This window comes from Dermacentor variabilis, chromosome 3, assembly GCF_050947875.1.
Source record: "Dermacentor variabilis isolate Ectoservices chromosome 3, ASM5094787v1, whole genome shotgun sequence".
NCBI classification, from domain to species: Eukaryota; Metazoa; Arthropoda; class Arachnida; order Ixodida; family Ixodidae; genus Dermacentor; species Dermacentor variabilis.
Window position 1 is genome coordinate 195,163,298 of NC_134570.1, and position 72,089 is coordinate 195,235,386.

General features: G+C 46.5%; 2 protein-coding genes across 2 annotated transcripts; one reads left to right on the forward strand and one right to left on the reverse strand.

The window, feature by feature from the left end:
- Window positions 1–1,326: 1,326 nt before the first annotated feature.
- LOC142574971 (uncharacterized) lies at window positions 1,327–9,992 on the reverse strand. The gene is made up of 2 exons (XM_075683948.1): window positions 9,915–9,992; window positions 1,327–1,855 (listed from the first exon to the last, which is right to left on the reverse strand). The coding sequence occupies exons 1-2, from the start codon at window positions 9,990–9,992 to the stop codon at window positions 1,358–1,360; spliced, it is 576 nt and encodes a 191-aa protein (XP_075540063.1). The 3' UTR covers window positions 1,327–1,357.
- A 7,066-nt stretch (window positions 9,993–17,058) lies between these two features.
- Window positions 17,059–28,994, forward strand: LOC142574972 (uncharacterized). Its single transcript, XM_075683949.1, has 3 exons — window positions 17,059–17,116; window positions 28,456–28,665; window positions 28,789–28,994. The coding sequence occupies exons 1-3, from the start codon at window positions 17,059–17,061 to the stop codon at window positions 28,914–28,916; spliced, it is 396 nt and encodes a 131-aa protein (XP_075540064.1). The 3' UTR covers window positions 28,917–28,994.
- Window positions 28,995–72,089: the final 43,095 nt, after the last annotated feature.

Sequence of the window (72,089 nt, forward strand, 5' to 3'; positions counted from 1 at the left end):
TGCACAGTTCTGCTTCGGTCTTCACTTCGATCGCACAGTATCATGGAATGCCTGCACCGGTTATATAGTCAATCTGCTTTATTAGTGTTTGTGGACATGTGCAATTTAAGGTCAAGTTATGATTTTTTCCCTCAGCCAGACTGTATATACAGCATTGTGTAAGTTCTTTTTTAGGTATGGCTGGTAGTTCACGATTGAGAGCTCCCTTGCAATGTTTAACTAATTCATTTGTACCCTACTTATAATCGCAGTTCTCGCCTTCTGAACATTGCAAAGAGAAGGCCCTTTAAACATTATGTACTTCTTGAGTGCGTAGACAATTTGCATTCGATGTTAGGAGTGAAAAACAACTATTCTACTATGTTCAAATTGAAAACATTACGGTGATGCTACTTGGAGACCACCGCAGGTCTGCACGAAATACAGAAGGGAAATCCGCGCTTCCTATATCCACTTTCATTCGTACAGGTTATAACGTAATCCTACTTCCAATTCATTTAAAAGATTGTTAGGTTTAATTGTGTCAACGGTTAATAGTTTATAGATTTACAGAAAAATTGGTAGAAAAAAAGTGAAATACAGACTATTCATTCGCATAAATGCTGTTTTCAACTAATGTGCATCTGCGCTGTATTACAAGCTTGTTTCTACGTTCCACAGTATTTCAAAATTCTAAATATTCTGAAGTTCAATTTGTATCTGCCTTATTGCGAAGTTTTTTTATTTGTAAAAGTTTGGTTTTATCGGTGACCTCCCTTCTGGATCGGAAATTCTTCTAAAAATTTTGCATTTGTCGCGAAGCTGTTGTAATTAGCACGGGGCTCATACTTTGGTTTTACTCATAGGCAACCGCGTTTCACCGATTGGCTGCTTTCGGACCGGGAAACTGCGCAGTCCCGTAGACAAGCCGCAAGGCTCGTGCGGACTGGAACTTACTAGCTTCTAAATACTTCTCAAGCCAAATAGCTCGACTCCACAGCTCCACCCATGAAACTCACTCTGAAACGAGTAGGCTGACGCTTCGTGACCTGCAGTGTGTGCAAGTAGCAGCTTAAGTGATGACAGATGTTTTGCGTTTAGTTCTGGAAGAGGTATTTATTCTTGTCTCAAAGAATAACTGGCAATGAAGAATGTTGCGACAGATGTCATATCAATCGTCCGTGTGCATTGTGAGAAGATTCATGTGCTCGGAAACGCCGGGACTCCTCTCAACTGAGAGCCTAGCACCTTGCACTGCTGGAGGCCACTTGACGCTCACCTGGCGCAGCAGTAGGTGCTTCCGTAGCGGACACCGCTACCAACCGCTTTTCCGTCTTCAGTGATGAAAATTGCAGTACTAAGCAGGCAATGATGAAAGTTAGCCTTTGTAGCCGTAGAGGCCATATCCATACCCGCCGCCGTAGCCACCACCATATCCGTAGCCACCACCATATCCGTAGCCGCCACCATATCCGTAGCCGCCTCCGTATCCACCGCCGAGGCCCGAGTGAGCGAGGAGGGCCCCTCCGCCGCTGACTTTGTTGACATGGTGAATGGTCCTGACCACAAAGGCTGGTCCAGCCACGGCCTTGGCAAATGGAGGTCCTCCGCTAAGAAGAGCAACGCTGCTGCCGACACCTACACCACCAAGGCGAGCACCACCAATGCCTCCGCCGTAGCCATAGCCTCCACCGTAGCCTCCACCATATCCCAAGCCTCCACCGTATCCGAGGCCGTAGCCGCCGTAACCGAGTCCATATCCACCACCGAACCCGTAGCCGCCTCCAAGGCCGTAGCCGCCTCCAAGGCCGTAGCCACCTAGGAGTCCTCCAGCGACGGCACAGGCCACGACGGCAGAAAGGATGACGGCAGTGCTCTGCGTAAGTAATAGCGTGTGTGTTACGGATAGTTCGAGATGTTATAAATTAATATGCCGCATCAAGAAACGAAGACGCGAAACAAGCGCTTGCGTTGTTTACTTTTCGGTTCGCACTGATATCAGGCATGCATATATTAGACGAGAGCATTTTTACTTAGAAGAGCAGGTCTTTTTCATGCCAATGATTTTCGGCGAATCGGTTTGTCATACGAAATGACATATACAGTAAAAAGAGACATGGACTGTCCTATTATCAGGCCTTTCCATGTCTTTTTTCATGTTTTATATTCATTCCATCGCAACTACTTATGTTATTAGGAGATTAAGCCACAAGCGCTGACGAGAACATAGTCATTTACGACTGAAAGAATGCAAAACTAGATTTGTTTGCAAGCTGAATTTGCTGGACTTCTCAGGTTAAAGTGCATGTTAATTAACTACTACTTCGTTCGTTTGGGTAAGAAGGAGAAAAACAATTTTTCCTCTCAAGGCGACCTCTAGCCTCTAATTTCGCCTGCAATCTCTGCACTTGGTTGAGTTGTTAATGACAACAACCAATGAAAAATATATTTGGGTACCAAAGCATGGATGCATCTCTTCCTCGCAATGGTGGTGCTGCAGCTAAAACGAGGAAAGCGCAAGGCGACTGAGACACAACACGATCATATGTCGAGGTCCATCTCTATCCATTTTTGTGCCTGCGCTTTTAGTTACGGCTATAGTTCAGCTTTACGTAATCGTATCAACTTGCACTTTTTTTTGCCATAGCTAAAGATTGAGGTAATTTATGCGAAGTGGTAAAGAAAATTTCAGCGACTGGCTCTATTTCAAAGAAAGAAATTTATTCAGTTGCCTTCAAGCACTGCCACCTTTGAAATAGTAGCCGTGCGCACGAATACAGCCCCCCCCCCCCCCGCTTTCCTAGCACTCTCCGAACATTCCCTGAACATATGCTGTACAGAAGAAATGGAGCAACCTTCTACGATTCGCGGTTGATTTATGCAATCGTGCGAAAACGGCGACAATCGAGCTGGGCTTTTAAATTGGTAAGAAAGTGAAATAAGATGGAGTCAAATCTTACAACAGGGGTAGAAACTCCGGCTCGCCTTGCGCAGCCTTCACCTCCGCGTGAATTCCAGACCAGACCGTTTTCTTCAAACGAACCAACTCATCCATGGGTCAAAAACTCGCCGCTGATAGACAGATCATTTCGGATGAATTACTGATGCATAATTCCGTGAATGCCAAAAAAGACGATGAGCATGCACTTTGACGAGCTACGGACATGCCTAGCTTTCTCTAGGCCGTAGAGGCGTTGGGGTTTTCCGCTGCGGCGATTGTTGCTTTGTCTCAGGATCGTATCTGTACACCTATGTTTTGCGCCGCCTGCTTGTGATGCTTGAGGTGAATAGCGGGCCACTTGTGGTGTTTCTGCCCCTCCCCCCAATGTTTCGCTCTTTCCCTCACCCAGTCCAGAGGTTGCCATTTTGACACGACTGCCTACATGAAGCTTGAATCACAGAAGGCTGCTCGACTCCTTCTGTAAAGAGTCTTCGAGGACATTCTGCACAAGGGAACTATTTTGAAGAGACGGTATTCGATGACACATGAATATGAATGCTGTTTCTTGGGTGTGTTGTGAGTGCATACTCGTGAGTATTGCGCTCACTAAACATAGACAACATGAAGGCACACGGATAAACAAATGGGAGCGCTGTAGCAACCGATATTTAGTGAAAATTTCCATCTTTATATGTATACGTCGCCTAACAGCCACTTGATGCTTCCTATCGCACTGATGAATTGAAGAAGAAAATTTCTTTATGTGATGGAACGTTCGATGGGGTACTGAGACATTTCGCTAATGGTCGCTTGTTGATCTATGAGGCCTTCCTTTTGTCCATGTTTAGAAAGTGCGATCCTTACCAGCATGCACGGAAATATATTACTTTCTTTAAAACACGGTCAGTATGAAACTACTTGATGTCACTTCTACCTCAGCATAGCCAGAGTGAACAGTCTCTTATATCATAGGCGCTTTTCTGCCGCAATTTCGGTGCACTGATCATTACGCAAGGCACTGGCTGCGCAGCTGATGGTGGCGCGGTTTATAGTGGGAAATGATTCCTAGTACTTCTGCAAAACTAAGTCAGCCGACGCTCTTACTAACGAGCATGTTAACCGCACCTTAAAGAACACATTAAAGCTCCTTCAGTTTGCAAAGCTATCGACCATTACATTTGTGTTCTATTCCACTGTTGTGGCAGCTTCACTGTTCAGTTGTATGAGCCAACTTACCAACGCGTTCATGATCTTGGCTGCTGCGGCTGCTTGTCGAGAGGGAATGTCTGAAGCTGCAGCTACGGGCCTCTTATATACTGCAAACTACACCGCGAACACTTTTCCTTCTTGCGCGAGGGTCACGTACTTGACAACGGTATCGCACGGGCTGGGCTTCGCAGGGCGAAACAAAATATATCTAAAGGAAGAGCTGGGCGCCCGTCAGTCTAGCCTTTTTTGGTTAGCGCTTCGTCGCTCTCACGATGCTCTGCATAGAAAGAAAAGGCGCAAACGAAAGCGCTCGCTTACTTTGGGCTTCGGAGCCCTAGTACTCGGTATCTCTCGTTTCCGTCAATGGAAGGTTTACTCAGGAACATACACCGCGGCTGTATGCAAATACAACGTTTGGCTCCATGCGGAAGATCGGGCGCTCGTTTGACCTAACTGCAAAAGTAGCGTTGACTAAAATAATACACTATTTTGAGTGCTGCGTTTTAAGCATACATGCAACCGCGTTCCTCCAGTAGTTTCCTTAAGCGGTGCATGGAAACGAGTTAGGATGCTACTTTTTATTTCTAGAAATGAAATGTGGCGAGAAAAGAAGCTTCTAGCCGTGATCTAAGCGGCCGTGTTTCTTAAATAGAAAATTTTGAGACACTGGTGACTGACTGCATAGCCTCGTAGAACACCTACGATTATTAAACTAACCAGTTCCTGCGCATAGACGTTAGCCAGGCTTTTGTGCACAATCACAATCTCCTCAATCAATAGAGAAAGAAAATAATCTCTGTCGAACGATGGGCATATTTCTGGATTCGTTTATATTGCTGCTTAATGGTAATTTTGCTGGTTTTTGCTGTCCGGAAGCGCCGGTGCTTCTGCCTTCATTCGTTATGTTATGTTTCCGATAGTAATTCCATCATTCAATTTCCCTAAAATATTAAATATTACCTTCACGGACTTGATACGGTTGTTCTGTCCATGAGGCAAAACTGTCACTAACGCTAGCATAAACAATTGCTAATGTACAAGCAGCTGTAGAGTCTAGACTAAGTCTAAAATGGGGGCCCCTGGATTGTTTTGTAATTCAAGATTTCTTCATTGAATAACAGCTGATTGCGCGAGTAGAATGATGCGGTTATATAATTAATTTATACATTTAGTTGTTTATTTATTTAATCGTTCATTCATTAACTACTGCGGGCCTGTATTTCAGGTCTTACACAAGAATGGGTATCGATAAAAAATTCTGCAGCAACGGAACATGTTTTTTGCCACGAAAGAAAGAAGGATTTACATAACAAAGCAGATATATGTGCGGAACCGCCTCACCCACCAAGAAAAAAAGGTATAAAATACCACACAGTAAGAGCACACAATGAAGGATGCGCATGGTGAATATGAATATAAACAACACAAATGCTATAATACATAGGAAGGATCAACGACAGTAATACAAATACAACTGAAATTACGCTAACGAGCGTAAAAAAGGTTATTAGGTAACTAAATTATAGTATACAAATGAGCAACACAAGTTTCTTAATAGACAGAAATGTTTAAAGAAAATAACGCAGGGCAATTTCTCAGAACGCTGCCCCGTGTAATACTAAATTTTACTTGTTTGAACAATTGAAGAAACAGTAGAAAGCGCATTGAGTATTTGCTAGAAATGTACTCCTGTTAGAATCGTTTACGACCCACATCGGCACAGTGATTTTATTATGACCGCGACAGCGCCCATGGAGCACCGTTTATCCTTTTCTCCCCTGCTTGTAGATAAAATCTATAATTGTGGTTCATTGTGCGTGAGTAGCCCAATGCCAGTTGATCCTTTCATAGGGTCTGACTAAGCCACACATCATTTCTTCTGCCATGACGCCGCAAGACACGTCAATTCCGCGCTAGAATTTCGCCCTTCCAGTTTCCCGGAAATCTTAGGGAGGTACACGACACGAGCTGGCGAAGTTTTGGAGTAGCCCTGACATTTTAGTAAAACCTTACAGCCAATGCTGTTATTTTGCCTCACTTGTGCTAATAATGATGTAATACATGCGAGTTGAGTTTTTTTTTTACACAATACATCATGTTTTCGATGGCTTTCCTAAAAAAAATAGTCAAGTGTAAGTACGCATGATTGTTGTATTCATATAGGAGGTTGTGGTCAAGTACTGCACCGTGGCCAATCCTGCTCTGGTGAGGGACTGCGTTACCGGTCAGGCCACACTCCAGGCCTGTTTATGCAAGTTTATGTACACGCGGATTTCTTTTTATCCGGTGGAAAATTGCGCTGCACCGGTATTCGAACCACGGTCGTCTTGCACGCGAGGTGGATGTTCTGCCTCGACGCCATTGCTGCACCCATGTAGCACACATGCAGTACATGACCGGTGTAGTTGGAGAAGTATGGGAGAGGCCTTTGTCCTGCGGTGGGCGTAACCAGGCTGCTGCTGCTGATGATGATGATTATGATGAAGCACGCATGACGTTGGCTAAAAGGCCATTCATTAAAAAAAATATATAAAGCAGAATAAAGAAAATACAGGTGCTCCATGGCACAGTCGCCGTCAAAAGCTTAGGCGGCGAGGTTCGGCGAATAAGTTCTATTTGAACGCAGCTAGGCCCACAGCCAGTAACATTATGCAAAGCCATTGGTTAACTCTAGACCAGTGCATGCTGAAAACCCAAATACCGCGCTGATTGCCTACAGAGAACAAATACTGATCTTTATTTCAGATTGCGCTCTCCGTAAACTTTTGACGCTGACTATACGTTCGGAAGGCGAGCTGCTGTTTGGCTGAGACGTGATGAGAAGCGCCGAGCGCTTGGTGATGGAATATTGGAGGATATAATGGTAGAACCTATGCGAAATCAGGTGAATTTACGGCGCAAATCTAGCGATTGAAGCTCAGCATGCTTTTTGTTTAGTGACACTGACGATCAATAAATGGTCAGAGTAAATTAATCTTACCGTGTGATACTGTACGGACTCGCTTGTACTGCATAGGTTCTATATTGCTGAAGATTCCATACTAATTCGCTACTAGGCATTGCTATTCGAATATTGGCCTGTCTTGCGCCTACCGAAGTACGCGGTCGCTTCTTGGGATGTAGGCGAGGATATGCTACTTGGGATTAGTAATGCTGTATGTGTGAGTAGGCTGACTGGGTTTATAGCATGAAGTACGTCAAGGTACCTGCGTTAACTCGCGGTCGAAATTAGAGAGCCCCTTATTGTATATAATAAAGTCATCTGAGAGCGTCTGCGATAAGATGTTATAACTTTAGTAATATTGCGAGTTATCAGCCTTCTGTTAGGCTATAAGAAAAAGCACTGTGTTCGAAGTTCTCTTGTGTGTTAAATTGCAACGCTTTCATCGCTTCCAAAGGAACGTGACAGTATAAGTCTACTTTTCTCGCACCTACTTGACTTCGCCTGGCTACCACCGCCTGGCTCGTGACCTTTATATATTTAAATATGCCCCGATGGCATAAGGGATGCCATGGAACGAAAATAAATAGCGTTTCTAAAGAATGAACCATCGCAGCTTCACGACAAAGTCGGGTACGTTCATGTACAAAAATGACTGTTGATTAACCATTGATTTATTGTTGGGGAATTGTTGAAACAACGGACTTCAACAAATTTTCAAGAGCAATTGCGTTCACTCAACCCCTGCACAACAATACTACTGTTGAGGGTTCCCAATAAACAATTGATTGGGTAATTTGTGTTGATTTTTCTAGTTGTTTTTTGTTGTGTAGCAGTTGAGTCCAGAAGACAATAATTAGGACTCACATATGAAAACATTCCCAAAATTTATTGCCAAGCGTTCCAACCTCATTCCTGTCACTTTGCGGCAGGTAGATTCTTCTTTCGCCTCGCTTTCATTAAAAGAAAGTAATGTGTGACCGATGGGGTGGAATCGAACGTCGGCCGTCGATCGAGCCCGGTACTCTAACCAACAGGCCACGAGCGCGCGCATACTCCTCTCATTCGTAAGCCAGTACGCTCCGAAATGCTTGGTGCGTGAGCCGCGTGCCATTTCCTAGTGCTGTCGCTACAGCTGGCGCTTTGAAGCGCCTATCTCCGGGACCGTTCCACTTTGGTAGCCGTTTGGCTACGTAGAAACTGCAACATTAGACTAGATTCATGACCGCCCAAGTTCATAACCATTTATTTCTTCGCCGGTGAACAAATGCCAGCGTCGTTTTAGCATACACTAGATGACATAGCCATTGGTACGATCCGAAATGAGCACGTTTCGCGGAGCAGAAGAATGCGAAATTCACTCGCAAACATGGTGACGTCATCTGAGAATTATCGTCCTATCTCTATTACAAGCAGTTGTTGTAAACTTCTCGAGCATGTTATTGCAAACTTCATTCATGAATTCCTTAGTGATAACAATGCACTATCAAAATTTCAACATGGATTTAGAAAAGGGTTATCCACTGTTACACAACTAGTTACAACTGTGCATGAATTTTCACGAGTGCTTGATGCATCAGGACAAATAGATGTTCTCTTTCTAGATTTCTGTAAAGCCTTTGATAATGTGCCACATGGGAAATTGCTGTACAAATTACCGTGCTTGGGGTTACCAGGAAAAATAGTTCAATGGATTGGGGCTTATCTTCCCCACAGACAACAGTATGTGGTAACTAATGATTCATCATCTGCTATTCTTCATGTCACGTCTGGAGTCCCACAGGGAAGTGTATTGGGACCACTTTTGTTTTTAATTTATGTTAATGACCTGGTTGATGTTATTCCCGAAAATGTGTCTGTACGTTTGTTCGCGGATGATTGCATCATTTTTAAACAAATTGTATCACCCAAAGATCACATTGAATTGCAACATGCACTGAATGTTATTGACGACTGGTGTCAAAAATAGAGCATGCAACTAAATACTCAGAAAACAGTACTACTGCGTATCACCAGGAAACTAAATCCTAGCCAGTTCTGTTATACCCTTAGAAACAATAGTATCTCGATTGTAGGCAAATATAAGTACTTAGGTGTCACCCTCACAAGCAACTTAACTTGGTCAACCCACATTTCTGATATCTGCAGATCTGCACTACGTAAGTTATGGTTCCTTAAAAGAAAGCTGAAATTCGCACCCTCGCAAACAAAGCTTTTAGCTTATAATGCGTGTGTTCGTTCTAAGCTTGAGTATGCTTCTATCATTAGGGATCCCTATTTAAAGAAAGATATCATGCAACTTGAACGTATTAACAGAAAGGCTGTTAGGTTTATATTTGGCAAATATCGTAGACTTGATTCCCCATCCAACCTAATGCAATTAAACTGTATTTCTAATCTAGAAGCCCGCAGAAAGTTTAGTCGCCTTTCATTTCTTTATAATTGTATGTTTGCTAACATAGAAATAGATCTGCCTGACAGTTTAAAACCCCTAACAACACGACGCACACGCCATGGCCATGAATTTGCACTTACCCCAATGTTTGCCCGATCAAAATCTTTCAAATTCAGTTATTTTCCAAGAACTGTGGAAGAATGGAATTCTCTGCCGTCTGATATTTTTGGTTCCAATAATAATCTCGCTGAGTTGGAGTGTCACCTTCTCTCTTAAGCTTTATTTTTCTTTTTTTTCTTTTTTCTTTTTTTCTTTCTTGCTTTTTGTTGTCTGTTGTTTTGTACATTCATGTTGGATGTAACCCACACCTGCTTGGGCCACCACATTGGCCTGCAGTATTTTGAAATAAATAAAAAGAACATGCGTGTAGGTCGGCAATAGGGCAGTACTGTGGTAAGCCGGTCCAGGCGCATCGCCTTGCGGTTGATGCGCTCAAGCTGAAGGCATTTGGTCGCGTTAAGTCGCATGTAAGTATATGCGTATAGTACTTTTGATGCGACGAGAGCTAGGGCTATTTGACGGAGCCCAATTTCTGTAATTCCCCATCCATGCGCAGAGACGCGGCGCATAAGGTGTAAGGCCTGATGGCAACTAAGAACTGTGCCACGAAGCCAGCTTTTGTCTCCTCCATCCTCGTCAATTAGCATGCCGAGTATTCTGATTGTTTGTTTCCGGCAAATCACAGAGTCCCCTAAACGAAGGGAGATAAGGTTGCGTTCGGCCTCGGCTCGCCACCGCGGTCCATTACTGACAGCCACGTACTCGGTTTTCTGCGGTGAGGTTTGCATGCCACACTCCTTAATGTAGTCGTGAACGGCGTTGAGGCCTACCTGCAGGGCTAGTTCTTGCTCCCCAGGGGCCCCGAGTTGGTCCACAGGGTTATATCGTCCGCATACACGGCATAATTAAGACCGGGTATCGATGTCAGCAATGGTGGTAGGCCTGACATGGCAATGTTAAAAGGAGCGGGAGATATGACAGTACCTTGAGGGACTCCGATTTCATTATGTTGCCATTCACGGAGCGTATCCCCAGCCATCACCGCGAATGTTCTGTCCGCAAGAAAAGCTTTCACGAAACGGTACAGGCTCCCACCAATCCCCACTGCCTGAAGTCGGTGAAGTATGGTAGTGTGGGCCACAGAATCGAACGCCTTTTTGACATCGACTCCAACCACTACCCGGACCTGTGCGCTGCTTGGGTAGGCGAGAGCGTCCCCATGACGCCTTCTTAGAATATCTTGCTTGCTGAGCCCACGGCGAAATCATGCTTGAATAGGGGACAGAATGTTGTGCTTGTCCAAGTACCATTTAAGTCTACGTAAAGCCATGCGTTCCATCACCTTACAAACGTTAGACGTTAAGGAAATTGGCCTGAGGTCTTGTAATGACCGACTTGGCCTGCCAGATTTTAGAATCGGTATCACCACAGATTTCTTCCAGGAGGGGGGGAAGATCACCGTTGACCCAATGTTCATTGATCACTTTCGACAGGGCCAGTTTATACGATTTCGGAAGCTTCACAAGCGTTGAATAACGTACTCCATCCGGTCCCGGGGCGCTATTCTGGTTGGAGTCATACAGTGCTGCCTCTAGTTCATCTAACGTGAAGGGGACGTCGTATGCGTGGGATTTGTCTGATGAGGGGTCCGCAGGCAGGGCACCCACATTTTCTGGTTGGGGAAAAAAGACCTTCCCTGCTTGAATAGCTAGCTCAGCCGGGGAGACGTTCAGTTTCAGAGCTATGCTTTGGGACGGTGAATTTGGTCGCTTGCGTCCGAGGATAACGCGAAATACGCGCCAGGCCTTCGATAAGTTACCTGTGCCATTAAGCGAGTGGCAGAGCAGCTGCCAATGTCTGAGAGCGAGTTGCATAGTATACCGCTCAATCTCATGAGTCATGCGAGAAAGCGCGCGCCTACGACGAGCTGTGCGACCAGATCGACGTAGGCCTTGAGAGCACGGAGCCTACGATTCCATAGGCTCTAAAGATGGGAGTCCGGCTTCGGCGCATCAAACTGAACTGAAAGCTTTGTTGTAGCTTTTTTCTTAGCATCGTCAATTTGACTGATGATCTTATCTAAGTGGGCGGGAACCTGGTCTGCACCGAGAGCTTGCCGGAATTCATGCCATGAGACGAGCTCCTCTATGCGATGGCGTTGTTGAAATTCCCGAGATCGCCACCCTCGAGGTGTCCATGACACCACCACTGGGTAATGGTTGCTGCCCATGACATCTTCAGCCCGCGCCCATACAATTTCTTGGGGATTAGAAACTAGTGTCAGGTGTGGAGATGTATCTTGCTGGCCTCCGTGTTGGCCAAGGCGAGTGGGTAACGTTAGTTCGTTGACGATGGTTAATATGGCTCTGGCAACGTGCTGCCATAGGTATCTTCCACGAGCACCTGACCGGTGGTATCCCCATTATGTGTTCATGGCGTTGAAACCGCCCCCAACTACAACGCGATCCTGCGGGTATATTCTTAAGTAATGTGCCACAAAAGATATATCCACTCGATATGTCGTAGTGCCGAACGACCTGGCATAAACCAAAAACACCAAGGCTTGTTGATCACCGTCTAGAGTGAGGCGCACACCCTCTACCTCCTGCGTCTGCGTGCACCACGCGGAACTATCAAGCTCTGTGTGGGTCGCTTGTGAGAGGACAAGAACGCATGCTTGTCCGTTGGCTACTGCAGACGCTCTTCGCGATCCTGGCCCAGGAAGTCGGTGTTGAATGGAAGGAGTGCAATAAGGTTTGTACCCTATTAGATTAGGGCTATTAGTACTAGTCTCCTGAAGTAAGATAGCTGTCGAAAGCGTGCGCATGATGTACAATCTCGGAGATTGTACATCATGCGCACGCTTCCGACAGGCTTTGCACCCCCGAATGTGTCTGAGTGCGACTAGAAGGCATTCTGCGAGCGTGCAACATGGTCTGGCTGAGCCTGTGTTGTAGCCACCTCTGTGTACTTGGCGTACCATCGCGTCGACTGAGGCCAAGTTCTTTTGGAAACACGCAGTCACCCGTGTATTTGAGCTTTTAAAGTGCAAAAATAATGCCCGGCAAGGGAGGGATGCTTGAAAATCGGATGTTTTCTTCACATTTTATGGCATTGTTTGGGAGTAGTCCTTGCTGTGAAATGTACGTAAAAGTGAATTTATCTGTGATGCCGCTCATTCACCACTTACGCGCGATTCGCCTCTACACGCAATATTACTGTTGGGTCAATATATCAAAATGATACATGCTTGTAATTTACTTTTTTCAGCTGATGGCATGCGGTGGAGCTTCCTACGGCAGCGAATGCTGCTTACCTGGTGCCACAACATTGGATGAATGCAGAAGAAGCCGGAACAAGCATTTATATAGAGCAAAATAAACATTTCATCATTTCAGAAGACGTCTTGCGTTTTCGTTATAATATTGCACCTGACAGATTCGGCTGAGTCTTGTAGAGGTCGTTCGCAATCATTTTTACTAATCAATGAAACGATTCCACGCCAAGGCCAGGCGTGGTTCAGCAGAAGCGAAAAAAAATAAATAAATGCCGTGCCCATCCGCGGAACCGGCGCGGCGTGTACCAACTGGTGTTCAAAATGCGCGCACCCAAAACCGAAACCGGAAGGTGTTAATACCATCCGCTTGGTGTTCTACAGTCAATTCGGCTGCTGGGCTCTATGGGAGTGTGCGCGCTTGTTGAAATTTCTTTCTCTATGCTCTAACGGCGACGAGTGGTCCGGCCACACACAAAAGTCGTCTTTGCTACCTGACAGACAGGGATACGGGGCAAGAATTCTTAGTCGACATAGGAGCTGACGTAAGCATTATTTCCGCCCAAACCTCCCACCGAAAAGCGACACCTTTGTCGTTTTTGCGAAGCGCCAATGGCACCACGATTCCAGTTTTTTCGTCACACTCCGTCATGCTAAACCTTGGCTTTCGAAAAGCGTTGTGCTGGATTTTTCTGGATGCAGACATCTGTCGTGGACTTATTAGAGCAGACATCTCGCACAACTATGGACTCCTTGTCGACGTTTAAAAGCGCTGTCACATGAAGTCCGTTACCCAGCTGTCCGTTCGCGGCGTCCCAACAAGAAGCACATCGCCGATCGCGCCTATTTCTGCCATGTTGGACGAAACGTTCGCCGAGCTCCTGTGCCAGTTTCCCACTTTGACGCGCCTGTCGGATTGAACGAAACTGGTCCAACATGACGTGTGCGATCACATCGTCCCCTCCGGCCCGCCAGTCTATTTCTGACTCCGGCGTTCATCCCTAGAGAAACTCAGAATCGCTCGCGCGAAGTTCGAACACTCGCTGTAATTTGGCATCATCCGCCCTTCTTCCAGTAATTGGGCATCTCGACTTTACATGGGTGCCTAAGAAGACTATAGACTGGCGCCCACGCGGCGGTTACCGGACGCTAAACATTACAGTTCCCGATCGCTACCATCTCCCGAACATTCCTGACTTCACGGTAGCGTTGCACAAGGCGACGATCTTTTCTAAGATGGATCTCATTCGTGCCTATCACCAACTATACCGGCCGCCGCAGAAGACATTCCGAAGACCACCATCGCCACACCATTGGGGCTTTTTGAATTTCTCCGCCTGTCCTTTGGCCTACGGAACGCTGGCCAATCCTTTCAGCGCTTCATCGATTTCGTCACTCCAGGCCTTCCTTTCGTTTACGCGTACTGTGACGACCTTCTCGTCGCAAGCTCTTCAGCAGAAGAACATCTTCAACAATTGCGGTTGTTGTTTTTCCGCCTTTCCCGTAAAGAAATTATCATCAACGCCACCAAGAACTAACTCGGTCGACCGGAACTCGAGTTCCTCGGGCATATCTTTGACGCTAACAGCGCTCGACCACTGCAGTCCAAGATTTGCGTCACCAAAATACTTTCCACGACCGACCACTATCACCAAGCTTCACCAATTACTCCTATTCAACAATTTCAATCGCCGAATTATTCCCGATTCCGTATGACTTGCGGTTTTGCCCGACGCTCTGCTGGGAAGCAAGCATAAGCATGTGCTTCAGTGGACTGAAGAGGCCACCAACGCATTCACAGGAGTCAAGCCTCCCCTCGCCGACGCCACGCTGCTCACACACCCAAAGCAAGACGCGCTCACTGCCATCATGACAGAAGCTTCAAACACCGCTGTTGGCGCCATTCCTCAGAAATTCATCAACACTGCTTGTCAACCACTCGTCATTTCCCGCTATAGCGTGTTCGCGCGCGAATTACTTGCTGTTTACCTGGCTGTCGGATATTTTCCTGATTTCCTCGAAGGGTATGAACTTACTGCCTTGACAGATCACAAGCCGCTTGTGCATGCAATGAACCATCCGGCGTCTTGTTACTCGCCCCGCGAAAGTCGACACCCTTCCTACATCTGAGAGTTTACAACAAGGTTGCGTCATGTCAAGGGCACCGACAACGTTCAAGCCGACTTTCTGAGTCACGTCAATGCTGTTTCCATGTCGATTTGAGAAGCTTTCAACATCGATGTCGATTTCCTTGCCAGTCAACAGCGTGAGGCCACCGAACTTCGTGCCCTCCACAATTATTCGACTTCCCTGAAATTGGTGGACGTCGCTATGACTCTAGACGTTGCATCTGTCGTCTGCGACCTATCTTCCGGTACGCCTCTACCATACATTCCGGCATCCCTTCGCAGACGTCTATTGGAAACCGTGGACAACTTGTCGCATCCTGGAATACGCGCGACACAGACGCTTCCTTCCTGTCGTTTCGTTTGGCCTCAGGTAAGCGCTCAATTTGACTACTAGGTTTTGTGCTCTTTGTCCTGTCAACACTCCAAAATGCAGCGTCTCACTATCCCAACTGCGAAATATTTCCTTCCACCGGATGCTGGTTTCCAGACCGTGCACCTGGACCTCGCATCGTCGAAAAGTTACTGCTACCTACTGACATATTTCGACCACTACCCACGGTGGCCAGAAGCTATACCCATATCCCACAACTCAACGCCCCCTGTTGCAGCAGCTTTCGTGTCTACGTGGATTGCAAGGTTTTGCTGCCCATTCACAAAAGTTACAAATCAAAAGTCACAAGCCAAAAGTTAAAGGTACTAAAATTTTTTGGCACACCACGTTTTCACGGGCATGTCAAGTCCACGCTTATGGGGCATCAATCGCCGGGGAAGTGGGTTCTAGGTTTACCTCTCATCCTACTTGGCATTAGAGCCGCACTCAAGAGCAATCTACGTTGATCTTGTGCTGAGCTGGTCTATGGCGCTCACCTACGCCTGTCATGCGATTTCTTTGCCGCCACCACCAAAACACCTGTGCCATCACCTGCCGACTGCGTTGCCGAACTGCAAGCTTTCTTCAGGCAGTTAGACCACAGTAAAACCACAAATGAGGCAGTGCAGTTTGACACGGGTTGGGCCTTTCTTCAAGTCAGAGGCGCGCAAAGCAAATTAGTTTTGAAGAAAGACACACGAACATGGATGAAAATAAGTTGGCAGCTAAAGTTCACAATTAACTGTACTAGAAAAGCGTGGGCACAAGTGGAAGAGGTGAACAAAGTTGGCCACCAAGTACAGGGTAAACGAAACTGTAAATGGACAAGCAGTAGTCATCAGAAAAAGGGACAGAAACGGAGACGGAGAATTCGAAGCAAAGAATGGAAACAAAAAGGACGATGGTTATTTATAACAATGAAACGAAAGAAATTACCAGGAAAAATCTGTGCCATAGCACAAAGGGCAGTACCTTACTACTTGATTCTCCAGCCGGTTGCCTAAGGACAAGAACGTACCGGAGAAAATAATCAGAACTAGATGAGGCATGTATATGGTGCAGTGAAAATCCGGAGAACACTCAGCACATCCTAATGGAATGCGAAGGAATTCACCCAGTAAGAACCGCCGGTAACCTACACCTTCCAGAAGCGCTTGGGTTTAATGTAGACTGAAGGGTCAACTGGTCAGCAGTAGAGATTAGCACGATATGTTACAGTGTTTGTGGTGGCAAAAAAAGCAGGAAAGAGATTGAGGCGACCAGATTTCTTAAAGTCACCGCTAGCGGTACAAGGTAGGCATTGAAGGAGAAAAAAGATTAAGTAGATGTATACAAAAATGCCAGATAAAAACATGTATTGCATACCTGATTAAATCAAGCACGCTAGGTGACTATTTGTCACCGCCACGCTTCAAAGGGGATGCCACTATGTTGTCGTCGTCGTCATCATCATAATCATCATCATCATCATCATCATCATCATCATCCTCGGCAGTGGCGGCACCGGCCGCGCGGAGGAAAGAAGTTCCCGTAAGCTTGCCTTCGCGCATAGCGTTAGCCGCAAGCGTTTCCGTAAAGATTACGGTTGCATAAACTGCAGTTGCTGGAAAGCAGCAACTGTAGAGTGCAAAGCATGGAGTGACGTAAATACTTTCATATGAAAAAGAAAAGCCTACCTGCCAACTGATCTTATTTTTGTTCTCAAAGTGCTATGAAAAGGCCAGGCATAGCTAGGACTCCCGAAGAGCAGCGTTAACACGATGAGCGACGACCGGATCCGCAACGTCAATATGTACAACGGCGTCACGCTCAGGCTAGGTACGACGCAGCGTTTCCTGCCCAAAGCGAGCCACGCACAGCTAGGACGCCTGAGGGCAACCGACGATTCACCTTTCGGGAGCAACTGCGACTTCTTTATTCAGCTTTCTTTTTCGTGCGTACGAAACCCCAACAGATCACCCGATGAGCGGCGGCCGTTGTACCATGACGTCACATGGGACTCTCTAAGTTGTCTGGTCTAGGTTTCATCGCGCGGTTTACTCAGTGCTTTTTGTTTCTCGAGCCTACGTCTCGTTATTTAAACAACTCCGTGTAAACGCCCCCTCCTTTCAACAGCTGCGAATGGCGTGTATGATGTCGCAGTCGTTTATCGCACTTAGAGATCGACGCGTTTTACCTCAGTTACGGTGTGTTGTCAGCGCCTATTTCAAAAAAGTCTGCGTTTCGCCAGCCATAGGTTCTTACTACCTTACTGCATGTTTGTATTGACTCTCGGGGAAACGTGTACTAACGAAACAGTGAGCTGTGCTAGCTCTTCGGAGCCGTGAAGTAGTGACAGCGCTGGTTTCTACGATAAAGAGAATGACTCTGCTTGCATTCGACCTGCGAGTTCGCCAGCCAGTCGGCCCAGTGGAATGTCTTCAACGGGACACCCGAGGGTAAGCGGTCTGTGCATTACGATTATAAGAGTGTACAAATGACCGCGACGTGGTCGTTTCAGATGAGCGTGTGCTGGACTCCGCCCTACCCATAGAGAAGAGCGGTTGCACTGCCGACGAATCTCTTCCATGCGTTATCGTTTTAACAGAGTGACAAGCATTTTTCAGCGTCGGTTTTTATACTTGTGTTGCTTACATCGTAAGTTATTTGAGGTTACACATGCTAGGGGGGGGGGGCAGCTATTCAACAACGCGCGTTAACTTGACAACGCCAATCGAACAAGGTGTTACCTACCGAAATTTTTGGCACAATGTTACGCTTATTAGCTTTCCTAAACAACCGCTCGTTTATACACGCAATGGCCACAGACGCTTAACTGCTCAGTGCCCACCGCCGTTAGCTATGGTGACAGTAGTTTTTACGTGTTTGTTTCCGAGTATATTAAGAGGCAACAAAACACCCACCGGGAGTGTTTTGACAGTGCTCGCGTCTCGCGAATGCCGAACAGTTGTACCTTCACCGCCCAGGATGTTTACCCTGTTGCATAGCTAATAATAGCATTGCTCACTGTACTGAGCGTCAAATAAACGTTTTCTTCTCCCCCAGTTGCTTCATGCACAAAAGTGCTCAGAGCGCAAAAAATCAAGGAAGCTAACGTTAGTACCAGCGTTACGGAGCAAGGAAGCACACATATATGTGCAATTTCATTATGCGTATTGTCACGTAGTAGTGACAATACGCATAGCGACGGTGAAGAAGGTAGCAGAAATGTGATTGACGAAACTAGCGTTTTATTCGGCGAACCTATGCTCTCAAAAGTAAGCTACACTAAAAGGACAACGACAGCGGCGAACACAGTGGGCGATCGTCGAAAATCTGATCTGCCGGTCAAGCGCGTCTGCTTTTGTACGTGAGTCATCGAAGGTTCCACAGTAATCGGTGGTGCCCGCTTGTCTTCCCGAAAGTTCTGTACAATTCGCGTCGCACATGCAGTGAGATTACACAAGCTTCAGCGACAACAGAACCATTCATAACAGTCCAGAAACTTCTGATACATGCGGGGGCGTGCCGCGCTGAGCGATAACATTCATTATACGGTCAAAAGCGCTCTCCCGTAAATAATAAATCAACGTCAGAAAATCTTATGTAGTCTTGCTGTGCTTCTTGCTGCTGCAATAAAGTGAGCTTCGTGGCCTACAGATTAATTTGCCTGGTGGGTTTGGAATTGCCTGGGAAAGTAAATCGTGAGCCGCTGCCATGCTGCGTACTTCATAAAATTAGAAATTGATGCACTTCGGCCAGTTATAAGATGTTCCGAAAATATTTCTGTGTTAATGTGGGAGTACGTCGACTCCTTCTCTAACTTTTGGTGAAACTACTATTCCTAAAAGTAATGGCTACAATGCATTTCACCGAGAATTACATTCGAACTTTCACCAATATCAAGCAGCAGAGTACACTTCGTTGAAGCTCATATACTCATGTGCTTAGCATGCTTTTCCTGTAATATCTATTTGCTACACCGTTAAATAACATACCTTGTGCTAAAGAACGTTCTATTCAGTATCCCTGAGCACCGACAGCGATGTGATTGCTTTTCCTGTACTAAATGGTTGCTGTGAGCGGATATATTTTTTGATCTACAGCACACCTCTAGAATAGTGTGCACGAAAACAGGTATTTTGCTTTGAATATTTTATTGCAGTGTCATAGGCAACACAAGCAAAATCAGGCAGGCATGGAAACGGCTGTTCACCTGGCCAGAAGGCGTTATGCTAGGTACTGCTCCACATGGGTAAACCTGCGGCTGCAGAGTTCAGCGGCACAAAATCAGTGCCACGTTTGGTGAAGAACGAACGCAATACCATAAATATTACTTCCATGACTGCCATGACTTGCCTATCTTACTAAGGAATTTCAAGATTTGTGAAATTCGCCTCATGGGCACAATGTCATAATGCGCAAAACATAACGAAAGAGCCGAATGGATATTTCGATCTAATTTTCTTTCTGCCAGATGCCTCAATGTAAGCGTGATATAGCACAAACGCAATAAGGTAGTACATACGCAATGAAATAAAGATACTTGCAGCCATCGCCATGGCAGACCCCACATTTACCCATGTCCTCACGAACTCGCGTGCCGCAATTCGGGCCTACGAAAGCAGCAACGTATGTAAAGAAGTAGCGAATATACTACTAGCGAGCTTAAAAGAGAACAAACGATGCCTGTCCTGGTTCCCCGCTGACATGGGGAAAGACATTCACCCGCGAAAAGCAAACCCCAATGAAACGGCCCACGACCGTGTGCGATAATATTCCCGCCGCGACGATCCCACGGCCTCCGAGGGGCTGGACATTCAGTTTAATGACCCGCTACTAACTTATCAAGAAATCACCTCACACTATCGAAAAGGCAGGATGAAATAGCCGCTCCCGCACAAAAAAGTCGGACGCGCAGGCGGCTCCGTTTCGAATGCTACAAACGGACTCGTATCCGACACGAGGCCTACTAAGCCACTACAACTCAGACATCCCGGCAAATTGGCCAGAGTGCCCAGAATTCTATTGCTCACTCTCGCATATGCTATGGCAATGTACCGCGTTACCAAAGGGCGCGTTCTCCAGTGAACCCGAATGGGAAGAATTCCTCAAAAGCCCGGACCTCAAACTCACAATCAAGGCCGTCCAGAGGGCCCAAGAACTGGCGGAGCGTCAGCATGTTCCCGTCCCGACTTGGCGTCACCTACGGTTTCGGCCCCAGGCGCTCCCCGCGTGGGATCTTCAACGACTTAAAGCTCCTTCGGACCTCAATAAAGTTCTTTACTGACTGACTTTAAAATGTCAGCTTGCGGAATAATTAAAATGTCCTTGATCCAACTAGCCCGGCAGCAAACTTTATTGAAAAAGAAATGCCATATATATGCTTTACTTGTTATTCATTTATAGTAAAATTTAATGTTATCTGCTTTTTAGCATGTTGGGAGGCGTGCGCTCAACATACAAGTGCATACTGTACATTATATAATATGCAGTATATTTCATTGCTAAACTAAAATAATTGGGAAGATAATAAATGAAAATAATCAATTAGTTTTTAAGTTGCAGTGAAATTTATTGATGAGAAGCTGCATAACACACTCTACTGAAATTGCCGATATTCTACATGGCAAAGAGTACTAAATGTAGTAAATTATTTCTTACTATGTAAAGTATTTTGCCGCTGGAACTTGAATTACTATACTATGTGCATGGGTTCTCTGCAGCTATTGCATTGTAAAAGACGTATGTAATAGCAGTACATATGACAGTGGCGGGCCTTACAAAATTATTTATAAGCGGTTATGGCTTGGACCGGTACTGATGCTGCGCCAATGCAACGTCAAGGTCTAGTTCGGGTACCAGCAACTGTTTGTAGTCCTTGGCTTTACGGTACGCGTTTCCTTCGCAATCTCATAACCTGGACCTTTCAATATCAGCACAAAAGGTGTTTTCATGATCCTTTTAATGTATTCTGAAGGGAACGAAGATGTGCGCTTTTATTAAGGTTTAAAAAATTCGTGCCATAATCAATAAACACAACAGAAACATGCCTGAGATGTCAGTAAAATATGCAGACTGTATGTACCTGAGTCATGCGAGCACTTGGTAATCATGAAACATGGGGCCTAATAATTTTCTGCAATGTGGCAGACCAGCTCCAACAGCAGGCTGCTTGTGTGCCATGTTCTCATCTGCTCCTCAGTGCTCCACGGCCCTAACAAACACGCAAGCTCGAACTTTATTTGCTTACGAAATGATGCATCTTCCACAGGTAATACGGTCCAACGCTTTGTTCCTCGCGGAAATTTCAAGCTCCTAGCTTTCAACACTTCTTCACTGTTGGTATCGAAATGCAATGCAGCTTTGTATGTTCAGAAAGCAATTAGGATTTGTATTACTAACAAAAGCTGTAGGCTTAAACCATGACATTACTTTGTTTGTAGGCCTTCGTACGAATCGCTGAATGTTTTTCGAGCAAAGTGAACAATGCCTCCGTAAAATGCTTCCAGCGTATGTGTTTGGGCTTTTATAGACAGTCTTGGAATATCGTTCAAGAGATACCGAGAAAGGAGAATCGACTCCAGATTGCGATGTGCATTTGTGCCTTTAGTTAAACGTCGTGTTACAAATAACGCATTAAATTTGAGATTGAAAGGTAATCTTTCAAGAGCCACAGTCGTTCCCCAACGTTGCCGTGTGCACATTGTGTGTGTAGTGGGGACGGGTGGATGTGAATGTCAGAAATGTGCCGAGTGATTGACATCCACATTGCCAAAATCGTCTCTACATCACCATTACTTGTTTCGACAGGCCGGTAAATTTGCCATGTTATATTTTGGACCCATTGTCCAATGCATCGAGAGCATTTCATGTTTGCAGCAGCCCTGAGCTTTTTTCTTCATTGGTGACGTGGTCTAAACACTCGCAGGTAAGCGAGAATTACCAGTTCAGCAAAAAAGCGATGCGATCCTTTTTGTCTCTTGCTATCCAACTCGCATATCCTTAGAGGATGTTTTATTTGACATTAATAATTTTAAGCTTCGTCTAAAACTAAGTATTTTGGATGCACGAGTACATTTATTACTGTTGGTCTGAAGCATTACAAGTCGGACTTCTGGGTTACTTTTGGAATCAAACAGGATGAAGTTCTCTAATGCAGCTCAGTGTCTTAAACCACAATGGTTAGACTATTTGCACCCAAATACTAAAATATAGAAGCAGGCAGCTACAACAAATTCTGATAAGTAATCACTTCCTTTAATGGCATGCCACATATCAAACAGACGAACAGTGATGGGGAATTCTTTGACTAATGTCTTCAATTTACGTTGTGTATGAGGTCACACTGTTAATCGATAAGTGCTGCTCAATGACTTCTTTTCAAACATCCATTTAGCATTTCAGGCTTCATGTGGCCACTAGGCTTGACTTCTGTTGCCTAAATTGAAAACGCAAGTGTTACAAAATTAAACACATCAGCATTAGCAGAACGCTTGCGTAAACATGGTTGTCAACTCTCGAGAAGACGGAGTTTGGGAGAGGGGCGATGGTAGGGCGGCTAGCGACGACAGACATCAGTGCCAGGAGCCACCAGTGCGTACGTGAAACCATGTTTATTTATTCCTACCGTGTTGCGATTTACAACAAGAAAGGTGCAGTATAGTTTCTTGGCTGACGTAGCTACCTATACGGATGGAGGCACTGTGAACGGTTAAGGCGTACAACTAGAACCGCAACAAAAACGAAACCACCTTATGTTTACGACAATGCAAGAGGTCACAAAAATGACGCACGTGCAAGCGACCTGTCGGGTATTATAAATATAATTCTGGTTCATTTATCTTTATTCAGTAGAAAAAAAATTAAGTCAGGCCATTTCGCCGTCCTGATAGCGTCAAGCAGGGACACTGGACATTTAGTGAAAAAGGAACCATGTCCCACTAAATTCGGGACGCTTGGCAGCCCCATCTTCAGCTGATGCAAAAGAACTTTCTAGGCTAGTTGCTCAATTGGTAGTTCCATACGACAATGGTTTATGTTAGCGCCATTTGTGTCTATGCATATGCAAGTCAATTATGTACAAGGCAAGTATTTTTTAACTGGGCGAACAAGCGTTCACAGAGAGAGCAGAGATGTGCACTACATATAAACTACACATATGCAAGGCGTATGAATAGGTTATTAATAGTGAGCATCCGAAACATACTATGAGTACTTTCTTTGCTGTCCATCAGTATGCATGTGTTCCTGATAGCATCTCCGCCTAGCAAGCTTTTACAATGTGCTGTTTGCGTTTATAAGAAATTTTCAGCTTCCTCTAGTTATTTAAAGACTGAAAGCAAAATGGCAAGAAAAGTAGGCTTGATGGTAACTTTGCAGGTTTGAAAACTAATATTGTTATCAGCCAGACCGTAGTGAAACAAAATCAGACCTGCGTAAAGGCTTGTCTTCCTGTCGCCATTTTGCGTTAACACATTGACAAATTACAGAAAGGGATTCCAACAGGCTACGTGAAATAGCACTGCGTCAATACAGGGGCCGACTGACAATGGTACTGGTGGTATGAAACTAGGAAAATTAAGAATTAATTATAAACCTAACCCCAAAGTAGAAATTTAAAACAAAAGATTCTAATCCTGGACAAGTTCCACATGAATGATCTTGTTTGTGGTTATTTGTAGAAGAGAATAAGTGCTAGAAACAGCAGAATAGCCAGACCAGTCAGCACGCCCATCTCCTGCCAGGTGCAGCTTGAAGTTCTTGATTCAATGTTTCCTGCTCCATTCTCCCATACGTATAAAATGTGAGGTCATTTCATGCTGGCTACGATAGTGAAAGATGCAGTACGCAGTACAATGATAAGTGAGCAAAGGTAAAGCAGAGTGAGCATGTAAAAAGTACGTAAACTGTTCAAAGATATAAGCTTTGTGAATTAGGTTACAGTAAACTCAATTCCAGATAAATTGAACCACTACGAGAGTTAAAAAACACAGCATCTAGTGTAAACGCGGCACATGCATAGACGCAATGAGCATACCGAGTGTGAATTATAACAATGCAGGCTGTCAAGCAAAATAATATGTGTGAGTAAGGTTATAGAATTCGGAATGAACAAATAGCGCCACTACTAAAGAGTTGCAAGCACCGTAAAAAAGGAAAAAGAGGTACATAAAAAACATATTACTGACGTCCTTTGGGGCAGTAGCTAGGTAACAGGTCTGGTATTCGAAGTACCGCGATGCACTTATGCAAGCAATTTTCACTGTTTTGAAGAACCTCGTAGTTTTGACGGGCTACTTCCTGTGAATAGTATAGTCCAAGCCATCAAACTGTTTCCTTCCGCCTTTCCATTAATTACTAGCTGGCTTATGCATGTAATTGCGTGCTTTGCAACACAGGCGACAGTTCCTCGAACCATAGAGCTAGTGCAGGATAGCGACACATCAGTTCGCCTGGCAAATGAGCGCAAGCGTTTTTGAAGCAGCTGCATCAAAGACTTTTCATAGACGATGTATTTCAGTTCGCATTTATGGTCCCTGCTTTGCCCGTACACTACATTGGTTGGGTGGCTTCTGTAGAAAACATGACAAAAAGTGACGCCTCATCCAAAGAGAGTAACCACACAACCATAAACATGCGCACAATATTGTCGCCAGAGGAAAGGCTAGAGAAGTCCACTGGTAGCTAACGGCATCTTTACTCAAGTGGCCACAACAACCAACCTCATTCACATCGTCTTCTACATACAACCAGACCGAAAATGGGCGCCATAACTCATGGCGATTATAATGAGGATAATGATGATCATGATCGCATCATGTAAAACACGCGTGGAAATATACTTAACATTTCAAAGCTTGGGCCAGATGGGTGCAATTTTTCAATCATGTGGGTCATAAAGTTGCCTACAAGGAATGACATGGTCAATGATGGACAAAGGAGGCGACTAGTTTATATTCCAGGAGCCCAAGCAACGCTCATTGATAACAAAACAGATACTAGGTTATAAAGCAACATTGATAGTCCTGCAGATTTTGAATGTGTCATTTGATAACACTTTTGTCACTGACTTCATCAACTAGGTAATCTATTTTGCTGTATAAGAAAGAAAACTCACTAACATAAATGCTAAGACAGCGCACGTCCTACTGTAACCTTGTAAATCTACTACAGCAGTAAGATGACTACATTAAAGGCGCACCACTTACCATCTTGGACAAGTTCATTTTGTCAGCCTGAATATTTGAAGTATCAAGGAAGTCATCAAACGCGAGTTGTGCAGGTTCATGAACTGGTGAAAAGTTTGTGGTGCAGAATCTGCTTGTGTCCCGGTACTAGAAACTATAGCATATGTTTGTGTACCTGGTAAGCATAAAAGAACAAACACACATAAAACAAATTATAAGAACGATGCCCAAATTTAACATTAAAAAGCTCATGCTACGTGAGAGCAACACTGTGAAAAAAAAAAACATTCACGTGGGATATAAAACTCACGGACAGTTCTTCCACGTGCCTTTCTTTGCACTCCACGTGCGTGCATTAGCTTCTGCTCAGTGTGTACAATAGTACTGCAGTTAGCCGGAACATATTGTGATGTATTATTGAGCTCAGCTTCCGCTGTCGTCTGTGTCTGACTGGCCCAAGTACCAGCGGAGACTGATTGAATAATTACGCTGATTGATGAACATGCTCCTGCAATGACTTCACCTACGCGCTGCAAACAGAAAACAAGGTAGAGTTTACAAAAGAGTTGGCGTGTAAAAGGTTGCGGCAGCAACAATATTACTGCCGCGATGCAAAGCTAAAAGAACAAGGATCCAGGGGTCGGAAAGTCAGTTGCCACATTTCTATATTAAATTACATAACGTTTGTTTTTGATGAAATTAAAGCATGCGGCAGCTCTTTACAATGCATAACTACACTGAAGCAAGAAGAATGGGCTAGCACTAGCTATTAATATATTTTATTGGTCTCCAGGTAAAAATGTCTTAGGTTGCATGGCTGCTACCACGAAAGCAATGCATACTTGGACATGTGATATTGGTGTCGTAAATGAACCCAAGCACGGTAAACGTGCAAGTGAGAACGATGTGGAGGCCTCAGATTCATACCAACAATGCGCGAGTGCGTGGTAGGCGACACTGTCAGCTAGCGTTGTTTCGTGGCTTATCTGCGAGACTCATGGCGTGTCCTCTCTGCACTTGAGAGTAGCGCGCGCGCAACCGGTAGTACATGCACCGCAGCAAGCTGCACGTGACCGATGGCGTGCGACGGGTATTGGTTCCCCGTGGCAGTCAGGACAAAGAGAGTACTATATCCATTTGGAACCTGAGCTGTTTCCCTCCCAAAGACTGCTAAAAATAAACAAACGATGCCTGATTCCCCTCTTTCTTAGGTCCAGGTAGAGGATGCACATTATTTCCGTCTCTTTAACTGGACCCCTGAAGACCTTGCGTGAATGAGATCGATACTTCGATACAAAGCTTTTCCTGAGTTTGTTTTCTTTTCTGCCTTTCCCGCCGTACGTGTGGGGGCTGCGGCACTACCGTCAACCATAATAATCCTTGTGCGATACTGTAAACCTTTTCCTCGTGCACTGAGAGTATATAAATGGTCCGTAACAGGGCTCTAACACATGCACATCCGTCTAGCGCACAGAAGGAGCAGCATACCGAAGCCATGAACGCCCTGGTGAGGAACCTAACTTAAGCAGAGTGATCGAAATGGCGCCGAATTCATTTCCGTGCTACTGGCTGCGAAAAGTGCCATGTCAGTCGACGAAGCGGTTAGGGCTACCCAACACTAGTTCAGAATTGCCTAATATTTGTAAATTAGTGTGCACGTAACAGTCGCGTGTGTAAGCAAATGAAAGTGAGCAACACTTATAAGGCGAGGTTAAGCGCCCCAAATGTACGGTTCACCTTATATTTATTGCACAATTCACGCTATACATGGAATTAACTGTGCCGTTGAAGAAAAATTGTAGGCTCATTTGCGACGTGGTCATAAGACACTTGTAAGAGCGGTCACGAAATTGTAGTCACTTCCTCTGACCGCATTATTGTAGCCTATACAGCATCATTTGATATTTACTACCTAAAAGCACAAGCCTGTAGTCATCTATGAACATCATTTGGCTGAGACATTGTGTGTTTATTGTAGCCCATTCCATCAATTGCCGCACCCTTGAAGCTTGCGGAGACTAAAAGATGCCGTGCAAACGAAAGCGCAAGGTTTCCATGGTTCGTTTTGAATTGAGACCCGATGGAAAAAAAAATATCGCATTACGGTAATCTGGAAATTAAGCGTTTCCTATTTTCCGCACACGGAAACGAGTACTGTTTAGACGCCGTAAGAGCAGAATTCTTAAATATCTAACAGGTATTGTGGGCATCAAAACCGGCTTCAGACACATTGATTGTTGCCGGCGTTGACATAAGAATGTTGGTGATAATTTATACGGTGAACAATATATTAAGTTGTCTACGCGATTAGCAAGATGTGGTGAAGCACAAATAACCGATCCAAATATTTTTCTGTAACGTTTTTTGATGAGGAGGGAAATATTTGCATTAGCGCTTCAAATTTTTATTTTTCTATATATGGTTATTGTATAATTAGTGAGCATTTCAGATACCTCGCAGTAAGGGAGCCCTAAAATATCTTTTTCGTGTGGAATGTACATTTTCTGAAAAATGTAATTATAAACCACACGTCCACACTCCGAGAAATGCCTGACTTCTGCTCACTTTGTACAAAATATTATATCTTAGCACTGTAAAAGTAGATTGACACATCTCGAAATGTGAATCGCTCGGGCAGTCGGTTGTTTTCCTGAAAACACAAAACAATATCTTACCATACTTCATTTCCTAAAAGAAACCGTGATTGTATGCACTACACTAGGTTAATTCCGTATTATCTATATTACTATTGCGCAGAAAAATCAGGAGACTAACAATATCACTCTAGCAATACCCTATAGCATCATTTACACATATAGAAGCCGTGTTCACCATTGGGAGTCATATAATAATTTTGTTAATTCGGAACATTGTGTAGACATAAGAACGTGTCCTTTTAAGGAATGAATAATTTCACTAAACCTACGCAGATCACTGTCGTCGTCCTATCAACCATCGTAGCCTGTGCGTATGCCGGGGGAATCCTAGGTGGCTACGGCCTCGGTGGTCTCGGATACGGAGGATATGGACTTGGTTACGGCGGTTATGGCCTCGGATACGGCGGAGGCTATGGCGGAGGCTACGGTGGAGGCTACGGTGGAGGCTACGGCGGAGGCTACGGCGGAGGCTACGGTGTAGGCTACGGCGGAGGCTACGGTGTAGGCTACGGCGGAGGCTACGGCGGAGGCTACGGCGTTGGTGGCGTAGGCGTCGGCAGCAGTGTAGCTCTTCTTAGTGGAGGTCCTCCCTTCGCCAAAGCCGTGGCCGGACCAGCCTTTGTGATAAGGACGGTTCATCACGTGAACAAAGTCAACGGCGGAGGAGCCGTTCTCGCTCACTCTGGCCTCGGTGGCGGTTATGGAGGCGGCTATGGATATGGCCGTGGCTACGGATACGGAGGCGGCTACGGCTATGGTGGTGGCTACGGTGGCTATGGTTACAAGGGCTGATTGACTTGACGAGGTGTCGATGCAACTTTTATTCATTGTGTACATGGATCTTGTTATTGCCGCTTGCGTTGAACTCAATACAGTGAGTACACGACTGCCTGTAGTAGCCTAATCAGAAGAAGAACATGTAATTTACTGAAGTGCGTCATTGTTTAATGACATACCTCTTCATCGAGCACATCGATTCATTGAATACTATGTACATTTTATTGTCTCCTAAATAAAAAAATAGGAAGATTGAGACCGAGCGTGTCATCGTCCTTCGTGAGCCATTACTACCTTACTTTTTATAAGTGTGTGATGTCGGCAATTCTAGAATTATAAAAGTAAATAAGTGCAATACTTCATTACATAACGGTGACCTTCCACCCCTGAGGCAGAATTTCACTTAGCAGTGATGTGGTATCTTTCAAATTTAGGCATGCAACCAGGCAGTGTTGAAATGTCAGATAATGATTGAAATAAGGGAAACATTTGTAACTCTTCATCTTCTACAACGTGTGGACATTGATTTTTCAGAATTAGGCAGAACAAAAGAAAAATACTAATTTTCAATTCTACGTGTTCTTCGTCATTAGCCCTCCGATAACGCTAAATAATTTTCGGGCTGTGGTCTTTTCGCCTCCATGTTAGGCAAACACCACAATAGCGCGCAATTCACCACGTCAAAGTGACGTGTACGCATTAAAGAATCATAATGCGGAACCTATGGTATAGCCGAATACTTCCCCGTCCCTAAATTAATTAAATATTCCTGTTGCGCCTATCGCTCTGATAATGCGTACTCGGAGCTGCCGAGGATATTGAATTTATTTTCAATCAATTAATAAATAAATCAATCGATCGATCGATCAATCAATCAATCAATCAATCAATCGATCGATCGATCGATCGATCAATCAATCAATCAATCAATCAATCAATCAATCAATCAATCGATCAATCAATCAATCAATCAATCAATCAATCAATTTTATTATTAATAGCGTAAGGGAGATAACGAACGTGCGCACAGAGTCAGCAGCATCGGCAGCATCAAGCGCGCAGGAGAGGCTCGAGCTCGTGAACTGCTCGGCGCATCCTAGAACCGGCGGTCGCTACGAACCCCAATAAATCTCCTTTATAACTGGTGGAGCCGTGCGGGGTAACGTTCCAGTCTACCATCCTGGAACTCCGTTCTCGGACGCTACCCTCCGCTATGCCGGACGCCGACCAGCAGACTTCCATCGCCAACCGTCCCTTGCGCTGGCACCGTTCGCCAGCGGGAGCCCCCTATCTTCAGCAGAACCGACGACAACGACGCTGAAGAGTGGTTGTCGTCCTACGAACAGGTGAGCGGGCATAACAAATGGAATGACTCGGACAAACTGGCTTATGTATCATTCTACCTCGCCGGCGTGGCCAGTCTCTGGTTCAGAAATCACGAGAGAGATATCCGAACGTGGCCGGCGTTCAAGACGTCGATTACAGAAGTATTTGACCGACCCACCGTCAGAAAACTCCGAACCGAGCAGCGTTTGCGTACACGCGCACAGGACACGGGTGAGACATTCACCAGCTGTATAGATGTTCTAGAATTGTGCAGGCGGGTGAACGCTGCCATGACGGAAGCGGAAAAGATCAAGCATGTCATGAAGGGAATCGCTGATGACGCGTTCCAGATGCTTCTGGCCAAGGACCCCGCACTGTTGGCGACGTCATCAGCTTGTGCCGGAGCTATGATGTATTACGTAAGCAGCGAACTCTGACAAGGCGACATCGCACACCGAATGCGGCGTCACTCTGCAGCCTGACCACCGGCCCAGAAGAAGCCTCCCTGCTGACGCAAATCAAGGATTTCGTCCGCGAAGAAGTCCCACGAGAGCTATCTCTGGTGTCCGTCACTCAGGAGTCTGCCAGCACTTTGCCGTCTCATCTCCGTAACGTTATCCACGAAGAGGTCGCAGAAGCGCTGCCGGCTGTTCACCAGCAGGATGTCGTGACTACACCAGTCACTTATGCTACGGCTGCTGCAATGGCCCCTCGCACTGTGCCCTGGCGTCGCTTCCAGCAGCCTGTGCACCGCCCTCGCCCTCCTGCCCCCTGGACCACCACTGCTGTCGCTAACCCGTGGCGTACGCCGGAAAATCGCCCTATATGCTTCGCATGTAGGTATCCCGGTCATGTCGAAAGGTTCTGCCGCCACCGATCGCAGGCGTTTGATGACAATCGCCGAGCACCCTATGTGCCGCCTGATTGAAATGCACCTTACGCACCCTTTGACCCATCACCAGCTCGCTCCCAGACTGATCGCCGTCCTCGCTTCGAACGCCTCCGATCACCCTCCCCACGTCGCCGATCGCTTTCCCCTATGCGTCGACGACCCGTCTCTAACGAAGAGGGAAACCAGACGACGCAGTTTCTGAGGCAAGAATTGCGCAAGCGTCGACATGCCGAAGTCCTCCTCCTTTACCTGCCAATGTCATTGATGTGTTTATCGAAGATGTCGCTACAGTCGCCCTCGTCGATACCGGTGCCGCTATTTCAGTTATCGATGCCAGGTTTTGCCGTTCGCTTCGTAAAGTGACGACGTCTCTGTCGGGAGTGTCGCTTCAAACGGCGAGTGCTCAACCCATTTGCCCTACCGCTGCTTGTATTGCCAATGTGACCATACTGGGCGTTTTGTACAAAATTGAATTTATAGTTACTTCATCGTGCTCCCACGCCCTTATTCTGGGATGGGATTTTCTCTCACGCTACAATGCCATCATCAATTGCGTTCTGGCTGAGATAGAACTTTTCAACCTTGGTGACATGGCCTCCGTCGATGCCTATCCTGCCGCGAAAATTGTCGTTAAAGAAGACACCTGTATTCCCCCGTGCTCTTCAGCATTCGTACAAGTCTTCTGTAGTATCATATCCGACAGGACAGTCTTCTTCATGCCCTCTCTTCAATTTGTTACCCGAAAAGCGCTTCCTTTGCCCTTTGCAGCCCTTGACCTTGCCGCCGATTTCAGCACGATGCCCGTATACAATCATCTTTCATCACCGCTATCACTGCTCCGCCGCGAATTCCTTGGTTAGGTCGAGTCGGTCGCTTCAACAAGAATTCTCTACTTCCTCGACGGAGTGCCTTCTACTGCCGTCCATGAACTGACTGCCCTCCCCGTAGCCGATTCAACATAGACTGGTGCGTTCAGCCCATTCATCGCCGAAGATCTGACGCATTCTCAGCGATCTCAACTTCTAGTAATCCTTCAGCACTTCCACTGTTCTTTCGACGTTGCGCAAACATCTCTTGGTCGTGCATCGACGGTCCAGCATTCCATCGACACTGGCACTCACTCACCGCTGAGACAAAGACCATATCGCGTGTCCGCTACGGAACGTCGCGTCATTGCAGACCAGGTCAATGACATGCTCCGTCGAGGCTTCATTCGACCTTCCCAAAGCCCATGGGCCTCTCCCGTGGTCCTTGTAACAAAGAAAGATGGTTCCACTCGCTTCTGTGTTGAGTTTCGATGGTTGAACAAGATCACGCTGAAGGACGTCTACCCATTACCACGCATCGATGATGCTCTTGACTGTTTGCAGGGAGCCGAGTTCTTTTCTTCGCTGAATTTGCGGTCAGGCTACTGGCAGGTTCCGTTGGCAGATGCCGACCGCCCGAAAACTGCCCTTGTTACACCAGACGGCTTGTATGAATTCAGCGTCATGCCTTTCGCACTTTGCAATGCACCTGCTAAGTTCGAAAGAATGATCGATAATGTTCTGCGTGGCCTCAAATGGAAAATGTGCCTTTGCTATCTTGACGATATTGTGGTGTTCGGCCCTGATTTCGCAGCGCACCTGCGCCTCCTCCAGCACGTACTCACTTGCTTGACCAACGCCGGGTGGCCACTGAACCTGAAGAAGTGTCAATTTGCTGTTCGTCAGCACAATTTTAGGCCATGTCGTGTCAAAGGAGGGCATTCGCCCGGATCCTGAGAAACTGATGATGATGTGTTGTGTTTTATGGCGGAAGGGCAAGGTTTGACCAAAGAGCGCCATGACAGCTGGTAATGTTGACGATGTATTGTGGATGACATGCACAATGAACTCATCATGGTAGATGGGATATGGCTGTAAAAGGGCCTAAATAAACGTACGCTGTAAGTGGAGTAGAATATATAGGTGCTAAATTAATGACGGTGATTAGGATGTGATGTGGGCTATGGCGATGGGCTTTCGTTAAAACATGATGCAATAAAACATAACACTGACACCATAGTTTCAAGAGAGCCCTTGAATGCAGGGCTGTTAGTCGTGTGCTTTAAAGTTACCTGGCCAGATGATTTTCAGGGTGTCCGTTTCGGCTAAAAACTCTAAGACTCTTTGCAGATTAAAAGCGGTTCATCGCTAAGAAAAAATGCAGGGTGAAGGGGTATATCCTCGCAATATGCAGCCGGGAAGTACTTTTTTCTCTCTGTTTCTATTGCAGAGCACTGAATAAGAACATGAAGGACTGTGAGACTATTGCCGCACTTAACACAAGTTGGAGGATCGCCCTCAGTCAAGAGATGAGAGTGGGTGCCGTATGTGTGGCCTATACATAATCGGCAAAAAAGTACTTCCTTGTACCTTGCTATTTTCCCAGTTATCCAGTTCCCCAGTTTTGGTTTTATTATGTGAAGCTTATTCATTGCTTGCGTATCCCACTCGCCTTGCCAATTATTCCTCAATTTACTGCGTAGAAAAGGCTTTATGTCTGTGGCAGGGATGGGGATATTTGAATCTGCATCGCTAAATGTTACGGACCTAGCGCTTTGGTGAGCAGCTTCGTTGCCTTTCATACCTTTGTGACGACGTACCCAGCATATGACAACCACTTGATTGCACATATATAGGGAGCACAACAGACTGTACAGCTCACTAAAAACTGAGTTTTTAGATTTTCTTGGGCTAAATAGGTCTCTGACTACACTTAATGAATCTGTAAATACAATAGCCCTAGCAAGTGTTGTGAGCCTTATGTTTTGAACAGCTGATAGTATAGCGTAGGCTGTAAATATACTTGTGTTTGGATTTAGTGCTCCGGACACTGAAAATTAAGGTCCCAGAGCTGCGTAGGAAACTCCTTTAAAGGACTTGGAAGCGTCTGTATAATATTCTGTACAGGAGTACTACTCCTCAAGTTCATGAAAATGGAATTGTATATGTGCTTCTGGTGCCCTCTTAGATATTTCTACGAAAGAGACGTTGCATTCAATGGTCTGCCATTCCCATGGTGGGAGCAAGTGAGTGGGTGCCATTAGGAAATTATCTGGGACTAAGACACCTATTTCTTCTGCCAGTGTTGTCAAACGAAGGCTCAATGGAAGTCTAATAGCTGGTCGGTTCCGAAATAATCTGGCTGTAGACACTTCATGAATAGATGAGTGACATGGATGCTGAACATCTGATTTGACCTTGAGAGCGTAGGAAAAAGTTAAATATATCCTTTGAAGATGTAATAACCATTCATTACACTCCACATACTGGCTTTCTATGGGACTTGTCCTAAAAGCGCCTGTAGCCATGCGTATACCCAAGTGGTGAATGGGATCTAGCATGTTTAAAGCAGTAGACGCAGCAGAGCTATATATTATTGCTCCATTGTCGAGGCGGGACCGTATAAGGCTTTTGTAGAGGTTCGAAAGGCATCTCCTTTCACTTCCCCAAGATGTGCGGGACAACAGCTTTACTAAATTTGTTGTCTTCAGAGATCTCGTTCTCAGATATTTAAGGTGAGGGACAAATGTTAGTTTAGAGTCTAAAATGATTCCTAAAAATTTATATTCGTGGCTGACAGATAGCCGCTGTTCATTAATATAGATAGCAGGGTCAGGTAATATACCTCTCTTTTTCGAAAATAGAAGGCATGTGCTTTTTTGGGGGTTTAACTTGAATCCATTCTCGTCAGCCCACTTAGATATTTTGTTTAGGCCAAGCTGTATATGTCGCTCACAGATAGAAATGTTACATGATTTAAATCCTATCTGTACGTCATCCACATACACTGAATAAAACATTGTTCGTGGTATGACGCTATAGAGGGAATTCATTTTTATGATGAAGAGCGTGCCGCTCAGTACACCACGTTGTGGCACACCTGTTTCCTGCGTAAATTGACGAGATAGCACTTTGCCAACACTCACACGGAACGTACGATTAGAGAGGTAGATTTGAATCAGATTCAAGAGATTGCCTCTGACACCCATACAACCCAGATCCCGAAGAAATCCAAAACGCCAGGTTGTGTCGTGTGCGTTTTTCATATCTAAAAATACGGCTAATAAAAACTGCTTGTGCACGAAGGCATCTCGGATATTCGCCTCCATGCGGACTAGGTGATCTGTCGTACATCTACCCTCCCTAAAACCACACTGAAAAGGGTCTAGTATGTTGTTGCTCTCAACATGATGAACTAGGCGTCTGTTTACCATTTTTTCAAAGAGTTTGAATAGGCAGCTTCTCAGCGCTATAGGCCTGTAAGTGCAGACCAAAGTTGGATCCTTGCCCTCTCGGAGAATAGGAATTACGACTGCTTGCTTCCAGGCAGATGGAATGTAACTGGCAGAGAATATGGAATTAAGGAGTGATAGCAGTGTTTTGTGTGTTTCGGCGTGTAGGTGTTCAATCATCTCATAAACTATTCGATCGCCTCCAGGAGCTGATTTATTGCAACAGTTCAGTGTAGCCTGAAATTTCACCATGTTAAATGGCCGGCTGCAAGGTTCATTTTTATTTCCTTTCTGATTCAGAGGCTGCCGTTCCGCTTGTCGCTGATATCTTAGAAATGCATCTGAGTATTGAGATGAACTCGAGATGTACTGAAAATGTGTTCCTAGCGAATCTGCCTGGTCCTCAATAGTGTCTCCTTGCGTGTTTACCAAAGGTAGACGATGAGTTTCGCGGCCTTATATTCTGTTGACCCTATTCCAGGCTTTCCGTTCGTCTGTGTATGAATTGATGCTACTGATGTATTTTTGCCAACTTTCCCGTTTGGCCCGGTGGCGTGTTGTTCTGCCTAGTGACTTTATTTTCTTGAAATTGATCAGATTCTCGGCAGTTGGAGATTCGCGAAGGTGACTCCACGCCTTATTTTGATTCTTACGAGCTTCTTTGCACTCCGCATTCCACCAGGGAACACGTCGTTTGAAGGGCGATCTATTTGATTCAGGGATACATAGTGACCCCGCATGAATAATAAATGCTGCCAGATATGCCACGGCATCATCAATAGAAAGTGCAGAGATGTCTTCCCAAGTCATGCGGGTGAGTTCTTTACAACGTTTCCAGTCGGCTGACTGGACTTTCCACTGCGGGACGCATGGAGAGCATTCATCACGATTTGTTTATTTTATGAGAATTGGAAAATGGTCGCTGCCATATGGATTTTTAAGCACGTACCACTCAAGATACGGTACGAGTGTACCAGATGCAATACTTAAATTGATCGTTGAAAATGTTTTGTTTGCCACGCTATGGAATGTAGGCTCTTTATTATTTAGTAATCATCATCATTACTAGACACTCATAATAAACTCGACTATCGATAGCACGACTTCGGGAGTCGTAAGCTGTGATATCAGCGATCATATGCCTATATACCTTTTTCTAGAGCGTAAAGGCACCGTTAAAAGCACGTGCACTGAAATGACAACGTACCGCAAGATATCGCCTCAAACACTAGATAAATTCAGAGAAGCAGAGCGTCAAATGAACTGGGGCGATATTTTTGCCATTGAAGATGCCAACGAGTCATATGATAAGTTTATGAGCAAACTCAAAACGCTTTACTTCAAATCATTCCTGCTTGAAAACTATCGGAGTCGAAGAAAGTCGAAAGACTTGTCAAAGTGGAAAGAATATAAACCGTTTCGGTTTAAATTGAACAAAGAAAAACAAAAGGCGAAAAATGACTACTACAGCCGTATATTTAATAATTATTGCATGCGCAGAATTGACAAAGTATGGGAAAAAATAAACGAAACACTGAATCGGAAGTCAGTCGATACACGAACATATACGTCGAACATTGATGGCAGTTTTGTAGGTGGCACAGAACTTGTGAACCATTTTAACATTTTTTTTGTTAAAATAGGATGCGTAGATCACGACATTCAAGATACAATGCATGCAGATTCATTAAGAGAATCTTTATTCCTAAAGCCTACTAGCATCCCTGAGGTGATTACAACATTTTCATCTTTGAAAAATAGCCACAGTCGAGACGTAGATGATTTAGAAATTAGGCCAATTAAGTACGTCATAGACTTACTTGCACCTGCAATAATGCACATTTTTAATATTTCCCTGTCAACCGGAGTTTTGCCGCGTAATATGCAGGTAGCGAGAGTAATCGTTGTTCACAAAGGAGGTGACAAAAATAATATTGGCAATTATCGGCCTGTATCTATACTTCCTGTGCTATCAAAGGGACTCGAAAAAATTGTCAACTTTCGTATTGATAAATTTTCGCGAAAACGTAGCCTGCTAACCGACTGTCAATACGGGTTTAAGAAAAAGCGGTCTACGGAAACTGCTTTAAGCATACAGAAGGAGCTTATTGTAGAGAACATCGAAAAAAAATTTCCGACTTTAAGGTTATACTTAGACTTCAGCAAAGCCTTTGATAGGGTCAACCACAAATTGCTGCTGATAAAGCTGGAAAAATATGGCTTCCGAGGAATAGCACTTGAACTTATCCGATCTTATTTAGAAAGCCGACATCAGTTTGTTGAAATTAATGAGTACAGGTCGCAGATGAAACCTTTGACAGCGGGTGTGCCCCAAGGTAGCATCCTTGGCCCAATACTTTTCCTATATTACATTAATGATATTGTACAAGTGAGCGATACGTGTAAATTTGCCGCGTATGCAGATGATTGCTCTGTTTTCTTTACCGGCAAAGATTTAAAAGAAATAACGTCTATAGCAAGCTCCGTTTGTTATGGACTTCGAGCATGGTCTAAGGCAAACGGCCTCATACTCAATGAAACCAAAACAAAATGCGTTATTTTTCATGCTCCGGGAAGTTCTACTACATTCCCAGATAGTATTGTGTTGGGTCTGTATAAAATTAACATTTCGTCATCCATAAAAACCCTAGGCGTAATATTCACAGCGCATATGTCCTGGAATGAACACGTTAGTCATGTTTGCTCAAAGGTACGAAAAGTTGTTGGTGTGTTAAATCGGAATCGAAGTGCACTACTTTTTAAAGTTAAGCGTCTTATTTATCATGCTCTTTTCTATTCACACGTCAGTTACTGTTCACTTATATGGGGTAACACTACAGCGCAAAATATTCAAATGCTGGAAATACTTCAAAAGAAAGCAATTCGGACGATAGTGAACGTTTCTTTTTTCGAGCATACGCAAGAGCTTTTCCAACAAAACAGAATAATCAGAGCCCGTGACCATATATAAATTCAAAACTTTACTACGCTACAGAAATGTTATGCTGGGAAAACTCGACTCATTCCTAACCCTGGCAACTCTACAACAAAATGGAAGTACATATTCATATCGTCACCAGGCGCTATGGCAGATTCCTTTCTCACGTACTAATTATGGCTGCCAACGCCTTAAACATACACTACCTTCCCTACTTAACTATTCTAACCAACAAAATTTTGATGTGCTATCTCCAAACAAAACTAAAATATTGGATTTGTTCTTATAGATGTGTATTGTTAACTCCTCTAACAGTTCCGCAGAACTTATCATGTACTTTCGTTGCGTTTATACGTTCACACTTGTAACTATTATTCCTACAATCCAGGTTTCTGCCGCCGTGATTGTGCCCGGACGTCGTGGCAGGGTTTCGGTTTGGGTAAAGGGCGTCTTCGTGAAAAAAAAAAAATTCGAGGATGTGACGACGCCCTGGGCTACGTTGCCGAGGTGTCTGTCACGAAAGCAGCAGTCTATCTGCAGATTATCTTTTTCTGTTTCTGGACGCACATATGTATTTGCAAGTATGTAAACTAATTTCTAAAAAAGAAAGAACGTTTCCTGATGGTAACTTGTGTTTGTGGTACACTTCTGTCAAATTTGTTATATTTATTTATGTTTATATATATATATATATACATACATTGCTTTTGCATTCTTATGATATATGCGACTGAGTCTGTGTTAATAATATACAAGATAACAGATTGTAATTGTATAGTGGGAGTTATTTGACACAACTGTATTATAACTAGTTTCTATGTAGTAACACGAAAATGTCTATGTATTTCTGTTTAAAAATACTCTTATATCCACACTTTATGAGTGATTGTATTGCTACACCAGCCGCTACCGTGCCTGTCTGGGGAGACCGGAGCTTTGTCAAGCCGAAGAATTTTCGGCTTTTTTTCCGGCTATCCCTTTTTCACCTTGTATCGAGTGGCAAAAATAAAAAAATCATGATTATGATGATGATGAAGCATGCACCTGTAGTGAAGAGGAAGCTTTCTAGTAAGCGTCCCCTGGCATCACAACAACCTCCCCAAAGAGTGTTGTGCGCATTAAAATCTCCGACGACAATATAAGGTTCGGGTAGTTCATTCATAAGGCTTTGGAATTCTGTATTTAAAAGATGGTGGTTCGGGGGGATGTGTAGTAAGGAAATTGTTAGCAGTTTATCAAAGAGTATCGCAAGGACTACAACTGCCTCTAGGTGTGTTTTAAGCGGTAATTGCCGGCAAGCAACACCCTTATCTACAATTATTGCCACACTGCCAGACGAGGCAAGGGCGTCGTTGCGGTCTTTTCGGTAAATGGCATACTGTGGGAGAAAGTTCGTGTGTGAAGGATTAAGATTAGTTTCCTGGGCACATAGCACCTAGCACCTTTGTATTATACTTATTTAAGAGTTCCTTAATGTCGTCTAGGTTGTGGAGTAAACCCCGGACATTCCATTGTATTATCTGTGTGTCCATAATGTATGTGTTTTGTGCTGTGTGTCTAAGAAATACAAATTACATTATCTCACGAGACCTTTCCAGGCCCCGCGAAACGAGATCTCTCTATCTTGCGGATGCGCTCAAGGGAGCTGCACCGTTCCTTGGGCGTCTGCGATGCCAGGTTTGTGCTCGTATCCATCACCTCTTCTGAGGCGGTGGATGCTGCCCACATAGCGGGCACTTTCGCAGGAGTGATGGGCCGATCTACACCGGCAGCGGTCCTGGGTTCAACAGGCTCGGAGGTCTGCTGTCCCTCATTTGCGGGAGACGGAACAGCGTTGGCTGTTCCAGTCAAGGGGGCGAATGGCGTGACCGCCGGCACTCTCCGAGTGACTTGGGCGGTCGCCGAACGATGTGGCGCTGCCCCCCGGTGCGCCACATCGGTGTAAGGAGCACTGGTCTGATGGTTGGAATGGAAACGCTTGCGTGCCTCTGGGAAAGTCAGATTTAATTTCACCTTGATTTCTATTATTTCTTTTTTCTTTTTTCCACGAAGGGCAGGATCGCGAGTAAGCAGGGTGGTCTCCTTCACAGTAGGCACAGTGGGTTGCTGAACCGCAAACGTCAGAAGAGTGTTCGATGGAGCTACACTTGGCACAAGTAGCCCGCCCTCTGCAGGTTTGGGACCCGTGCCCAAAAGGTTGACACTTAAAACATCGGCGTGGGTTGGTAATGTATGGCCTGACACGTAGCTTGCAGTAACCGGTCTCGACTGATTCAGGAAGAATGCTGGTTCCAAAAGTTATGGTTATATGCCTAGTTGGTATTTCTTTGTCATCTCGTCTTATTTTAATCCTTTGCGCTTTGACAACGTTCTGTTCCTTCCATCCTTTAAGTAATTCACTTTCACTAAGCTCGAGAAGGTGATCTTCCAAGATGACCCCGCACACTGTATTCATCGTTCTGTGTGGGCCTACTGAGATGGGAATGTCCCCAAACGCTACAAGTTTCGAGTGTCTGTCGTATTGTGGCTTGTCGCAAACTTCGAGAAGAAGATCACCGCTTCCCATCTTGGTTACGTTATAACCTGGGCCTATTGCTTCTGTGAGGGACTTGGCTACCAGAAAAATTGATATTTAGTTTCTTGTTGACTGTGAACAACGTGGTATTTCGGAAAGGACTCTATTGGTTGCATAAAAAAGCTGAAAGGTTCATCGGTGCGCCCCTTCTTCAGGGAGCGATCAGGTAATAGGGGAAAAGCTTCAGCCATAAAAAATTGGAAAATTCGGTGGCGATGGTGATCACCCACCACCGAGCCCAACAAGGGGACCCTACAAGGTCGGGAAAATACCTGCAGACGCCAGCCATGCATCGCCGCTGTAACCTAATATACGATACCTAAGGTTGGATAACTACACCAGGTTAACCCTCGCCACCTGGAAGTCTGGAAGTAAGAAGAAGCGAAGAGAAGACAGGAAAGATTGAAAGTGAGAGAGAAAGACGAACATTGAAGAGAAGGAGAGGAAAAGGTGACTGCCGATTTCCTCCAGGTGGGTCAGCCTGGAGGTGCCGTCTATGTGAAGCCGAGGGCGAAGAGGTGTGTTGCCTACACCGGGGGGCTTACAGGTCCAAACACCCAGCATCGGCTCAACCTCCAGGATCCCCTTTTCCCCAGACACGGCTAAGCCGCGCACGGCTACACGCGGGAGGGTCCAACCCTCGTGTGCTCCGGTACGTGGTGTCGCAACACACCAAACGCCTGCTGACGCAGACGCCCCTGCGGGGGATCCCGAGAAGCTACGTGCTGTTACTGCGTTCCCAAAACCTGCCACTATGAAAGAGCTCCGCACTTTTATCGGCCTCTGCTCTTACTTCCGGCGATTCACTCGAAACTTTGCGTCAATTATATCGCCTATCACGCAGCTCCTGGGTTGTGCTAGATATCTCTCATCATGGTCTCCAGCGTGTGAGGACGCCTTCACAACCTTGCGCCGTCTTCTCACGACGCCACCCATTCTTCGCTATTTTGACCCTCAAGCGTCAACCGAAATCCATACCGATGTAAGCGGTGTAGGCCTTGGCGCTGTGTTGGCAAGCGTGAACCTGGCCACACAGAATACGTCGTCGCATACGCGAGTCACACGTTAAACAAGGCGGAGACCAATTACAGCGTTACAGAAAAGGAGTGTTTGGCCATTGTGTGGGCGCTCGCCAAGTTTCTCCCATATGTATACGGTCGATTGTTTTACGTAGTGACCGACCACCACGCACTATGTTGGCTGTCGACATTCAAATATCCATTGGCCGCCTTGCGCGCTGGGCATTGCGAATCCAAGAATATGACATCCGCGTGGTTTACCTTCCGGGCGACAGCACTCCGACTCTGACGCGCTCTCCCGATCGCCGCTTCCCCCGAAGGCCAGTCACGACTCCTCCTGCGAGGGCACATTATCCTCTCTGGACGTTGACACTATCGCTGCTGCACAGCGTAATGATCCCTGGACTGCATCTCTGCTCGACCTTCTCTCGGATACGTTCCTCATTTTGCGATTCGAGACCAGCTGCTATATGGACACAACTATGCCCCGCAGGGACGCACCTGGTTACTCGTCATGCCGAGAATCTTGCGGTCAGAGCTCTTCTCCTCGTTCCACGTGAATCCTCAGTGTGGCCACGCGGGAGTCTTCAAGACGTACGAAGCAATTCGACACGGCTATTACTGGCGGGGAACGTACAGTTTCGTTCGAAATTTTGTCCGCTCTTGTCATGAGTGCCAACGCCGCGAAGCACTAACGGCACAACTCCGCCGGTGAACTCCAGCCTTTGCAATGGCCATCCACACCCTTTCATTGCGTGGGCCTAGATCTCTACGGGCCACTTCCGTTGACTCCTACCGGCAACAGGTGGATAATAGTTGCGCTATACCACTTAACCCGTTATGTGGTGACTGCTGCTCTACCAAATGATACAGCGCAGGAGGTCGCCAATTTCATACTTCGCCGTTTTCTCCTTCGTCATGGAGGTCCACGTGAACTTTTAAGCGACAGAGGCAGCGCCTTCTTATCTGAAGTCATCGAACAACTGCTTGCTGAATGCGCTATTCTTCATCGTGAATGCACTGCTTATCACTCACATACTAAACGTAACACGTAACGATTTAATCGAACTCTTGATTACATGCTCGCCTTGTATGTCTCACCTTATCACTCTAATTGGCACCTAGTTGTTCCGTTTGTCACCTACGCCTACAACAGTGCGCTCAGGCCACTACCGGATTCTCACCCTTTTACCTTCTTTACGGCCGTCATCCTTCGCACACAATTGACCCCATTCTGCCCTAACGGCCGGACCAATCCGAATGCCTGCCGATCTCGCAAGCTGCCAGACATGACGAGAGATGTCGCCAGCTGGCCCGCCGATTCACCTCGAACAACCAGAACCGTCAAAAAGCCGTTCACGATGCCCAGAACTCGACTCCCACTTTTCTCCCGGGCGCTCTCGTCTGGTTGTTAGTGTCACACCGCACGCCTGGGCTCGCTTCAAAACTCCTTCCGAATACGACGGCCCATACCGTGTTTTCGAACGAACGACACCCGTTAAATACCTGGTTGAGCCGCTAACGCCGCCGTCCGGCATGCGACGTCGTAACCGCGAAGTTGTTCACGTTCAGCGTCTCAAGCCGTACCACCATTCTACCGTCCTTCCAGAAAACTGGGTCGCAAGGATCGCTCCTTTATTTCCTCGGGACCATTACAAAGAAGATAACGAACGTGCGCACAGAGTCAGCAGCATGGATAGCATCAAGCGCGCAGCAGAGGCTCGAGCTCGTGAACTGCTCGGTGCATCCTAGAACCGGCGGTCGCTACGAACCCCAATAAATCTCGTTTATAATAGTCATTGTTACAATTACAAATCTAATGTAATACAGAAGGAGGTCCCAAAGTAAAAATTGTCTCAGAGACCTCCTGTTATAATGCGCTACCTGCTGGTAGCGCACGTATAAGAACATAGAGCATACGATTAGCAACCAAGAATACTGGGAAAATATAAATCAACCTATCAGAAGTCGTGATTGAAGATCGGGTAATTGAAGATTACACAGAAATAGGTAAGAATACTCATATATTGAAATGAACATGAAAGTATGAACAATACAGAAACTGAATTGGAGTATAATTATTATGTAACATCAACAGTGCGACGTTCAACAATGTTACAAAATAATTTATAAACGGCTTAGAATGAAATAAAATGCGTGGCAGATAGTGTTATCGAGCCCTTTCACCACGTATAGTACGTAGCTCTGCCAACTGTTCTTTGCTGAGGATCCGTTTTAACGGCATTCTTAACATTCCGTTGCATGATACTCCGATTTTCGACTAGCCACCGCCAGCTAAGGAAGAGCAACCGGGCCAGTTGCAGACGCCGGCACCACCCTAGTCAATCCGGTTATCTAGTTTTACTGTGCTATCTCGGCCCCACCGAAACCCTCCCCAATGCTTGCGTTTCTTCGCCGTCTACTAGCCGATTAGATAAGAATAACCTGTCACGTATGCACTCCTATTCTTTATGAAAACAACCAAAACTTACCTCCTGTAAACGAGTAGAGCGTTTGATTGGGTGTCCAAACAACTCTGCCGGTCACATCCCGAACATTTTGTGAGTGGTTACGCAAATAATTAACGACAGGAGATTAGAATAAACGCAGAGTGGAATAGTTATAGGTTACAGGGCCATAGGTCTGCTAAACATATCAAACCCAGGTTATAAAAATAAAGCAGTGGTGATTACATCTGGTTTACGTCAAGTGACGCACACTCACACGATCATCGCGCTGTGATAACGAATTATCAAACGCTTTTCATTATTCTCTCTGGGAGAAATCCACGCAAACATTGGCTTAGCGCATGTTTCGGGCATAACGTCCTCGATATCTTTAGGGGTGTGATGTTGTGCCAGTTAACCCTCACTGACACTAATTTTACCAGCAAGGCTGGCGAAATATTAAAAAGACTGCGCATCTAGGGCCCACAGTCCACTCGCTGACGAGTGAGTAAGTCAAGTTTTACAGGCGACTAGGCCGTGACCACGTGCATAATTTAAAACTACAAATAATAACGTTCTTAACAAATATTACTAAATGACCAGATAGTTCGTCATGGTCATTTGAACTCGATCGGACAACGTATACCCATATAACAAGGACATTGTTGCCTCTTCCTGATATTCATAACACGAGCAGCCATGGGTGATTAGCCGTTCTTGTTCTCGGTTCGGCGACAGAAAACTTTCCACGCATAATCAACACACTCATTAGTCGCAAGCCTCGTTATTAACAATTCCTTAAAGAAAGGATTCCAGCGGCCTATTAGTTATGTATGTGTATATTTTTTAGCTATTCTACCATATTATAGAAGGTTATAGCTTGACGTAGTAGTTCTGCGGAAACCCGCAAGGTGGAGAGAGGTAATAGATAAAGGGAAAATCAGACATCCACCCGTTCGTAGTAATTGCTACAAAGGAAACCCATACGCGTTCCTCGAAAGGAAAGCCTCACAGTTGAAGAAAAATTCGTCCTGGTCTGGGAATCGAACCCGGGACCACCGCCTTTCCGGGGCAGCCGCTCTACCATCTGAGCTAACCAGGCGGCTAGCAGATGGCAGGGCGAAGTCGAATTTGTCGACAACACGAAGCAAAGGCAAGAGTTTGACGTAGTAGTTCTGCGGAAACCCGCAAGGTGGAGAGAGGTAATGAATAAAGGGAAAATCCACCCGTTCGTAGCAATTGCTACAAAGGAAGCTCTCCTAGCCGCCTGGTTAGCTCAGATGGTAGAGCGGCTGCCGCGGAAAGGCGGTGGTCCCGGGTTCGATTCCCGCACCAGGACGAATTTTTGTTCATCTATGAGGCTTTCCTTTCGAGGAACCCGCATGGGTTTCCTTTGTAGCAATTGTTACGAACGGGTGGATGTCTGATTTTCCCTTTATTCATTACCTCTCTCCACCTTGCGGGTTTCCGCAGAACTACTACGTCAAACTCTTGCCTTTGCTTCGTGTTGTCAACAAATTCGACTTCGCCCTGCCATATGCTAGCCGCCTGGTTAGCTCAGATGGTAGAGCGACTGCCCCGGAAAGGCGGTGGTCCGGGTTCGATTCCCGGACCAGGACGAATTTTTCTTCAACTATGAGGCTTTCCTTTCGAAGAACCCGTATGGGTTTCCTTTGTAGCAATTGCTACGAACGGGTGGATGTCTGATTTTCCCTTTATTCATTACCTCTCTCCACCTTGCCGGTTTCCGCAGAACTACTACGTCAAACTCTTGCCTTTGCTTCGTGTTGTCGAGAAATTCGACTTCGCCCTGCCATCTGCTAGACGCCTGGTTAGCTCAGATGGTAGAGCGGCTGTCCCGGAAAGGCGGTGGTTCCGGGTTCGATTCCCGCACCAGGACGAATTTTTCTTCAACTATGAGGCTTTCCTTTCGAGGAACCCGTATGGGTTTCCTTTGTAGGAATTGCTACTAACGGGTGGTGTCTGATTTTCCCTTTATTCAAGGTTATATCTTCACAGCACTTGTACGGGACTTGTCATGAATAAGCGTCTTAATATATGGTTTGGTCAAATTACAGCACAAGAAAATTATTAAAGCATTAAGAAAAGTTCGAGACAGAATCATCATTTTAAAATATTGCTACAAATTATGTCTTACAGTCTCTTCTTTTAGATATAGCTTTAGTAAACCACTTCTTTTTGGGCATATCGTCAAAAAATAATTTGTCGCGCGCTGATCGCTATTTCTATATACAATCTCATTTCATAATTATACGTAGTATAGGTAGCGCAATATCCTTTCAATCTTAGTAAACACAAAATTTTAACATCTAATAGCTTTTTAGCAGCTAAGAAAACTCAAAGCGGAAAAACGCGAATACGATGAATATCAATGTTTAGTTGACTATGGAAAAATAGTTGCGTGATAAAAGTTATTAAAATTTCCTACCTCACAATGCTCCCCTCAATATCCTTGGCGGCTTCTTAGTGAAAACGCTGGACCAATTAGTTTATTTACTCTATACTAATATTCTCCCTATAGAAGAGATTCCAAAGTTGTATTACGTATGCGAAAGGTCATTTTTGACAATTGTTTTGGTGTCATTCTGAACCGTTGGCATCAAAAAGTTTTCTGGGAACTTAAATATATTTGCGCGCAATGACGCGCTTGATTTTCTGCGAACTGCCGCCTCCACACGAACAAGAAAAGGGCAGACCTACGCGAAGAGCTTTATGGGGGGGGAGGGGGGGGTAGATATGAAATCTTTAGCAGCCTCTCATTGACAACTCTTTATTGCGGAATCAGTTTGGTGCGATGTATATGTTCAGGTGGGCGGTACGTCTAGAGCCACAACAGCTAGTTTGCAGGAATTTCGCAAATAGTTGTAAGCAGGCAATAGCGTGTCAATTTAGTGAATCCGCTTATAGAATATATTTTTTACGTGTTTCAATGGGGGACATACTTATTTTCAGCTAAGTATTACTGCACCAGGGAAAACGATTCTCTAGAATCGCGCATACACTTCTATGGGCGTAACAGAATATCAACTTTCTCCATGTAGTTGAAAAAAAATTATAGTGGTCTCAAGTGCTTTTTTGTTCTTTGCCCTCTGTACTCTAGTGTAAGCTACATCAGCAAGCGACTATGGCGTAAATACATATGTTTTGATTTACACCTCCTGCATTCCACAATGCGTGTAGATATGAGACTTCCATTGCCTACCACGGATCTGCTAGTTTTGGCCGCCAAGTGACGTCCGTCATGGAGGCGGCAAGGTGTGCAAGATTTGCCAGAGATAAAGCCGCTAGAGCAGCAAGCACCATGCAGGCGGTGGCAGCAAGACGCTCCAAGTAGACTTCTGGGAAATCTTGACCGTAATAGGCAGGCCCAAGGAGCTGCTGAAGACGGCGCAAAAGATGTGAAGGCTTGTGGTCGCCTGGTTCTTCAGCGGAGAGTATCTGCTGGAATCATTGCCTTTCCGACGAGGAAGTACGCTTCAGGAACTCAGCGGACAAAATGTCAAGGAGTTTGTCTCGGGCGGAGTAAGACTGAGGTCTCAGATTTCCCCGGCAATCTCTGATGGAAGCGCAGACACAAGGGGGTGAAGTTTGAAAGTCTGTGATCGTACCCGGGCCTTCGCGAAATGGCTCTTGACTTGCACTAGGCAGAGGGAGGGATCAGCTGGCCAGGATTTCGGACGGCGGAACAAAATAGCGAAGACTGCTTGGGACGTTGCGGCCTCGGAGGAGGCTTGGCTGGAGTCCCTGGTGGATTCTATTCTCACCGTAGTCAGCAAATAGTCGCAACGTCTTGAAAGTCCTTGGTCGCTAATATTGTAGATGTAGCGTGCATATGCTTATGTGATGGAATTTAGTAAACACAAGTAAACAGAGATCTACAACAGAAAGATGTATTAGAAACGTTGCGAGGCGAGAAGAGGCAGCGAATTCCTACGCTACACGACGAGTCAACCCAACTGTTGCAAGGCCGAAACTTGACGAAGTGCCGTCAGAGGCGCTGGCTGTCATCGCGGACACTGCGCGCATTTGGCGTGAACGCGGGAAACTCGGGACGGCTTCTGCGGTAGCTCTATCTAATCTTTCGGTGAGTTGCCTCGTTGGTGCTGCTATGATTCTATTGGTACAGACATTTTCCGGTAATTTAGGCAAACAACTTAAGCCGCTCATTATTGTTCTCGAAAATTGAAAGAAATTGTTCAGTGCATGGCGTTTAATGGCATAATGACCAATAATGGGCATTGAGCGCCAGGAAATGCTACAGGGCTTTCGACAACGTGCTTAATGACAAACTGCATACATGTAACTCGAATGTATAGTGGTCTAAAAATTCGGTGTAAATGCTTAAAATATATACATTGTGTACGCAATGGCAGGGAAGCGCATGCAATACTCTCTACACTCGCCGCAGTAGTCTCCGATAAGAGGCGGTGCTACAGATTACGTGCGTGCGTAACATGCAGGATATAAACGTCATTTATAAAAATATATAATTCATTTGCTATCAAAACTATGGTCATTGCCCAAGAACACCGTTGGATGAAGTGCAACTTGCTGACGGTATAGTAAACGAAAGTGGTTTCGCAGCAAAGCTTTATATGGCTAACCGATTCGTCACTCCACATATCGCTAGTGCGCTTAAAGCTCATCCAGGGCAACCCCATGCGCATGCGCAAAAAATAGAAATAGAGGCGCGGGATTGGCTGCGCCAGGAATGACGTCGTTGCTTTTTTTCGCAGCCGAGCGCCTGCGCAGCAGTTTCTCTCAGGCTCTGAAATAGGTAGGCCACACCTCATGCATGCTTCTAAGGAGCAGGCAGCCTTCGATTAGCAACGCCACGAGCCGAACCAGGAACGAGCTCGTCTACGCCGTGCCGATGATGCAGCCCGGGCACAAAAACAGGGTCGTGCAGCTGAGCGCACGCAGCAGCTGCATGCCGGAGATGCAGCAGCCTATCAAGCCATCGTTTAATGAACCATCGGCATCAAACCAATGATAAACACCACCGCCGCCGGTTTCAGCTTCGCTGGTTGACCATCTGTAGGTAGTGCTTGGTTGGTGATTTTTCCTTGGAACTTCTGTTTAACGACATTGCAGCAATACGTGCAAAACAGTCGACATCTCGCTACATTTACCAGAGATAACTGGGTCATTGCTGGCAAACAGGTAAGAGTGTGTTATGTGTGTCAGGTTTTGGTCGACACATAATGACCTTAGTTCGTCGTGTTTTTGTTATGAGTGGCCAATTCCCTAACTGTGGCTTAAAACATGCAGCTCAATAGATAATTCAGTGCCTCATGAACCCTGCCAGTCGCTCCTAAGATTTTTTCGTAAGAAAGACTTCATGTGTGTGGCAAGCACAGCTATGAGTTAGTGACTTTTCTTACTACTGATATGGCGGTTTCGTCTGCCAGTATATTGCCCTCGATACGACTATGACCAGGCACCCATCATAGTGTTACATGCTCACTAAACGTGTATTCTGTATTGAATTTAGTACAGCACTTTTCTTTCTACATAACCTAAAGATATTGAAATACTCAGTGAGTCGGTGAATATAATGGCACTTTGTATGTTTGCGTTCCGGATATGTTTCACCGATGACAGTAATGAGTATGGTTCAGCCGTAAAGTTACTCGTTTCCATTAGTACTACATTGGATTCAGAAAGAATAGTGCGCGTGCTGCTAATGGCATGCCGGGCTATGACCTTGATGCGTAAGTGTAATGGCTCCTTCGCTAGAAGTTCAAGTGCATTCCAGCGTGAGGCGTGCTTAGTGACCTTGATAAACGGTGTGTCAGCATTCTACTAGCTCTCCTCCCATTGAGGTAGCAGCTTTGCTGGAGGTATTAGACGATGGCATACGCATTTATTCACTGAACAACTTGACTCGCAGTGCGAAGATCTCCATCGATGTGGGCCGGTTAAAATTGAGATACAGGACACATTGTTGACTGCTGACAGCTGACTGCTTACTGAGGGTGCCATCCCGGGCCATTGCTGGAGTCGGGAGCTCCAGTCTTCGTCAGGAATTTCCGCCCTGGCCCACCTTAGTCCGCCGGGGAGGAGGTATCTCCTGCTAGTGCCTCATCGTTGGACGGCACCACGTGGCACCGGCACGGCTACCATGTTAGGCCTTGCCTCAGGACCTGGCTTCCACCCTCAACTGCCTATTCAAAAGTCCAGCCCGCAGGGGGACCAACAGCAACACCCGTCGCTGCGACTGAAGCACCGACGACCTCGGAGGAGGCAAAAATTGCCAGTTGTGCGGCGCCTATGCGGCCGGTGTCAAGTCCGGCGCAACTCGCAAGGCCAGCCAGTGCAGACCCTCCGGATGGAGCGAGGCTGGCTCAGGCAGCGCCCGGCTTTGCCACACCCGGCCTGTCAACACCAGTTCCCAGGTGAAGTACTCGACCGCGCAAGCCGCCGGACCTTTACGCGCCTGGATAACTGGCACCGTCGACCCGGCTGGGAGGGCGGCAGAGCCTCGACCAGGCGTGAACTTATTTTTTTACGTTAAGCCTGGACATAGTTTGTTTGAAGAAACAAATTGGGGGTAATGGGTCTGACAAACCTGTGACGCCCCCTCGGGCATAATCTTCGTTGGCCTGCCAGGCTCGGTGGGCAACATTTGTCATCGTACCAAATAAACACCGATGAACACAGCTGCTCGCGGTCAGTGATCGTTCACAACCACCACGCTGCGGAGCGTCACTCTGGCGGAGGGGGACTCGAGCCCTCCCTTGTTCACGAACCTTACAATGGCGGTACTGCGTGGTCTCGTAGGGAGGTTATCTTGGCTAACTAATGCCCGTAATGCGAATAAAAAAGATAGCGGCTGTGATGGAATAAGAGGGGTTTGGGCCAAGGACCGCTCACCAAAAAATGTAATCGACACACGAGTACACACACAGCACCGAATCTATAATAATGGGACATAATACACACTTGACGTGAGACACATGATTCAAGGTATAACTAATTCAGGCCGTCCTGTGGCTGCTACTACAATGTCTATCTTAGAATATAAATAGGTAGTCTCTCATCGTGTGTGCCTTTGTGCGGAGCCCATTGAAGCGTCGAGGCCGACGTTGGTCCCGAAGGGTCGGCTGGAGTTTGCACGACGTCACCATGGGCCTCTCCACAGCATTACGAAAATTGCAGTCGCGGCAGCAACTGCGATGATAGCCACGTCAGCCGACGTAGCTGTGGTGGCCGCGCAGTCGCTCCAACTACTGTACTCGCCTCCGGCAGCAAGGCTGGTCGTGTATAACTGTTGTGTATAATTCAAACTAGAATACCTCAGGGAAAATCAATGCTTTCCTTAAGAAAATGCGTCGCTTGAACTGCATAAACTTGAGAAGAAAATCACAAGCAACACAAACTTCGATGCTCAACCAGCATAACTGACAAAATCGACAACCGCAGGAATGAGCGACGGATTGACGGATGTTGGCGGCGGCGCTGCTGTTGCATAGGCTGGCATCCAAGTGCCGAACCTTTCCGGCTTTTCCGGCCTTTCCGGCTACCTTTACCCGGTAGCCGCCTCACGGCAATGCTTGATGTGTGTAGTTGCGTATAGTACTGCTTGACGTGTTTCTACTATACATACTATATTGTTTGCGTTCCACGATTTCAGCTAGATTAAAGAAATCCCTGTTTCGTCTGAAAGGCGAAGCATCGATTCCGATAATAAATTAGTAGACAGCTATAAGAAGTAAGTATAGTAGTTTTATTGATCGTTTAAACCTGCAATCATTCGCTTACTAACTAAATTTACAAGCATTGTGTCACACGCACCCAAGCAAATCTGAGGACACCTCACTCGTTCACCACGCGCACTCACTGTCAAAACGCTGGAGTTAGGAAGTGCGGCGCGAGCATCAGCGAGGAACATTGTGCTGTATACCGCTTCAGCAAGAGCGGTGAGAACACAGCGTGCACAAAAGTATGAGCCGTCTGCCGATCCCTTTCAATATAAGGAGCGCAGGGCCCTACAAGGTATGCACATTTTTGCGGAGTCGAAGCCGCCCCCCTTTCCCTCGCTTCGTACCCGCTTTCCTTCTTATTGGGGGCGAGGAGTTACAGAGTCACCATCTGTGGGAAGTACCTCCCTTGCGTAGTATGAGGGATCACGCGGCGCGCTCCTCATAGGTTGCCCTTACGGCACTCAATAAAAAATCCCCCCGCGGCAGCCTTCCTGGACATTTATGTAGGTACTCTCAAAACGAGGGAAGTTTTTGACTGTCGATATAATAATCTTGGGCAAACCGAAAGCACAGAATCGTTTACAGACGCCATTTCTTTATCCAATACGCACAGTGAACGCCACTGCGCGTGGTCGCCGAGATGAAGTCTCCCGAACCGGCTTCTTGCGTGAAAGGTAGGCAAACGCTGAGAGTAAGCTATGTGAAATATTTTCTTATAGTGGGCTGTCTGTATAACCAAATGGATCATAACAGAATGAAGCCTCAATGCAGCGATTGCATGGGTTCGCAGCGACCGACTGCGCGTCTGCATGCATGCTCGCGCACAATGTTTTGCTTTCGCTGTGAGCGCGTTTCGCACCGTGCCGTGAGCTTTAGGCCGCAGCATATGAGCATTTGACAGCACACTAGCAACCATTGTTGCGTGGACGCTACCAGAACTGTTAAAAAATAATTTCGTTATAGAGACTTCGACGCCTACGGTGACTGTAATGTGCCGTCGTGACGATTCAATCTTTTTTTCTCTTCTAAATTCTTGGACATTTGAATATTACTTTTCAAGTTGCGTCGCACTGTATGTTTGTCGGTCTTCTCAGCGTGCGATTTCCCTCTGCTTCTTTTTCGTAATTCAGTGCATTCATTCATAACATAAACCTGACCATATGCCATCCCTTTAATATTGCTCTTCTTACCGTTCCCTTTCCATTTCAGTGAACTTACCAGAATGTAGTATCTATAAGTTCCGAGACCTAATAAAGTTTCATGACAGCCGGGCCGCGGGATTGGGCGAGTGTCTCAGTGCGCGTTTTCTGCTACTCACCGAATATCCTGCAGTCCCGGCGCCGTAGCAGAAATCTTCGTCGCGTCTGTGCTTGCTGCATACCCAAGTTGTAGCCGATGCCTGTTTGTCGTTTGTAAGTTTCGCCAGCCAAGCTTCAAGCAGCTCCTTGTCATGCGGCTACGTGTGATCAAGGCTGACACTGGTCTCCGTTGCGTGCGTCCGGCACTGCGGCACCGAGCAGTAGCCTACCATGCTGCACGCCTCCAAAGGCAGCCAATACCAATTATAGTACTTTCAAACGTTGTCATGCAGTCTATGCAACCTTGGGTGCGCCATATTTGGTTATAGTGGCGGCGAACGACTGGCGTCGTGCAGACTTGTGTGCAAGCTCTGCCGCGTCCCCTAGTTGGGCTCCGTGGTGGGCGGTCGGCGATGTGACCGAATGTTTATGTATTTTCATGGAAACTTCTTTCCCCCACCTTCCTAATCGCCCTCAGAAACGAGGGCGCACTGAAGATGTCTTCAAATTTTTCGGACACCAAATCCAGAATTTTCACCGCTTTCATGTTATGCACTCTGAAAGGTCAAACAAAACAGTGCAAACCATTTCACCATTCCTTGTTTCAAAGTCCTTGACTGATGTTTTTGGTCCAGGCTACAAGGTGTCGCGGATGGCAAGCGGTGACCTCCTCTTGGAGCTCCGCGACCTGAAACAATGTGAGAAACTACCGAAACAAGTCTCATTTGGGGAGACCCACATAACAGTAACCCCGCACCGTACAATGAACAACACCCATGGTGTTATGTCGGATGATGATTTGGTTGAGCTGACTGAAGCGCAACTCCTGGAGGGTTCCAGTGAGCAAAATGTGATCAATGTAAAAAAGAATTCAGATGAGACGAGATGGGCAAGAGATTCAGACGAAGCACCTAATAATTACCTTTGGTTGGAGTGTTTTGCCCGAGTCAATCGAGGCCGGGTACATCAAGCTCCGTGTTAGGCCGTACGCGCCAAATCCACTTCGTTGTTTCAAATGCCAGAGCTTCGGCCACAGCTCGCAGAGCTGCCGAGGCTGCCAGACTTGTGCGAAATGGAGTGCCCAAGAACACACCTCTGAAGCTTGTGAGAACGCCCTCCACCGTGTAAACTGTGACGGGGATCACGCCGCCTACTCGCGGTCGTGCCCCTCCTAGAAGAAGGCAAAAGAAATTGTAACGATCAATGTAAAATAGAATATATTGTTCAAAGAGGCACGCAGGCGGGTAGTATACCTGCGAAAGAAAAGCTTTGCCGAAGTGGCGCGTCAGGGGGCAACGTCACAACGGCCTCTGGCGGCTGTCCGTCCCACATGCAGCGAGTCGGCAGTTACGCCATCTGCCCCCACGGTGGTTGCAGCTAGCGCTGCTCCGCAAACCGAGCAGAAGGGACAATCGATCCCGAAGGTGGCGCAGCCGAGGCTGCCCCAACCTCCCCAGCCCCTTCCAGCGCTGGCAACAGCCGGCGCAGCCAAATCCCTCAAGGAGCCCCATCAACCTCCGGGCTGGTGGGCGCAGGGGTTTTGCCCTGAAAGGCGGGACTCTCTCTGGTAACTTCTCGCTCGCAACAGCACGTGTCCGGAGCCTCACTAGAGGCAATGGACACTACACCTGCCCACAAGGCGCACCAAACGCCTAAGGAGCGGCGCGGCTCCCTCGAACGCTTCAGAAAGGGCGAAACCCCGATTACAGGGCCTCGAAAGTGTTTTGTAATCTAAGGCATCACTTCCGTTTCCGTACACACAGCACCTATTTGCTTCCAATATGGATACACAAATCATTCAATGGAACGTCAGAGGTCTCCTTGGAAACCTTGATGATATGCAAGAACTCATCAACAAACACAATCCAAAAATGCTCTGTTTACAAGAAACACACTTAAAACCAATATACACAAGCTTTCTTCGACAGTATGTTATTTTTCGCAAAGATCGCGATGATGCAATCGCATCATCGGGCGGTGTTGCAGTTGTAATTCAAAAAAGCATGGCGTGTCAACGTTTACAGCTACGAACGGCCCTTGAAGCAGTGGCGGTTCGCGTTGTTCTGCTAAACAAACTTATCACTATAGGCAGGTTTCTAACGTAGTTCCCGCGCCTGCTAGGGCACCCCTCGCGGCGGCGAGCGCGCACCCGGTAGGATACGACAGGCCCGCTTGCGTTCGGAAAGCCTGTCTGTGCACTGCTGCGCGCGTAGCAGTTGCCTTTTCTGAGCAATGCCTAAGTGCAACACGAATTGTTGCGTAGTGGGCTGCAACAGCACGTTCACCAACTCACCAGGAACAAAGTTTTACAGGTTTTCGAGCCGATCGTATGAAGTAGAACGGCGTCAACACTGGATCGCGCTTGTCCAACGGCAGAAGCAAGCTGTTTTGTGTTCCGGCGATTTTTCCAAGTACGGTAACGCTGAATTCGTTGCTTTTACAGCAATAATGGCAGCAACTGGACAGCTGCACGGCGTACCAGGATATGCGGAAAACAAAGTAGTTTGTTTCCATACTGTACCGCAGTAAAGCTGTGGAACTCTTTCGCAATCCTCTCCCATTCAAACAAGGTCAGGGCTTGCTGAGAGCTACGAAGAGGGGTTGCAGCTGGCTCAGCTGGCATACGCCCTTCTGCAACCAGCATATAAACTAAGGGGCAGTTGAGATCACCAAAATATTTGACGAAGTGGTTTATTGGAACCTCCTTTGCACGCACTCAAAAATCGCAACATAAGAAGTCTCGAACTTCCAGTAACTTGGCCGAAAATATTTTCCCAGCGTAGTCTTACGCAACTGGTAAGCTCCTCACTTTTTTGTGTTTGGGGAGAGCAACGTTAGCATACTTCGCGGTAGGTCTTACGAGGCGTTCGTACGCTCCACGTTCTTGGATGAGATGTTTTGGATTCGCATTTGCCGTCCTGTATGTACAAGGCAACTACCGCGGCGTGCATGCACTTCCCTGCGATGCCAGCACGACAATGGCAGCTCCCCGCTAGGATTTGTCTGCCGTCACCGATCGGCAAGAATCAATGTCACCTATAATTTCATGCGTCCACACCTTAGATAACGAAGTAAATCACGCTGAGCTTCACGCATCTCTCTGGTGCGCTGATTTTCGTTTGCGGAATACACCTAGCAATCAATTCCGATCTCCGCGAGTTCAGCAGTTCCCTCATGCCCCGTCCCGCTTCAATCAGACGACTTCCTTTCTCTAAATTCTTTCTACGTAAACAGCTGTCAATATCTTGCAATTCCCAAAGCTCGGCTAAAATTAATATCGGCACGCTGTGTCGTGCCATCACTACCGTTTCACAGGGCGCCAAACACGCAGCGCGAGCCGCTGGCGCCGTGAGTAATCCTACCGCATTCGAGCAACTATTCGTCAGATGGCGCTGGGGGTCCGATAGACAGGGTGCCGCCTAGCACTTGCAACGTGCCCATTTGCTCGCTTTATGTATCCCCACATTACAAACTAAGCAAACATGAATTTCAGTCCTTTATAGATGAATTGCCAGAACCCTATGTTGTTCTTGGCGATTTCAATGCACACAAATACCTGTGGGGCGACCCTCGTAAAGATGCGCGATGACGTCTTGTTGAACAGTTCCTTTTTTATTCTGGTGCGTGCCTGCTGAATAAGAAGGAACCCTACATATTACTCTCTCTTGGAAACAGAACCTGTTCTTCAATAAATCTTAGCATAGTTTCCCCGTCTATACTGCCTGAACGTGAATGGTAAGTTACCAACAACCCTTACGGCAGCGACCACTTCCCTATACTGCTAAGAACATCTAAAGAAAGCGAATATTCACCACAGGCTCCTAGGTGGAAGATCGATACAGCCTACTGGGAGAAATTCCGAACACTTACTAGTATCTCATGGGCTGACATGTCTTTGTTAGGAATTGTGCTGCTGTGGAGTATTTTACAGTCTTCATAATACATGCCGCATCTAAATGCATATCTGAAGTAAGTGGCTTGGCATGCAAACGACGCGTCCTGTGGTAGAACGACGAATGTAGGATTGCTCGTAAGAAACAAAACAAAGCGGGGTGGTTGCTACGCGCCTACCCCACTTCGGAGAATCTTATTAACTTTAAAGAAGTAAAATCCGAAGGCAGGAGAACACGCCGACAGGCCAGAAGAGAGAGTAGGCAGAAGTTTTTATCGGGTATCAACTTGTATACAGATGAGGCCAAAGTTTGGAACAGGGTTAATAGGATAAGAGGGCGACAAACATATTCCCTCCCTTTGGTAAGCACACAAGGCGATACCCTGAGAAACCAGGCAGATTCACTTAGGGAGCATTTTGAGAGCATGTCAAGTTCAACCAATTATTCACAATGTTTTCTCAAATATAAACAAATAGAACAACGTAAGCCATTCACAAGAAAAAGTCGAGAGAATGAGCCTTACAACCGTCCTTTTAGTATTGCCGAGTTGAGAGATGCCTTGAGCTCATGCAAGACCTCTGCACCGCGATCTGACACAATCATGTATGAAAGGATCAAAAACTTACACAATAACATCGAAGTTCCGCTACTCGCACTTTTCAACACCATTTCGGCTGTAGGATACCTTCCCAGTGCATGGAAAGAAGCCATTGTGGTCCCTCTTTTGAAACAAGATCCTTCCTCAGTGGCAAGCTACCGCCCGATAGCCCTCACAAGTTGCGTTTGTAAGGTACTTGAAAAAATGATTATTTGGCGACTCATTCACTTCCTTGAACTGAGCAAAATTCTTGATCCCTATCATTGTGGCTTCAGAGAAGGGCGCTCCACAACTGATGACATTGTACGTATTGAAGGAAGTATCCGGGACGCATTTGTACAGAAACAGTTTTTCTTATCCATATTCCTCGATATGGAGAAAGCGTACGACACAACGTGGCATAACGGAACCTTAAGAGACTTGTCGGAAATGGGCATCCATGGTAATATGCTAAACCTAATAGAAAGCTATCTGTCCAATCGCACCTTCCGGTTAAAAGTCGGCAGTATACTTTCACGTGTTTTTACGCAAGAACGGGTGACCCCCAAGGAGGCGTGCTCAGTTGCGCGCTCTTCATCGTGAAGATGAACGCGCTTCGTGCTTCATTACCACCGGCCATCTTTCATTCTGTTTACGTGGGCGACATTCAAATCGCTTTCAAATCATCCAACCTCGAAGTGCGCGAGAGACAGGTTCAGCATGGCCTGAACAAAGTGTCGAAGTGAGCAGACAAAAATGGATTTAAGATCAATCCTAACAAAAGTTCTTGTGTTCTTTTTACAATAAAGAGTGGCCTGATCCCAGATCCTTGCTTAGAACTGTGTGGACAACAGATACCTGTAAACAAAGAAAACACATTTCTAGGTGTTATGCTTGACTACAGACTCACTTTAGTCCCACACATTAAACTTCTTAAAGAAGAATGTCTAAAAACAACGAACATAATTAAACTTCTATCGCAGACTACGAGGGGTAGTAACAGGAAGTTCTTAATGAATCTCTACAAGAGCCTCATTCGATCACGATTGGACTATGGTGCCGCGATTTATCACTCTGCCGCCTCGAGCGCGCTAATGATGCTAGACCCAGTCTACTATTTAGGAATCCGACTGGCCACTGGCCCTTTCAGAACAAGTCCCCTATAAAGTTTATATGTAGAATCAAATGAGTGGTCCCTTCATTTGCAGAGAACATACATTAGCCCAACATATTTTCTGGAAGTCCACTCCAATCCTCAACATCCGTGCTTTAATACTGTTAACGATATGACATATGCTACACTCTTTCGTAATCGTCCCTCCGTAAGATAGCCTCTCTTGCTGCTTGTGAGGGAGCTTAGTCATGAAATGCATGTCCCACTCTTCGATCTTCGCCTAATGCATCCAGCCAAGCTGCTACCTCCTTGGGAACGGCAGCTGATAATATGCGATATATCTTTCAAGCAAGTTACAAACACGCTCCAGAGATTGAAATCCAAATGAATTTCCGGGAACTCCAGTACAAACACTCCTGCACGGAGTTCTACACAAACGCATCGAAGTCACACGACGGGGTGTCCTATGCGGCCGTCGGTCCATACTTCTCGGAATCCGATGTACTGCATCCGGAAACTAGTATCTTTACGGCTGAGGCCTACGCAGTGTTGTCGGCTGTAAAGCATATAAAGAAATGCAAATCAAAACTCCAGAAATCAGTTATATATACGGAATCCCTTAGTGTTGTGAAGGCCTTGATGTCTTTCTGTAACCACAAAAATCCGGTAATTAACGAACTCTACTCCGTACTGTGTAAAGCATATATATCTAACCAACATGTGATTATATGCTCGGTGCCTGGACATAGAGGCATCGAGGGAAACGTTCTAATAGACCAGATGGCCACATCAATTTCATTGCATGCAGTTAGTCCTACTGCTACGGTCCCTGTCACAGACCTGAAGCCTTTCTTAAGAAGAAAACTGCGAAACCACTGGCAACGTATGTGGGACGCAGAAGTAAATAACAAACTGCACGCGATAACGCCACAGTTAGGTTCTTGGCCCTCCGTAAAAAATCACGGCGAGCAGATGTCCTATTGTGTCGCCTCAGAATAGGGCACACATTTGGCACGCATAACTTTTTACTCACTGAAAATGATCCTCCAACCTGCGGTAGATGCGCGGAGAGGCTGACCGTCCTCCAAGTCCTCCTGGAGTGTCGGGCAGCCGAATCTGAGAGAAAGAAGCATTTTCCCCTAGCATACCGGCATCACATCCCCTTTCATCCTGTAGTGTTACTCGGACCAGAACCGCTATTTGATACCAACGCAGTCCTAAGTTTTCTGAGAGACGTTGTGTTACATGCTGTTAGCGCCACATGTTCGTAGCGTCTCCTCTCTTCAGAGGATGCCGCTGTGATAGCTCTTTCGTATAGCACATGCCTCTGGGCCCTTGTGTTTCAAGGGCTCCGGCGAGGAAGCAGTGCTCCAGGTAATTTTACTATCTCATATATTTTCTATTTTGCATCATTCTTTTACGATGGATTTTAATGCTCATAGAACACGTCATTTGTCATAGACATTCAGTAGTCCTACCGCTACGGTCTGTGACAGGGACCGTAGCAGTAGGACTACCTGCATGCAATGTAATTGATGTGGCCATCTGGTCTATTAGAACGTTTCCCTCGATGCCTCTATGTCCAGGCACCGAGCATATAATCACATGTTGGTTAGATATATATGCTTTACACAGTACGGAGTAGAGTTCGTTAATTACCGGATTTTTGTGGTTACAGAAAGACATCAAGGCCTTCACAACACTAAGGGATTCCGTATATATTATTAGAGATAGATTTTACGCACTCTAGAGCGACTATATTATTCTTCCTCCCGAGGCCCCTTTACAGCCTCGGGAGGAAGAAGAAGCATGTGCTTGCTGCGGACGCGTCCGCGCCAGCTGCCGCTTTCTCGCCAATTTAAATGTGCCTTTTGCCCAGATTTGTGCCTTTTCTACCCGGAATCAGATGCTTGAAGTACTTTTCTGTCTAAGGAGGCCACCTTTCGGCAAGTGCGTGACCTCTGTACTTTTTAACGAGTGATTTCATCTTTCGCCGCCCCGTCTCGGGCTCTAAGGCTCACTGCGAGCACGGCCGCCGCCATTAGCGCCCGTCTCGACTCCAACCAAGCCGCCGCCGACCCCAGACCTCCTCGCACCCACTCCGGCGGTGGGGGCCTCCAGCGATCCCAACAAACGAGCATCCCCCCCAAGAACGACCCTACAGCGATGGCATACGAAGTCAATGGCCAAGACATGAGCCCGGAAAACTTCACCGCAGACGCTGGGTGGACTATCGTGGCGCCGCGCCCGTCAGTAATCAAGACTGCGTTGAGCCAGCCCAACCTCGTTAACCACCAGCGAAAGGGAGGAAATACGAACGCAACCGTCTCAACAGCGAGAAACTCCTTGATCAAAGCAAGCACAATGCCCGCGCTGCCCCAAGATGACATCAAGATCGTGATTCGCATACGTGGCGGTATCAACATAGCCAAGGTAGGCCAACTTACGGTCACCAAAGCAATTTGTATGGCTGCTTGCATCGAGCCTAACGAGCGAAGCGAGGACACGATATGCCCCAATTTGAAGCACAACATCATGGTGGTCAGCACACCGTCTGAAGCAAACGCAGCAAAATACCTCAGGATCCGCAGCATTTCCATAGGAGAGCAAACGTTTGAAACCACTGCATATAGGACGGCGCCGCACGAAACGTGCAAAGGCGTTGTACGAGGGGTTCCGATAGATGAGACGCAGGACTCCATAAACCGCAAGATCGTCAACCCACGCAACCCGCTCGCTCTGGCGGCAAAGAGAATCAAGGAAACTGGCACGGTCATCATCGCCTTCGACGGCTTTCGAGTCCCGAACTATGTCAGATACGACAATGCCCTGATCAAGTGTTCTCTTTATTGCAAGCAGATCGCCACGTGCCATGTGTGCGGCAGACTCGGCCATTGTGCGGACGTATGCCCCTCACCCGACGACGCAATTTGCTAAGGCTGTGGACTAGCTAACCCTAACGCAGATCATGTGTGCACCTCAATCAAGTGTGCGCTCTGCGAGGGAAATCACGTCAGGCAAGCAAGGAATGCACGAGCCGCTTCCAACTCCCCTACGTCGTATGAAGAAGACGAGTTGAAAGAAGAATCGCAGCAAACGCAAGTAAAAGCACCACGAGGTCAGGACCGATCGCCCTGAGCCAGCACGACTTCCCGCCGCTCGAGAACGCCAAGTGTAGCACCATCAACGACAACGTGTCCGCCAACGCAGATGCTCGCTTGTCCGGCGAGCGGGGCCGCTCGAGATCGAGGAACCGCGGTCGCCTGTCGTCACGATCGCGAGGACGCTCCAGGAACCCGAGCCAGAGATCCTGGTCAAGGACACGATTCGCCGCCAGCCCACGAGTTGGCGGTGATGATCGGTTGACGTGGTCCGAACGAGTTCAGCAGCACCAACAACAGGAGCGACAAGAACAGCAGCGCCAACAGCAGGCCGCCAGCCAGGTGAGTACGATGGCGCGGCCAGAGCAAGTAGAAATAGCAAATACGATTAAAAGACTAGAACACGAAAACAAAGAGTTAAGGCAAACAATCACACAACTCGTCGAGGCAATCAGACAACTCAAAACGCCACCACCCTCCGACTCTAATCAAACCGAAGCCACATGAGAACCCATGGTACTAGAAGTACCTGTCGCGGAATCCACGCGCAATCCGCATAAGAGAAAAGCCGTGACAAACACACATCCATCGAGCTCGGACAGTGACATTAAGGAAATCGAGAAACTGCTCGGCGGGCTTGCAACTACCATCGGGTCACTGTAGGAAGGGCAAGACAAACTTGCGACGACTGTAGGGACCGTCAAGGAAGGTTACGACAGGATAACGTTACAAATCAATCACATGATGGAGACGATGAACATGCATGGGGCACGGATCAACACGCTAGAAATGGCAGACCACCCGTCTCTGACATCACAGTCTACTCGGGTGTTATCGCTCGATAGACAAAGCAGCAACGTGGCCTCACAAAGGCCACCCCACACCAACAACAAAGATGGCTGTGCAAACTGAAACGTTTCGCCTTTGGCAATGGAATTGTAGGGGCTACATCCGCAAAAAGGCCCCCCTGCAACAATACATTCGAGCCAAAAAAGACAAACCCCAAGTCATTCTCCTACAAGAGACAAATACCGCTACACCCTCGCTATCCGGCTATGACGTGACCGCAACTACACCGCAACAGAAATGTAGAGGTATCGCCACGTTGGTCAGCAACAAGCTAGCCCACACGACACACAAAATTAACCACGACCGCAGCAGTTGCGAATTCATTCACACGGAAGTCTTCCCTCGAGCCAAGAACGCCAAGAGCATATTCATCCTAAACGATTACAGCAGCCCCAAGCACAGAGCACAAAAATTTAGGCAACTTCTCCAGCTCGCCCGCAACCGTGCCGGCGACAACCCCATGATCGTGGCCGGGGACTTCAACGCCCCTAACACGGCCTGGGGATACGTCGCCAGCAGAGCCAAGGGCAAGTACTTACTAAACGACGCCGATGAACTTGGCCTAACGCTCATCACGAACGCCGAATGCCCCACAAGAACGGGTAACTCGTTCAATCGCGACACAACGCCAAATCTCACTTTCGTCCGCGACATTCCAGATTATCAGTGGAACAACCTCTTCGAGGATCTGGGCAGCGATCATCACATTTTTGAGACAGCGATTGACACCCCATCCAGAGAACCCAGAAAAATGACGTACGTCGACTGGGACAAGTTCCGCGAGTTCAGACACGAACGCCGAACAAGCAAAGAATCCATTGAACAATGGACGTCGCAACTAAAGGCCGACATTAAGGCGGCCACGAAGGAAATAGAGACAGATCTCCCCGTTCAAAGCATGGACAGCCGACTGGCTCAAATGCTCGAAGCCAAACAATCGCTCACCAGGAGATGGAAAGAACAAAGACACAATCGACGGCTGAGGAAAAGAATTTTTTCCCTCAACCGGCTGATTGCAGAATATTGCACGCAACTATCTAACCAGCAATGGAACGAGGTGTGCGACACCGCGGACGGCCGCATCAACAGTGGGACGACGTGGCACCTGCTCAAACATCTTTTAGACAGAACCAGAACCAAAGCGGACCAGGGTCGTACGCTGAACAGGATTATGCACGAGCAACTCAAAATTACCACGGAAAATGAGCTCATTGACCGTCTCGCCGACAAGTACCTCCCGCTGGCCAACAATGCCAGAGGCACGACCGCCGAAGCATATCGCGGCAAAGCCAACCCAGAGCTAGACCGGGACTTCTCAACCGAAGAGATACGCACGGCGCTTCAGAACCTAAACAGCAAGTCAGCGCCGGGGCTGGACGGCGTAACTAACAAGGCACTTAGAAACCTCGACGAAACCTCAATCGAAACCCTCACAGAGGAAATCAACAAAATCTGGAGGAACAGAGCACTACCCGAAGACTGGAAAACGGCCCTCATCGTGCTCATCCCAAAGCCTGGCAAGGCGCCCAACATCAATAACCTCAGACCTATCTCGCTGACGTCTTGCGTCGGCAAGGTAGCCGAGCACGCGGTCCTAAACAGGCTCTCGAGGCATCTCGAAGAAAAAGATGTCTACCCCGCAGCAATGATCGGCTTTAGACCCGGGCTATCCACCCAAGACGCCATGAAGCTCCTCGGGCATGATATCATTGACGCAGACACGAGAGACGCGAGAGTAATCCTAGGGCTAGACCTTGAAAAGGCATTCGATAACTTATCACATGATTACATACTCGACAAGATCTCCAACCTCGACCTGGGCACGAGACTCTACGCTTATACAAAATCGTTCCTGAGCGACAGAACGGCCACCCTCCGTCTAGGGGAAATCAAGTCCCAGAAATACAAACTCGGCGGCAAGGGCACACCACAAGGTTCTGTCATCTCTCCGACGCTTTTTCACCTTGCGCTAGCCGGCCTAGGCAAGAAACTGGATCGAATCGAGAAGGTCAAATACACGATATACGCAGATGACGTAACGATTTGGGTCCCCGGAGGTAGCCTGGGAACAATTGAAAGCGCTCTGCAGCAAGCGATCGACACGATCGAGGAATACCTCGCTCCCACCGGCCTGCGATGTTCGCCTGTGAAGTCGGAGCTCCTCGTCTACAAACCGCAGAGAAGCGGTCCCAAGCCAAAGAACGAAATCAGAGACACACACTCCATTACTCTCAGAACAAAAGATGGAGGAACCATTCCACACGTCAGCAAAATCAGACTCCTTGGAATGTTCACTGAGAGCAACGGCTCTAACGCCGCGACAGTGGAGAAGATCGTGACAAAGTCTAATAATGCCTTGAATCTCATACGACGCGTAGCAAACAGACAACACGGCCTTGAGGAAGAAAATCTCCTCAAGCTAACACACGCCTTTGCGCTATGCCACTTCACCTACGAGGCGGCCGTGCACAAATGGAAGGTAGCAGAGAAGGACAAACTCAATGTACAACCGAGGAAGCTAGTCAAACTAGCACTTGGAATCCCCAAGAACACCGAGACAGAGCTCCTGCTGCAACTGGGGGTGCACAATACACTTGAAGAAATCGCCGAAGCTCAAGAGCGGGCTCAATGGACAAGACTTTCTCGAACCAAACCAGGTAGAGAAATCCTAGCCAAACTGGGTCATGACACTACAGTAATGGAGAATCTATATCAAAGCGTTCCGGCAGACACAGACAACACCTACACGGTTTGTCCACTCCCGCGCAACATGAATCCCTCGCACCATCAACCCAGAAGGCTGGCACGCGGATCGTTCACCCTGCGCGAAATACGTGATAAGAAGATCTTAGCCTGTTTCGTAGACGCGGCTAGTACCTGACCAGGAAGGCTTTCGTTGCCACCACGATCAATAAGCAGGGTCAAGTCACAAACGCTCTCACAGTCAAGACCCACAAGTCCGAAGTAGCAGAACAGGTCGCCATCGCACTCGCGCTCACAGACCCGACCACCACCCATGTCTACAGCGATTCACGCTCGGCCGTCAAAGCCTTTCAGAAAAGAACAATTGCAAGCCAAGCTTTACAAATAATCAATAGATCCGCACCGCTGCAGCATCACACCATCTGCTGGTTCCCGGCACACCTCCGAGATATCGAGGACGCCCCTCGCAATCTCAATGAGATGGCTCAAAGGAGCGCGCGAGACCTAACCCTCCGCGACGCCACCTATTCTGGTCGTGACCATCCCAGCGAGAATCGTGACCCTCCCTCCACATATAACGAGATAACAAAGCACTTTTATCTAGACCGCAGAATATACAGCACACCTCACAATAAGCTCAACAGGCCTCAAGCCCTCACGTTCAGAATGCTTCAAAAAAACACGTACCCCACGCAGAACAGACTACATCACTACATGACTGACCTATACAAAACATCATATTGCGAAAATTGCCATAGCACACTCGACGGACACCACTTGCTCTGGCCGTGTGGTCGGACCCACGCAAACAAGGATCAAGACTCCGCCAGGCTACAAGGAGCATTACGTAGCACGGACCTGGCGGAGCAGCTCTGGGCCGTCAACCGAGCCCACGATGCGGCCAGGGAGTTACAACTCCCGGTCCCAACGTGGGAGTAGCCCGCTCTATGGGACCTTGCGTCCCGCAGCTCCCAGGACCTTTCATTAAAGTTATTCAATTTACAGCCTCGCCCCAGCAACTTCGTAGAACCCATACTTACATTGCAAACTCATCACCGCGGACCTGGCGCTCTTTCGCCATATCTGACCATTGCGCCAATAAAAATCATACATTCATTCAACATAGTGCAGGATAGAGAAGCGATAGGTAGGGTAAAGTGCAGTGATCATAGGTTAGTGAGGGCTAGGATTCAACTCAATTTGAACAAAGAAAGCGCAAAATTCGTCAAGAAAAAAATAGGTAAACTTAGAGGCAATAAGGAAAAAAGGAGACAAATTTAGGTTGCTACTTGCAAACAAATATGCAGCCTTAGGATAGAGAGGTGATGATGATGACATAGCGGTAATGATTGAAATGGTAACGAGGCTGGCTTCAGAGGCTGCAATTGAAGTGCGAGAGAAGGCACCAAAGCGACCAGTAGGCAAGCTCTCCCAAGTAACAAAGGACATAATAAAGAAATGACAAAGAATGAAAGCGTTCAACTCAAGAGGTAAGATAGAATTCACGGACCTCTCAAAACTGATCGATAAAGCGAAAATAAGTGATATCCGAAATTATAACGTGAGAAAGACTGAAGAAGCCGTAAAAAAGGACGGAGAACTGAAATCAGTGAGAAGGAAACTTGGCCTAGGACAAACCAAGATGTATGCACTGAAAGCTAAGCAGGGTTATATCATCAGGAACCTGGAAGGCTCCTCGTGCTCCATGTGCACGAGGGACGCCTGTACAGCCGAGGAGGTTGCAGTAGCGCTCGTTTGTGCGGGTACAAGTGCAGGTGTAATATTATGCGATAACAAATTACCTATCTGAAATTTTAACAAAGGGAGAATCTTGGAAGAAGCCCTCCAAATTCTACTGAAAACCCTCCCTGGAAGAAGTCGCAGGCAACGAAGCCGCTCATGAGCTTGCCCGAGCACTCTACCACCGGGCAACTCTAGAGCAGCCAGTTCCAGGGATAAAAGATAGCTTCATCACGTACAGGGAAATTGTCGATCATTACAAAGCCGAAAGAAGAATCTTTCCGCCTCCGCATCGTTCTTTCTCTCTGGAGGACGCTCGCATTTGGTGACGCCTCCAGAGAAACAATTACACATCACCACATTGGATCTACCTAACACAGACGAGGGATTATAACGACGCCCTCTGCAAAATTTGTAAGCAAAAATGTACGCTTGACCATATAATATGGGAGTGTGCTGGCTCCCCAGGGGCCAAGGAAAGCATTGACAGTAGAGAAGCCTGGGAGGCCTTGCTCCAGAGCGAGGCTGAAGACGACCAGCGTCGAGCAATCCGCCTGGTCGTTGAGGCCGCGAAGACTCACCGTCCTCAACGCGCGGGGGCTGCTTCGTCGTCCCCCCTACCTACGTGTAGGTTAAGAGGCGGGCACCCCAGCTCGGTGGAATAATAAAGTTTTCAATGAATCAATCAATAGGACTATTAGCTGACTCCCCTTATTATATAAAATATTTGCAAAAGTAATCGCCAGTGGAATAAGGGAAGCAATGGACTTTAGCCAACCAAGGGAACAGGCTGGCTTCAGGAAGGGATACTCTACAATAGATCGCAGCCATGTCATTATTCAGGTTATCGAGAAATCCGCAGAGTACAATAAGCCTCCTTATATGTCTTTCATAGCTTACGAAGAAGCACTTGGCTCAGTAGAGATACCAGCAGTCATAGAGGCATTGCGTAATTAAGGAGTACAGACCGCTTACGTAAATACCCTGGTAAATATCTACAGAGGTTCCACATCCACATATATTCTACACAAGAAAAGTAGGAAGATACGTATAAAAAAGGGGTTACACAAGGAGAAACAATCTCTCCAATGCTATTCACTTCGTGCTCGGAAGAAATATGCAAGCTATTAAACTGGGTAGGCTTAGGAGTAAGGATTGACGGCAAATACCTCAGCAACCTTCGATTTGCCGATCACATTATTCTTCTAAGTAACACTGTGGACCAATTACAACAAATGCTTGAAGACCTTAACAGGGAGAGTGTAAAAGTAGGGTTGAAGATGAATTTGCAGAAGACGAAGATTATGATAAATAACCGGGCAAGTGAACAAGATTTCCAGATCGCAAGTCAGCCTCTAGAGCCTGCGAAGGAGTACGTTTACCTAGGTCAACTAATCACAGGGAACCCTGACCATGAGAAAAAAATTCACAGACGAATAAGAATGGCTTGGATCGTATACGGCAAACATCGTGAGATCCTGAATGGGAGCTTACCATTATCGTTGAAAAGGAAAGTGCACAATCAGTACATTTTACCGGTGCTGACGTATGGGGCAGACTCGGAGACTGACAAAGAAGCTTGAGAACAAGTTAAGGACCGCACAAAGAGCGATGGAACGAAGAATGGTAGGCATAACTTTAAGAGACAGAAAGGGAGCTGTTTGGATCAGAGAGCAAACTGGTATAGACGATATGCTTATAGACATAAAGAGGAAAAAATGGCGCTGGGCTGGTCATGTAATGCGCAGATTAGATAACCGTTGGACCATTAGGGCGCCAGAATCGGTACCAAGGGAAAGGAAGTGCAGTACAGGACGGCAGAAGACTAGATGGTGCGACAAAAGTTGGAAACTTACGGGTGCTAGTTGGAATCGGTTGGCAGACGACAGGGGTAATTGGCGATCGCAGGGAGAGGTGTTCGTCCTGCAGTGGACATAAAGTAGGCTGCTACCGCTGCCGCCGCTGCTGCCACTGATGATGATGATGATGATGATGATGATCCCCCATAAAACCCTTCGCGTAGTTCTACCCTTGTCTTGTTCGTATGGAGGAGCCACGGCCACGCATTTTATTTCATTCTAAGCCGTTTATAGATTAATTGTCTGGCATTGTTGGAGTTCGCACTGTTAATGTTACATAATAATTACACGCCTGTTCAGTGACTGTATCGATACTTTCATGTGTAGTTCCCTACAGAATTATTCTTCCTCATTTCTGTGGGGTGATTCCACGAGAGATCAACACAGGTGAAAAATTTAATATTTTATATTTCATTGAATATTTTATATTTTATGCGCATATCACTAGTTAGCACTGAAGTGAACGTGGCTTCTTTGCCAAATGAACATTTTAGGAGGAAAAAATAACGAGATTCTTCCGTGTGGAGGTGCCTATTTAATGCACAAGGTATTTTCACAAATTCACAACGATGTGAAATACAATATGTTACAGCTACAAATAATACGTTCTTGTGTGTAACACCTAGACTAAAAGAAGGGTCAGCTAGCACTGTTTCAGGCTTGCGTGCAAAACGGAAGTGTTTTAGAAAAAATCCCTAATTTGCCACAATCTTCAAAAGCTACTATATTTACGATCTTTTTCTTCTAAACCCATATATCTAGCCTTTGGAATTTTGCTGGACTGCGAGACCTTAAACTATTCAACAATTGTGCTGAATATTCTTGCTGCATCACAAGTTATTTCCACAATTCGCCTCAAATTTGAAGTTTTGACAGAAATGAACGCTAATAAAAAATCTAAATAAAGAAACCCCATCGTAACTTTTTCTCAAAATCTCGTAAACCACTGTTCACAGGCACGTGAAAAACAATATTAAAGAACATGTTGCATTATTTTGTTGTAATCACAATACAGGTGGTAGAAATGAGATCTTTGCCAGAATGCAGCAGGGTGCTAAGAAAAAGATTATCGGGGTAAAAAGAGCGTGCATAAGGCTCTTACTTGCCTAAACTTGAGCGTAATTGCGAAGTAAAGGCAGTTTTGGTAAACTAGAAATATTATTTCAACCACACCCTTCTGAAATGTCTGCATTTCCGATATAATATCGTGCAGTCATGCGTCTCCTCGGCCATCATTGTCGCCCATATTTAGTTCATGCTTTCAGACGTGGCTGCTGTAAATATCGTCTCTTTTGATCGAGTTGGTAGAGTGTAGAAGAATGGGAAGTGAATCCACGGGAGGCGATGAATTCTTACCGGAAGAAGAGGAACTGGGAGGTAGAAAGAAGTGCCTACATCCATTTGAAATTTTGCCTCACGTTTATCAGCGGAAGTCGGATTCGCGACTAAGGAACTCTCGCCCGGTGCTAAAGCAAATTCAACTCGGTGGCACTGCAAGGTCCAAATCTCAATTCGTAGAGTGCAAGCGCCATTTGGACCCCTCAGGTACCAAATGTGGCATGTGCACCGAATGGTTCACCTACTTTACAGAAGCCTATGACATATGGCCTTCGTACCAAGAGCGGATGTGCTTGTTGACTGTGCTGCGAAGCCAACTGAAGTGCCGAAAAGTTCAAGCTCTCATTCCAAGTTTGTCACTCTACATGATATACAAATCCCGAAGTTGCGCCAGAAACGTCGAATATGGTGAGCACCAGACGCGCCTGAGAGAACACAGTTGAACCCAACAGACCTCCAGACCGCTGTGGAATATTATACAAAAGACGAGCATGGATGTTCTCGGCAGAGTCCCTACAAAAAGGATGCAGTATCTGTTTCGATTGATGGAAATAAACAGTATGCTGCCAAGAGGTTCATGACCCGCTCGGTATGGGAGACATATCGTCTCTTTAAGGAAGCCAATCCGGATACATCTATTGAGCTCTCAAAGTTTTATTCTCTCCGGCCGAAATGGTTTCTTCTTGCTCCAGAGCAAGAAGTGTACCTTTGCTTACATTGTGCCAACGCCACACAGTATGTTTCCGCGCTAGAAGAGCTCACTGAAGGTGCCTACACAATTACTCACCTCAAAGAACAATGTCTTTGCACCTCGCCCGCGACCGATTGTTTCCTGGGCGATTGTGATTATTGTGCAAATGAGGATGCTTTAACAACTACAACATTGGAAATCCCTGAAGAGACAGAGGTAAACAATGCGGTGTGGAAAAATGGCGACCTCGTCAAAAAGACAGCAGAGGCTACTACCTTTCTCCAAGAGCTTGGTGTATGGCTTGTCAAGTGGATCACCCATGATTATATAAGGGGCATTCAAGCATCAGCAATACACGACGCCAAACGGGATCAACAGCATTGATCCCGTGTCTTTCACTTTGCGGAGAATTGGACAGCTGTTGTACCGAACGAGGTACAATCATACCATTGGCACAAAAAATACAGGTCTTGCTATTTACGTGTGTCGTCACGAGTAGAAAGTTCATTCAATGTGTTGCTGTCATCAGTGATGACATATGTCATGATGCTGCACACGCTTGCTTTGCACTGGAAAAAATCTATGAGTGCATGAAGGAAGAACTTCAGCTTGACAAACATGTTACATACGTGTCGGACGGCGCCAGTAGCCATTTCAAAATCAAGTATCAGCTTAACCAGCAGTCACAAAAGGAACACCCGTCAACAAAGTGGCATTTTCGGCCCCAGGACATGGTAAAAACGCTTGCGATGGTGTTAGTGGCTTAGTAAAGCGTCAAGCCTCGCTGTACAATCTCAGAGCAGACAGCACTACAGTGATTAAGGTCAGCCTCTGAAATGGGGG

Bases quoted from the DNA above. Each gene is read 5' to 3' on its own strand.
- LOC142574971 (XM_075683948.1), bottom strand. From the start codon at position 9,992: ATGCGACTTAACGCGACCAAATGCCTTCAGCTTGAGCGCATCAACCGC. The intron at 1,856-9,914 runs GTACTGCCCTAT...TTACTTACGCAG, and splicing joins GCCTGGACCGGCTTACCACA to AGCACTGCCGTCATCCTTTC.
- LOC142574972 (XM_075683949.1), top strand. From the start codon at position 17,059: ATGAGCGACGACCGGATCCGCAACGTCAATATGTACAACGGCGTCACG. The intron at 17,117-28,455 runs GTACGACGCAGC...GGGGAATCCTAG, and splicing joins CGGCGTCACGCTCAGGCTAG to GTGGCTACGGCCTCGGTGGT. The intron at 28,666-28,788 runs GTGGCGTAGGCG...TCAACGGCGGAG, and splicing joins CGGCGGAGGCTACGGCGTTG to GAGCCGTTCTCGCTCACTCT.